The sequence below is a fragment of the Caloenas nicobarica genome, chromosome 4 (genome assembly GCF_036013445.1).
Source record: "Caloenas nicobarica isolate bCalNic1 chromosome 4, bCalNic1.hap1, whole genome shotgun sequence".
Classification (NCBI taxonomy): domain Eukaryota; kingdom Metazoa; phylum Chordata; class Aves; order Columbiformes; family Columbidae; genus Caloenas; species Caloenas nicobarica.
Window position 1 is genome coordinate 47,435,381 of NC_088248.1, and position 72,089 is coordinate 47,507,469.

A 72,089-nucleotide genomic window follows, 5' to 3' on the forward strand; every position below is an offset into this window, starting at 1 on the left:
ACAATATGAATAATGTGAGTATGGTGGCAACCAGCCCAACAGAATACTCGCCCAGAAATTGGATTATCTCTGCCTCTGTGTCTCCTTCACAAGTTTTTAAGCGTAATTCAAATGCGGGTCCTTATTCTTAAAAAAAACCCACAAACTTTGTCTTGTAATTGTAAAACAAATACTTTGTACTTTATAGGTCCTTAATTTTCTGTAATGCTTGGCCCCAGAGATGGACTACAAAAGTATTTTAATTCAGTTACTTTCTAATGAGTATACACAGAACAAGAAAACATTGCTGTAGCAACAAGGAACTGTAGTTAACAGACCTTGCCATCTCTCCCTCTACCCGCTTTGTGTTTAAAAATTTCCTAAGCTCACCTTTTCCTTTTCTGCTAGGATTTCTATTATTTTTAGTAAAGAATTGGGGGGGGTGGGCAGGATGGTTTGCATATCCTACTGTGTTCTTTTTTCTACAGTTTTTACAGCTAACCTTCATTTTTTTTTCAGATGGGAAATCCTAAACTGGTAAGTCTTTCACAATAAGCAAAAAATGAGTATCGAAGAAGTGCTCTAGTGTCTAAAAAAATATTGTCACTAAATCTCCACGTGTTTTTTCAGACTCCCCTGCAAATACCCTCCTCATTTAGGTGTGCCTACAGTGAGTGAAAAGGTCAGTACACTGCAGAAACACTACTTGTGAAGAGCAGCTGTCACAGCCTAGCTCGTGTAGTCATCTCTGGTTGCTTGACTTCCAAGAAGTATTACAAAAATCTTAGAACCAGCTTCAAAAGTGCAGTCACTGCACTGTGCAGCTTTCTGACAACTCCTGCTCTGGCTCCGTTTTTACATTAAAGAAACTCAGAATAAAAAAAGTGCTGTGGCTGAGGAAAAAAAAATCCAAACCACTGACACTTAGGTAGTTACACTTAGCAGCTTTTCAAGGCTTTGATCACCTGCCACCTGCCTGAAGGTGATATATGGTTAAACATTCCCAGCTAAAAGCAGTTCCTGGGAAGAAGATATTATCACTACAAGAGTAGCAAGGGGTATTGATCATAATGCAGTACATTGAACTGTACCTCTGAGACTTCAGATTTTCTTCCTCAATACACAGACAACCATAAAAATCTGTTCTCATTGTTTTTAATGACTTTTAGCCAACTTTTTTTTTTTTTTTTTAACTGGGATTTCCAAGATTTGGATGTGCAGTACAAGAAAAAGAATTACAAGTAAATACTAAAGCAAGCACTAGAAAAAAAAATTAAACCAGTTACTACAAGCGGCTGGAAAGATATAGTGCTACTAAAACTTGATGGAAAGTGATCATCAGACTTAATTTTCAGAGCAAGTAGGGCTCAAACTAACACAGATAAAAGGGTAAAATCCTGATCCAAAGCACGCTGCTGTCAACAGAAAGACTGATCAAGGTCTAATGTCCATGGGCAAAGATGAGACTGGAGGATGGGTTGGGGTTCAGGGGATGGATAGTAACACAGTAATTGCTTCCGTGGCAAGTATTTGCTCCTATAGCAAATGTAAAATAACTTGCCTGTGCTCCAGTAATGAGCAAGTTACATTCATTTCAGGTATCTAGGAAAGGCATATAGACACTTGCCACGATACAAAAGATATGCTGCAAACTCACACCTACTCAACCATATATTCACCTTATTAAATAGCTATACCATTCCTTTCCAACAGATTGTTTGTCCTCACTATCACAAGCAAAGCAGAGAATTCTAACAAGATGTCCACAGCTGCCAGGGGACTTCTGACTTAACCAGGCTACACATTCACACAATAACCATCATTACAGTAGTCAGAGGCAAAATACATTGACTGAAAGTAGCATAAGATTTTTTTACATAGTCAGTTCTGACTCTCACTTGCCTTTATAGTGATATCTGAAAGTGCCTTTTTCCTTCTTCCTCTCTGAAAGCCTAGCTTGGAACTAGTTAGCAGGCAGGGAAGTTTTGTCAGCTTTATGGACAGTTTTGCATAGTGTCCTGCTATGTAGAGTGGCAAATAACCTTCAGAATTTCCTTTAGCAGATACCATTAGTTATTTTTCTTCGGAGGGAGATAAAGAGTGTCACAGATCTGAATCCCAGTGGAACTGATTTTGACGCTCCAGAAGGACCCCTCACCTAATGTTTGGGAACAAATCCCAAGTTGCTTGTGAACAAAATGACTTAAAATACACTCTCACATAGGCATACATTCCCACTCTCAATTCCTGAAAATCAGGATGAAGGTCACAAGTATGAGCTATGTATGAGGCATAGTCACATGAGAGATGGTAGTTGTATGTGATCATGAATCGCATCAATGACAGGAAAAATCTGGAATCTTACTTTAATTCTAACTCAAGGAAGTAATGTATATCATGTGCAAGGAATGATAAACAGATTTCAAGATTCAGATTAATATGTCATCCCAGCCCTGGATACTCAGCAGTTTACTATGCTACTTCAATTTACCAAATAGTTTTAACTGAGAAAAAAAGGAAAGTTCAACTACATTCTCAAAACCAACAGATAAAAAGTGATTCCCTCTTGGCTCCCACTATGAATATCCCTGAGGTATCAGTACCGGCACTTATCAGTACACGGTTGAACCCAGATCAGCAAATGTCTAGTACCCTTCCTGTGCAGATGTTGGTATTCCTAAAGCTATTTCCCTGGACTACGAGATGAGCAAAGAAATAAGGAAATGGGACCACTCTTACAGAGAACCACAGACCCTCTTGTACAATGTCAAAAGACTCTTCACCATGGCAAATTCTCATGTCACACTTTTTTGAAGATTATATTTCAATATTTCTGCATGTGAATTATATACACACAATCCCACCAAACTATTGGATTACTAAAAATCAATTTACTATGGGATTACTTAAATACCATACTATGTATCCAGTGACTAACTGCACATAGTGTGTGTGATGTTCTGACTTGAGTGAGCTCAGCTCAAAAGGCACCTGCACAAAGCTTTTCAAAGCAACTGCAATAAATTTTACTGGATGTGGGAAACCTTATAAAAATTAAATAATGTCATGCTTTATAAGCATTTCATTCAATGTGACTAAACACATGGATAGCATTGAGGATGATATTTAACTTTTTCCATGTGCAGATTTAATACCGCACAAAAATTTGAGTCCCCTATTGCTAATTTTCCACCATGTGGTAACTATTTAGTTGTTTTTTAAACGTTACTGAATTACAGAGTTGAATTACAGAGCACAGCAACTACCAGTGGGCGTTGGGTGTATGTATGTCCCTCTGGCTTAGCACAGGGTCACATATACCGGCATTAAATCATGACAGTATTCCTATGGCATTATTGGCTAGGTTAACACAGGAATGAACGTGCCAGTTTGCAAAATCACATGCTTACGTACTTCTAAAAATAGAGAATATTAATGTCAGATTTGATTGATGCGACTTCATTCGGTTCCCGTCATTTTTAGTACATCTGAGACAATAACATACTGTATGGAGGTATATGTGATGCTGGTGGAAAGCCCTGTTAGCACACATAGCTCAATTAAATCAAGTTAGACTAATTTATACAGCTGTGCAGGTCCAGATGTAAACTGAGCAATGTCCATGGAAGCTGAGGTTAGAAGCATTCACAACATGGAAATTATGGGAAAAAGTATGTTTTTCAGCTTCTCTCACAGGTTAGTTTACAACCTGAATCACTCTTTTTGGAGAAAGAAGCACTTTTACAGACCCCCTGCAAACCACCACTGGAGAAAGAGAAACAGTCACCATAAACACTTCATTCTTTCAGTATCAGTGATGAAGATCATTCATTTCTAGTAAGTGCAACAGATCTTTGTTACCTTTAAAAGTACATCTTTTCAAATTTAACTAAAGATTCTTTTGTCTACATTATATACTAATGTACATCACCATTGTGGTATCTGAATGTGTTCCTCAAAAGCAGGAAAAGATCTGCCAAATCTTATGCACTCCAAAATTCTGTACAAATATACTGCATTACTATAAGCTTTACAGAGCATTAGCCGCTCTCTTAAAGTATCCAAATTCATATTTCCTAAATTAGTTTATTTCTTGACTTAGCACATCCTTGGTGGTGTTTGAGATAACACTCTCAGCAACACAACAGACCATAAGAAGAATAGTATTGATAAGAATGGAACAGCAATGTAAGCATGAAGATTTTAGTTTTTCTTTTTAGAAGAGTCAGTGGTAATTAACACAGGCTTAGCCAGGTTTAATTAATTCTCTGCTAGTCCTTGTCTCTCAGTATTGAGGGGAGCAAAGATTTCTCTCAGTTTCTACTGTCTGATGTTTGTAAACACACACATAGTAAAAGACTGAGTAGGTAGTTATGAATACATCCCAGTCACCTGCCATTGGGTTCTCTCTAGACATATTACAGAGACACTGTACGTTCAGCACAACTACCTAAGGTGGTACAGAGAGCAAGGTGTGAGCTCACTCCCTTCTACACTACCAGTTCCAATGTGCATCTGCCAAAACCCTCTGCATTATTATTATTACTATTAAGAACAGTAAAAGGCAGAGGAATGCACAGAAGTAGGCCCTCCTCTGGAAAATGTCAACCAAGATGAAAATGGTGGAATTGCAAAAAAGGAATGAAGGAAAAAAGGAAGGTACGGGGGATACCCAGATAGGAAAGAAGGGAAGGGGGGAAAAAAAAAAAAAGAGAGAGACAAAAGCAGAAGGGGTGAAAAGATCAGTGAAGAAGTATGCATTCTTACGATTCCCATAAAAATTTCTTTTCAAGACATTGTATAAACTACTGAATTTGCTTCCATGCATTTGTTCAGTAAGGTCTGTATTCTGGAGAGCTGTGTGACCAAAAAATCACTCCTTTCACTCCAGGACACAAAGGGGCTCAATTTCAGAATACACATTAATTCTCAGAAAATGCTTTGTCCTAAGCTTCTACTGAGACCCTTCAATCACATTCTTGTCCTTGTATCACTAACTCCCCATGCACATTTTGCTGGAGAGTATTATCTACATTAACAGGCTTTTGATATGCCTTTCCGCACATTTTTAGCTCTTTTTATATTTAAACATCACTGTATTTTACTTATCTTAGCATTTTTGTTTATAGAAGAAACCTTGCAACTACTAAACTGCATATAAACTATTGGAAGAATCAGCATCAGTCTGACCTTACCGCTTTTTTGTGCTTGATATCAGACATAAACAGTACTTTGCCTAGCTAACAATTTTTTGGCATGAGGCAAATCTAAGACCACAGCATTTTTTAAAGATTAATTAGATATTACAACTACAACTGTGTCGACAATCAGCAGTACTTACTCTTCTTTTGTTAATAATGCCAAGCTACCAGGAGCTCATTAACAATCCTCATCTAGACAATCATTTAAGCATCATGTCTGATGAACAGGATATGGGTCAGTGAATTAATAAGTAGTCTCACTAAGACATCACTCCACAGTTACAGCGCGGCTTGTCAGGCCATGTCCAAAATGAATGTACATGGAATCTCCAATTGCCTCTTGCTCAAAAAGCAAGTTTTTCTTTCATCTGTTGTTTCCACTCTGGGCACTAGACCCTCCACTCTACTCCAACAGCCTTTAGTGTTTCAAAATTTCACAAAATACAGGAAGGAGGGCTACATAGCATGTGTTTATTAATAAGTAGCTTCTGTAGAGAGAGGCTTATTTTTCACTACATACATAAGATTGTCTTTAATAGGTCTTATCTAACTGTAATGGTTGAAAACCTTAAAATAGCTTACAAAAGAACAGACCTTCTGTATGTTACTTGCATTATAATATGAAAGCAGTTCATTAGTACCTAAAGAATTACATCTCTGCAGGAGGTTAATACCATTCTCTTTGTGCTGTTGGCATGATAATCTCTCCCAGGACTTCAAAGCTCCTCCTAGCATCCTGTGGAGGACAAAGCTTGTTGTAGGTGAAGGGAACTGAGTGTTTCTACATCATTCTACCATTTCCTTTGTTTGGGAATTTAAAAGACATTGTTGTTGAAAGATACTTAATAAATCTATCATTTGTTATATTATGTTTTTATATATATATAAACTGTCTTTCATAATATAGAGGCCAAAAAGCCAAAAGCACAGATTTGTGCGTGTCCATCACTGCAGAACAGAAAAAAAGCACCACAATGAATCAGTCTCTCCCATGAAACAGAACATTGTAATCTGCCTTAAAGAAAATAACAAAGCATTTCAAAACCCATCTCAGAGATCATTTTAGAGTGCAGACATCATAACACCTAACCCAGACAAACTTATGTCTTTCCTGCAACTTTCTGTGTAGATCTCATTATTTGTTTCTGCATCCTGTATGTAAACATTTGCTGGTTCAACTAATATTGTAAAGTTATTTGCATCATAATTGAGAAGGCAGACATATTCTCTCATTTCAAATTGCTGTCTCTTAAAGACTGCATTGATGGCAAGGAGATAGCATTGATGGCAAAGAGATTTTGAGCTCCAAGATGAAATATAACTTCTTACTGCAAATAGACTGTAAGAGAGCAAAGAAATGCTAGGGGAGCCAAGTTAGCTCTGTATGAGAAAAGCTCTTCTCTGTCTCCATGAGCACATTACCATACCAGGCGTCAAAATTTATTCATGGGAGAAGGAAGAGGAAGAAGTAGGAGCACTTGCAATCAGGTATAGTGCAGACAGCAGATGCTGGGCAAACTACTGAAGAATGCTACAGACACAGTGGGAGCAGCCAGCCAGACCTCCACAGCCTCGCCATCCAGCACCGAGCCCAAACACCCAACCATGCTGAGCAATATGCCAGCTGGCACCAAACTCACGCTGATCCAGCGCAAAGGCAAAAAGATGGTGCAGCAGCTTCACAGTGACACTGTGCTACTTATGCTCCCGTGGTTTTATTTCTGCTGGTTGAGCTGTTATTTTCCTCACCAAACATCTGTTTGTCATCCCTGCCTCTGCTGATGGATCTGCACTGGTATAGTGTTGGTATGGGAGCACTCAGAGTGAAATTAGATACTGAGCTCCTGAACATCCTTCTTAAATCATTTCCTGGCATTACTGGATGAGCTGCCTACAATACGGATCTAACGCTAAAAGCAGCTACTGCTTTCTGGTTTATGTTGCTCTGATACTTGTCAGAGAAGAGAGCAAGCAGGCACTTACGAGCTGCTGGTAACTACCGTAAAATACCTGCTGGGGAAATAAGATTAACCACAGTTATCCCAAGTACAATGACATGGGCCTTGTATGTATAAGCATGCATACTGATACACAGAATGGATATTTAAGCTAAATCTGAAACTTTCTTCTCTATCTCTATTTTCAGTCTTAGAATCCCTTTTGGCATTTGTATTTTATCCACATAGATGATTTCACAAATACATTTGTTTGTGATTGTTGTACAGAAAGCTATAGCCCATCTGTCCAGGCACAGGGGGTAGGATAATCTCTGCACATCAGCTACTGAACTTGTTACCAACAATTGCACTGAGCCCATTTGCTATCAGCTCCCACCCGACTTTAAACCTTCATCTTCAACAGAAACAAAACCGTTCCATTGTACTGCTACTCCCAGACCTACTTGTGGTGTGAGACAAACAGAAGGGAAAAGCAGGAAGGAAACGTGTTGCAAAAAGGAAAAGGGAGAGAGGACATGGAAGGGAGGTGAAAGGAGAGGAGGAGAGATGGAAGGGAGAGGAGGGAAAGGGAGGGGAGGGAAGGGGAGTGGGAAGGGAGGGAAAGGGAGGAAAGAAAAAATAAAAAATGGAAAAGTATATAAAAGCCTTTCCTCTTCGAAATGCCAAAGGAAAACAAGGAGAGATTATAACTGTGGGAACAATTGGTCTTGTCCACAAGGGTTGTCAGATAACAGCTGTGGACTTGTTTAAAGTACCAGAGATGAGAAATCTAGATGTTTGCATTGTTCTGAGGAAGAAAAAGCAGTAAAGTGTTTAAGTGTCCCTGACATACAAAACTAAACTCTGCAGTTTAAAGACAGATTGCTTTGATTCTTAGTGGCATTACCCTGCCACTTTTAAAGATCAGAGGGCCCTGTGAAGCTGTGTGACTGTTGGCATATTCACCACATATGAAAACTGACTATAAAGCAAAAATAAAGATGAACACTGATTGCTGAGTGTAACAGAAGTGCTGCCTCTGTCCCTGTTTAGAAGGACTGGAGACTCAGAACAGGAAAATGAAAAATAAAAAGCTGAGCTTTCTCATTATTCACAAGTGATTTTTTTTTTTGCAATATCCCACTACCCTCTATTGAAATAAGATCCTGTGTTACATTTTTATCTACTACATCACTGCACATTTACCACCATATTTCTCTACTTATACATTGCTCACCAAGTTGATTCCCACTATTTTCTAAAAACAATTACATGTCAGTTCTCTACAGCACAGCTAAATAGAAGGCCTCTTTGGAAGCAAACAACTTTCCTAACATAAAAAAAGGATGAAACTTTAAGTTATGGTCAAAGTTACAAGGCCAACTGTGACATTTTAGGAGCTTTCCCTCACATTGGACCCGTACATAAGTCGATTACCTTCATTCCCAGTGCTTTCTGTTCTCAAGCCTCAGGTATTGATGTAGGTTCAGAAAATCTAATATCAATGGTGATGTGGAATTTAATACACACCAAAAAAAGTCTAAATATGCATAAATACGAAAAAAATGATACATTAAGCCATCAGGAACAAAGTCTTTTGAGGATTTTGTATATAGCATTCCTAAAAATTTGGAAGAATTCATTAACTTTCAAAACACTACTAATCCAGGGCAAATGTAAAATAACGTAATATAGCTAGCATGACCAGGGCTGAACTCTTAAGGACTTGTACAAATTAAGGAAATAAGCTTCATTGCCATGGCGTGGCCTATTTCACACACATCACCACCCTACTAAAACAGAACACGCATGGCTGAGAAAGCTCTTATAAGAGAGTAAGCTCTTATAAGAGAGTACTCATCCTTTGGAATGCAACCGTGCCTCACAAGTACATAAAACACATCTCAACAAAGAATCATATATATACAACTAGTTTCTACACATGTGAATGCTGATACATGCTGCGCTACAAGTGCAAATATTCGTACAGTCATGTCATTTTTTAACAAGTATTTTAATAGAAAAATATTTCTGTAATGATTAATTGTATGTGCATGTATGATATGTGTAATACACACACACACACACTATTACTCAGAACTTTCTCCATTTTGCTTTTAACAATTGGAGCACTAGAGCCATCTATGCTCTCCTGTTCCTATACTAACAACACACTTTCCTCTCAGAAGCTTTCCAGCAAAGATGCTTGGAGATTATATGAATATACCTACTTTGCAATCTTTTTTAAAAATTGAGAATTTGAACAAAATTTTCACAGGAAAAAAAATAAAACCAAAGTGGTTTAGATGAACACAAATGCAAGACTTTGTTGCAGAGTGTTCTTAATATTTCTTATTTCTTGCAAAAGTACTTGGATATGGTTTTGATATGATAAATACCACTATACGGATTGCTTCGTATTGTCTCCACATGCTAGCTTATGCTTAAGTATAGCTATTATTCATGTGTTCACAGAACACAAGGCACTCTAAGGGCTCCACCTGAAAGCAGCAGCCACACCAGCTCCCCTGGCAATTTCCACTACTATAAAAACACCCAGCATCGGCTATCCAGTCATTATCTCCCTATATCTTCATATTGGAAACACATCTTCATATGTTAGGAAGCATTTCGTTACTGAGAGGGTGGTCAAAAACTGGATCGGGCTTCCTAGAGAGGTGGTTGATGCCCCAAGCCTGTCAGTGTTTAAGGGGCATTTGGACAATACTGTCAATAACGTGCTTTAACTTGGTCAGCCCTGAAATGGTCAGGCAGTTGGACTAGATGATCACTGTAGGTCCCTTTCAACTGAACTATTCTATTAATATTTCAAGGAGCAGATCTCATCCTGCTTTTTCCTCTTTTCCAGCTTCCCCCTCTGCAGCTTTTTCTTCTCTAAGTCAAGCACAGTTTGGAGTTACACTAGGGAAAGAAAAAAAAAAAGAAAAAAAAAAGACTCTCTTGCTCCACTTAAATAAATAAATAAAACTGTATCCCTCTCTATGTTTCTCATGTGTAGTGTTAAACTGGTAGATAGTTTGTATCAAACCATCCCCAGGATGGTTTGCAGGATGTAGATGTATGCATGCACTTACAGGCACATGCACATTGCCTAACTGTACAGCTAAAGGCAGTGCCACAAGCTAAAAGAACTCATCTTTTGTTTGCTTCCTGAGTCAAGTAGCAGATTATGCCTAAGAAAGAAATAACAGGGTGTAGCAGTAGGCTGCTGTGAAAATGAATAAATTGGAAGGAATCACTGCTTTAGCTCAGTTTCTCAAGCGCTGCTTTTTAAGTGATCTTTGAAAGACTTGGACAGGCTGAATAGCCTTTCTCTGATCACAGGGGATGAAGCTCAGTCTACTTTGCACAAAGCTTAAGTACCTGAAATTCTTCGATGTATCAAAAGAAGGTGTGGAGCACTTGGGATAAAGGGGAGAAGGCCTTTACAGAGCTAGTTGTTATCTGGCTGTGATCCATACCATTACCCTTTATACAGGTACTGTTCATTCTGTAATTACCTCAGGATAAATTGATGTGCAAACTTAAAGAGGGCAACAGCAGCTCCAGTGTATCTGTTCATCATTAACACAGTTGTACCCCAAGATCCATGATATATAGCTGGTCTAACAGTGACAAAATAAAGTTGTCTTACACAAGCTTCAAGATACAGTCATAGCAGCTTGTCTGTGTGCCTACACTTACAAAATATTGCCCCTTTTTTTGTTTGTTTTCAGAGACACTCAGCTGTAGAAGCAGAGACACCACAGCCCTCCCGTGGCCTATCACATTGCCTATGCGGCCTCCACAAATGGCTTAATTATGTACCCCTGGGAGATTTTAACATCAATTAACTCAAATTGTTCTAAAAAAGTAAACAATGGACAATGTATTATTCAAACAGTTTAGAATACTTGTTACTGAATGAGTGGTGAGAGTGTATTTTCCAGGCCCTTTTGTGCCTGACTCACATCAGTCACATCCAAAGAGGAGTTGATAGAGGCCCCAGTAGCAGAACTGTAGCTCGCTGATCAAGATGCAGCAGTTCATGCATTTAATGCTGAAAAGCCTTTTATCAATTCCTGTCTGTTGGCCCAGAGCTGATCATCAAACAAAGCATGCAGGATTTGGCCCACAGGGTGCTCCGTTTTGAAAGCACACAGCTGGGATTGCCAGCATAAGCAAATGTTGGCAATGTTTAACTCTGACAGGGATGCTCTGTTACATATGCTATGGGACTGTCCAAATCCCTGGCAGAAAATAAAGTGCCAGTGTTTAAGTAACCAAAGATTTAGATTTCCACATTTGTTTGTTTTAGAACTTCCTCTAACTGTACTCCCAAGAATAGGTACAGCACTTGGAGAAGGTTGTTCTGAAGATGACTCATTGCCAAAAGAGAAATCCTTATCAAACAGAAATCAGCAAGAGACAATTTCTCAGATTCATTGCAATTAGCTCTGAACTAAAACACTTAGTCTTTAAAGGAAATCTCAACCATCCAGAGTCCTAGATCACTTTTATTAAAGACTGAACCGTCCTCACTTTATCACCTCAGTATCTGCTGGTACTGGCTGTAAATCAAGAACTCAGAAGAGAAGCTGCATCTATATCATGTTTACTGTGGCTTCCTTGTCTCCATTTGTTTAAATCGCTGCCTATAACAGATTTGCTGAAATTGGTCCAAGAATGCTGAAGTGTAGCAAATTTATGTACATTTGACAAAGTGGGCTGCAACTAGATGAAAGTTATGTACTATAACCCCCACAAATAAAACCTCTTCCTTTATATTTATCTTTCAGAAGCTCAAATAAACACCTGTTCTCTTTTCTGCACCATAACATACTCTAGCACAGAAGAAAATTAAATTGAACCAGGAGACAAATGAAAGCCACCAACACTAAAAAATATATAAAAATCTAAAGGAAATCATAAAATTCTAAAGCAATATCTGCTCAACTTCATTTGCAATGCTTCTCAGTGTAACTCATTCATCCTCTCACTCTGTACTCTCTAACTACAAAGTGAGCATTTCAAAGAACTTTTTTGTCCTTTTTTGCTAAAGCACTTTTTACAGTGTTGGCTTTCAACTATTAACAAAAATAACCTGTAACTAATGTTTACCTAATGCAAGACCCAAAAAGATTGACTTGGGAATGGATGGTCTATTTACTTAACTTTTGATGAGTACAAACATTCAATCTTTAAAACTGATTTATTTCTAAATGCTCATTCTTCCCCATTTAATTATCTGACAGAAGTTACCCAGAGGTTAATAGAACAGTAAAGATGGAGTAGTCAACTGCAGAATACTGAGCTGCAGGACTTTTACTGTAAATGCAATTTCAAATATGAGTCTTTTGCACAAGCTCCTTTTCCATTCTTTTCTAACATTTTCTTTTCTTGTCCTTAATTGCTTTCAGCAATATTCCAACATAATGATTTTTTCTTGATTTATATTCAAGTTCAGTGCCCCTGAAGAAAAAAACGCACCTTGTTTAGTCCAGGACTCGTGCTCAGGAATCACCATGTGACAGTATGAACAGCTGTAAAGTACATCTGCATTTCTAGCTCATCTTGCATGTAACCAAAGCACCACACCTTCACAAATCATACCCCATTTTTATACTTATCTTCAGTAGCTTCATTTTCCAAATTCCACCATAACTAGCTACATTTCTTTCCAGCTTTAATGTCCTTGTCAATCTATTCATAACAGTAATCCCTATCTTTAACTTTTCTTGTGTCTACTTGTTTCTCTATGTGAATCTCCAAAGCAGGCATCAAATATATTTCCAAAGTTAGCTCACTAACTAATTCATACACATTTCTTTTCACAAATACAATCACACCTGCATTTGGAGATCACCAAGCTGAAGAAGGTCAAAGAACATGGAATAAATTAGAAATACATATAGATTAAGGTAAACGGTATTTCACCTCTTTTTCTAATTGTCATCAGGTACATCAGCCTGGTAATGACAACTGCAGAAACATTTGCCAAAAAGGAACATGCATATATGTCATGAGCTATCCTGTCGGAGGGCACCTATGATGTCTGATGGCATTAGCATCATCGGTATCATTTCCATTTTCCTGGTATCATAGAAATTTGTGCACACGTGTATGCACACATGGCTATAACTGGGATCTAAAATGATAAAAGAACTATTCCAAACTGTGAAACTTCCTTTTTAATCTTACCAGATTTTAAGTTATTTCTATAATACATCTCACAACAAGTATTTCCACACCTTTAAGGCAAAACTGCAAACTTTGCATAAAAAAGGAGCAAACACATACAGGTTCCTCGGTAACTCGTTATTCACAGAGATCCCTGCCTTTGCTAACCCAAATGGTGACATGTGAACTCCACTTCTTGCACATTTTAGCTGCAACAGGGATGTGCATTCTACGATCATTGATGTAAGTCAATGCCTAATCTGTTCTCAGATGCTCTAAGTTTTCCATACTGAAATCAGAGTTCTAAAACTAGTATTTTTCAGATATTTTTAATTCCCTGCAATCATTTTTGGAATGTGTTTTAAAAAGTATGAAACAACCGTGTGCAGTAATTAATACTTAACGCACCTTTTATAATCATTTGTTGAAAACACTTTCTAATGTCTGTCACTATGCACTGCACACTCACTATATTTTGCAGCTATTTCATTTGGATGTTTTAATTCCATTAAAAAAGCCTTGCCCTCCTAACAAAATCTTCACTTTCAGCAACTGTCTGTGTCTCAGGGTAGCCTCAAAATTTGGAACTTCATTTTCAACACAAAAATTTAGCAATAATGTGTTGAGCTGATGACAACCTAATGATAAAGCCTATTAAACTGGCTTCCTAAAAGAGTGACATCAGAAAGGAACTTCCATGCAGCAGCATTTGTCACTGCATCCCACACGCGTAAATTTGAACTAAAGGAATGTCTGTCTTCCCTTGATTTTACTGGGAGTTTCATAAATAAATTTCTTCATTGGTTGCTTACTAAGTTGCCCAAACAACACAAGGAGAATATGATCCCAAATGAGCAGCCTGGTAAATAAATTATTTCAAGCTAATAAAGACATTCTAAGAAAAGAGAGTACCAGAGTACATTTTTTTTTTCCAGGAATCCTCTGGGATACTACAGAAGCCTTTTCTTCTCTAGAGAGCTACAGTTTTAGACAGAAGACATGGCAAACTCTCTGCCTTTGAAAATGTGCATCCCAGCTATCAGAGAGGACTGTGGTCCTCTGATACGGTCAGCAGTAGTCTCGATATGGAATTAACCTGGTATCAGCTTCCAGAAAACACTTTTTTTTTTTTTTTTAAGGTACTAACATTCATTTTCCTTCCTGGGACTAGAAGTTTTACTTAAAAGTAAACCTCAGATTGTAATGAGTCCTGAAGTTGAAAATCTAAGAAAAATATCAGACTTGGTAAGATTTAGAAATGCTGTGTCAGTCTCAAAAAACCTTTCTACCTCACCTCATCTCTCTGAGCACATGGGTGGCCTACAGCTGCCTGAAGAGATCAAGGGCTGACCTAGAGTGTGTGCTGACATGACCAAACTATTAGGCACTGAAGATAAAAGTAGAATACTAGAAATTGATGACAGAATTTGCTCTAATCACTTCCACTTACCTTGATAAAAGAGCAAAGGAAATACCTCTGTCTCAACCATTCAACTTGAGGAAAACTGACTTGTTAGAGAAAAAAACCCTGCAAAATAATGCTTTGAAACATCTGTTAAAAGCCTCTTAATATATCTATGTATGTCTTCCGTTATTTCACCTGAAGGTCAGAGAGAGAAGTAACCACTGATTTTTGTTGGTTTGGTATGTAAGCACAACAAAAGCCTAAAAAATACAAATGATACTTTACAGTTCAGGTTCACAAATCAGTCTGAAAAATAAACTGTTGCCCAAACATTTCAGTTTATTCCCACGACTGAAAAAACAGATGTGTCGTAAGATAGCAGAGAGCTTGAAGAGCGTTTGGGGGTAGTCCTCTTGAGAATACCAACTATTCCCTTAAACTCAGAATTTGTATACTTAGTACTGCTGCATGCAAAGCAATTTTTAAAGTGGAGTTTACTTAAAGTAGATAAGAGACCAAAGCCATGTGTTTCAAACTGCTAGGACTCTCAAGTATGATAAATGACTTACCAAACAGAGCTTATCCAAATGACAGTGTGAAATCCCCACTGTTTGCCTGTATTAGTTTTAAGTGCCTTCTAATAGCAACTGTCTTCAAAGCACGTATTGCCAAAAGGATGAAAATAAAATTTCTTTCAATCTGCAATGTGTTTGGGAAAATACATATTACATACTGTGCCCGTGTGCATACTTGCAGTGGTCTCAGCCATTCCCCATCTACAAAACAAGTTACCAGGAGAGGAATGGAACTTCATTTGCAAAGTAATAGCTGTCAAATGAAGAGAACTCAAGTGCTTCATCTTATTACTATTGCTCTAAGTGCCACACATTTCTAATAGCACCATAGAGACAAGAGCCCAGACCTGAAGAGACTACAAATTGTGAATCAATTTGTGTTTGTGTTACATCACAATTACTCCTGTGTACAAACAAATAAACAAACAAATATCACCTATAATTTTTGTTGGGAAAGAATGGAAGTTGATTAATGCCAAAAATTGTTTGTAGAAATATGGACCAGGGAAAGTATGTAATTTTCTTACTTCTCTAAGAATGTTCAGTAATCCAGTGTATTGCCTTCTTAACACCTTTTTCTAGAGCTACTCCACTGCAGCATGTTTTCTTTGATGTTAATGGGACTATTTCAATTTATGCCAGATTCTTTTCTACCATAACATTCCCAAACATAGGTACCGTAGCTTCATTGTCAGTATAGAAACTAGGAATGGGTGGCAAAGTATAAGACAGAGGACCGTATTAACAGCTTAATTATTTTAATTCTTGGTTTTCACATTGGTAGTATTAAAAAACTTGGGGAGCTCTAGAAAGAACAGTTACATACTTCAGCTGTATTTTTTGTTTGGTTTGGTTTTAGTTCTGGGGTACTAGACCTACAGTATCCTTTATCTTCATCCGTGTAAGTCTTCATTTTCTTCCCCTTAATTTCTTAGTTCTCTCCAAGGTGCTTATTCATCCAGCTAAATGTCTAACTTTTTTTCCTCTTAGTTGAGATAATTTTTCCCAATACATTTATCAATATACAAGCATTCTCCATATTCAAGTTCCTGAGCTCTGGGGTTGTTTAGCCTGGAGAAAAGAAGGGTGAGAGGAGACGTTATCGCCCTCTACAACTACCTGAAAGGAGGTTGTAACAAGGTGGGTGTCAGTCTCTCTTCCCAAGTAACAAGCGATAGGACGAGAGGAAATCGCCTCAAGTTGTGCCAGGGGAGGTTTAGATTGGATATTAGGAAACATTTCTTCACGGAAAGGGTTGTCAGGCATTGGAACAAGCTGCCAAGGGAAGGGGTTGAGTCACCATCCCTAGAGGTATTTGGAAGACATGTAGATGAGGTGCTTAGGGACACAGTTTAGTGGTGGACTTGGCAGTGGTTAGGTTAATGGTTGGGCTCAATGATCTTACGGGTCTTTTCCAACCTAATTATTCTATGATTCTACAGCTGAATGTAGTATCTATTTTCTGTTTGAAATTGAAAACCCCACTATTATTCTTCCATTGAATTTAAGCTAAATTTACTAATGATCACTTAATCCATAGTTACTTTCTCTGATTTACTGTTTTATAGTCACAGAATCGTTTAGGTGAGAAGGGATCTCTTGAGATGCAGCCCATTGAGTCCAACCCCCATGCTCAAGCAGGGCCAGCTAGAGCAGGTTGCCCAGGACCATAATGCCCTCTTACTCAATGAAAATAAGTTAAAGTAACACCACGTCTTATTGTTTCAGTGCCACTGAGGAGCAAAAACATCCTAGAATGCAAATACTAATAAAAGATACTATAAAACTCACTTTCTTTAATGTTGTTTACTAGTATTAGTCGCAGCTAAAAAAGATCCAGACCCTGGAGTCACTGGCCAAATAGCTGCTCTACCAACAGTATAGTGAAAAGCATCTATCCAGCATCTAAAAACCTATCAGTGAGTTTGGGGCTTTGTAAAAGCAGTCACTGCAAGTCATATCCAAACTACCTTAAACTTAATTTACTCTCAAATTCATTAAGAGAGGAATGCAGAGTAAGGTGCAAATGCCAGTAAATACTCAGGCAGTCAACCTGTCAGAAGCTGTAGTCACAGCAGTAAGTTCGATACAGACAAACCCAAGATCAACACAGACAATGTAAATTTGATATCCAGTCTTAATATGTATCTACCTGCTGGAGAGAGCAGAACTGATCAAATAGATGGCTGCTTCTCAATCTAGCATCACATTTGAAGCCATAACTGCTTTTTAGATATTCTTTCAAAAATACACAGGCTCCATCTAATCTTTCTTATTGCAGAGCAAGTCATACAGATAGTATCAAAGATTGTTTTTTAATTTTTATACTAGTAGTCAGAAATCACATGAAAAACAATCTTTTTTTTCCAGTGTTAGCGCATTAGTTCTCTAAATCTTAATTAAAAACAAATTTTTGATTTTTCTATTCAAAACAGAGGATGATTTGTACGTTTACCTACATGTGTGTCTCTGCACAGAGACACACACATGCACACACTCCTTCCTTCCCCGCAAGCCTAGCATCATACAGAACACAAGAGAGACTGCGAAGGAAAAAACCCAAAACTTTCCCCTGCTGCTGTGCTAGCTTTGAGAGGGTTAAGTGAGTGTTCCTCATATCATACATTTGTACTGCCGGTTCAGATAAATGGGTTTCATTTTATTGTTTACTTGTACTTGATAAGGTTCTTGGATTGATTCCGGTGGCTCACAATGCCTTCCAGGCACAGGATGTTATTCTTACTACTGCATCCAACGCCTTTCACCGTGGCTTTCTCTAAGAAAGGCAGGCATTGTGAAACCAAAATGTCAGCAAAATCAGTTTCTTCATTTTTGTAAAATGAAGAAAATTCTGTGAAATGAAATCAATTCTGTGCCAGCACAATAACCATAACAACCAGAAATAACAAGAGAGCTGGAATTTTTTTTCCCCTCTTTTATCAGTGTTGGACAATATGAAGGCACTGTGGAATCCATGATTCTCACAGCTAGAGAGGCACCTAAACATGTTATTTTGAATCACGGAAGCTGCTCTTCCAGAGCAGGCAAGCATTTTTTAACCAAATCAATTAGCAGCAGCAGCAACTCAGGGTCCTATAACTGAAAAAGTATGTCTCTCTCCTCATTCATCTTCATCTCAAGCACAGTTCATGTCTGGTGAACTCCAAAAGGATTTACGTGACTTTGCACTAGGAAATACACTGAATCTGATTATTTCAACAGAAGACAAAAGTCAAGATTTTTTTGCATCATTTCCCCACCTTGTCACTGACTTGCATAGTCTCAAAATATCTGTATATCTCTGCATATCTTCATCTTGCCTATCATCTGTAATAAGGTGGATACTAACATCTAATTACCTAACAGAAATGCTGGTAACAGTCCTCATTAATAATAAACTATTTTAAGAACTTCATTTTTTAATTAATTGAAAAAAGCCAGAGAACAGATCTATTATCCGATCAGTCTTCTGATTGTTTTAAACCTCCAAGACTGGGCCCATCTCTTTGGAGTGTAAGGAAATTCTTGCTAGAATAGCAATGAACAGTACTTCTGCTCATGATCTTATCAAGAAAATGCAGAGGTCTTTAAAATAACTAAAGTTTTAAGGTATTTTCCTGCTTTCTGTGTGAATTTGGAGAATACCTATATAATTTGTCCCTAGGTTTCAAAACTAGAGAACCATCTCTGGTTTTTATACATACACCCTGGTCAAAATCTGCTAGGACTATTTTAAACTTCTCCTGACATTTTCTTGAATCTCAACCAGCTCTTCCCTCCACATTAGCCTGCTGTAAATTGGAGCTTTGGGACTAGATGCCCAAAAAGACTCTCACATTTCAATAGCAATTGCATTACACCGCCTGTCATGTGCATCCTGCCTTCCTAGGGAATCCTGCCCCACGGAAAGCAGCCGAGGCCTAACTGCAGACGTGGTCAACGCTGACAGCAATATCTGTGAGCAGCAGCCCCTTCACCTGCCACAGCTGCCTTTAACAGAGCTTAACAGTCTTGTAGCAAAGGGAACAGAGCAAATCACACGCTATCTGCTCGCCTTCCACAACCCAGTAGCTTGTGTGCTCACATAATGTTAAGGACATGGTTGTTAAAGTAAATATTCTCATCTGTGAGCTATGACTTGCAGTAACTGCTAGAGGAGCATGAGGGTAATCACAGCAAGTATGAGGGAGCACAAATCAGAACCTTTACTAACCTAAGAGTAGTATTTACTAGGACTAAACACACTGCCCACAGAGGTCACAACCTAGAGAGTAGGAAATGCCAGAGAAAGTGTTTTTGATTCTGCCTTTCTTCAGAAGTTACATCTTCCCTCGCTCAAGGTCCATGGAGGCAACTAGCCCAGGTGAGGATTCACACCTCCACATCCTCTATATGTGTATAGAATGGACAGCAGTAACTGGTGCTCCTCCAATCAATATGAGTTTTTCTAGGCAAACTGTAATAGCATCATATGGAAAAAATGAAAGCCCTACTCAGAGCATTACTGTCACTAGGCCTCAAATCCTAGAACCAGGAGACTGAAAAACAGAGTCGGGGCTCAAATCCTGCTCTCTGACATACTGGATGATCACTTAAGTGGTATGATAAAATGTTGAAGGATGTTTGGGTCATGGGATTTATGTCAAGAGTGCTAGTTTTGAAATATTTTTTTAAAACTCTTTGGCTTACTGTAGAGCAATATGTTCAGCAACGTCTTCCTACACCCAGGGCCAGTTCTCTTATACTCATGAGGAATTTCACACCTGTGCCTGAGCTTTCCTTTCAAATTAGCTGCTCATCAAGTCTATTACTAAACAAACATGAAGCAGCTGTAGCTTTCAGACTATGATTAAAATTAAACCCTTCAAATCCAGCCTAGCTTAGAGAACCTCTGTACAGTTGTTCTCAATTGATTAACTCCAACTGGCTCACTACTAAAACTAATCTATTAATTTAACAGTCTGAAAAAAGCTTCAAATAAAGAATTTCACATAAAGCGGAACCAAATGTTATTTCAAGAAAAACACAAAAAGATTATGCCACTAAAATGCTTTAAGAAAAATAAATAATTTATAGTTTTAAACTGGGAGGGAGGGGTTGCCTTAGAGCACTTAAACCATGGATTATTTTATTGATTCAACATTCATTGTTTTGCTTTGCACAACACTGCGAAAAACAGAATAATGCCATTATTGGTCTTCTAAAGGAGGTAATGGAAGATGCTAGAGAACTACAAACTCATCAGCCCACCACCAGCTGCATGTGCTACCTCCAGCAAAGTACTGTGGGCTCACCAGAGGGCTGGGTTCCAGCCAGGCTACGGAATAGCTATTCAATCTGAACTTTCCCGAATACACACCCACTCTGTGCAGTCAGTGAAATAAAGGAAAAGACAAATAGGGCTGATCCACAGGTCTGCATTATCCTGTTTAATCATGATGCGATGCATATAGAGCTAGCAAGTTAGCTACACAGTAAGTGAACAAGTCTTCTACCTGAACTTTCAAAATATTTCAGGAAACACTTATTTGCCTTTACAACTTCCCTTTAAGAGAAAATACAAATCTACATGATGATTTCTCTGTTGCTAGCTGCAACTCATAAATATGAGCAATACTAACCCAATCACATACTGTCCTTTCCCTTGTTTCTATTTTAGGTTGAAACATTTTGCCTCAAGATACACATCATTTTTACTGGTGTGACTAAAGGGCCGAATCTTCTCCATGTAATAATGTAGTTAAATTACCGGTATTTCAGTGGAACCTAAACAGTCCCATAAATGTACTTTCATTAGTATTCTCATGACTCAGTTCTACACCTGCTCACTGACTTCAACATTTGAAGTCTGACAATATCTTCCCCACAAGATGGAGCAGGGTTTGTGGTCACTTTGACACTCTGTTTCCACCCCCACCTGTCCATCACATCCTATGCTGCACACAAAGCCCACAACCCCTCAAAAAGACACTCAGAATACCGTTTAACAGTTACAAGACAATAGCCTGAGGCATCACATGATCCCAGCACTAGGGACCTGTGTCTGAGCCAGATGGACACATTGTAGTCTCCAAAACCTGGCACGCAATTGAGGAGACTGCCTGATTCAGTTCTCAGGATAGTAACAGATTTAAAAGCCATGCCAAATTCATGTTAAAAAGTAAAAAAAGAGAGATGTCTATAGCTCTTTTATGGGAGATGGGAAGAGATAAAAGGCAAAATTCTATGGGTTGACTATGTGCCAGGGATGAATGAGGGTATCATGCAGCCTGGGTAGCGAATCTTACTGCCCTTCAGGAAGAGGAAGAAACAGGAGACCTCAAGTATCTGACCCTTCAGACGTCACCCAAGAGGATGGCTATATTGTATTTCTCCTGCCAAGAGCTGACCACAACCCCAGCAGTAGCCAAAAGCATGTCACCAATTCAGCCAGGATTATTCCCTGGCCTCTCTGCAGGGAGACACTTTATGGAGGTATAAGTACTATGCATCCAGATAAAATGAGCACTCTGTCACCAATATCAAAGGAGGTATTTGAAAAAAAACAGCTGCCTCCAGCTGTTCTGCCTCTTTCCACTAGCAAGGGACTCACAGGTGACCTTTAGGAAACCACATCACCTCCCAATGACTTTCATCTGAATCGCACTCCCACACCGATATGCTCCTCTGTGGAGGTATCACTGGCACAAGGCTTAAACGTAATTTATTCTCAGGTTTGCCAGCTTCACAGAAGAGCAGAGTAAGGTGCAAAAGCTGGTAAATACTCAGGCAGTCAACCTCTTAGAAGTTGTAGTCACAGCAGTAAGTCTGATACAGACAAACCCAGGATCAACACAGACAATGTAAATTTGATATCCAGTCTTAATATGTATCTACCTGCTGGAGAGAGCAGAATTGATCAAATGGATGACTGCTTCTCAGTCTGGCATCACATTTGAAGCCATAACTGCTTTTTAGATGTTCTTTCAAAAATACACATCACTGACACCAAGTCTGGGGAGTCCTGTCATGTGCCTCCATGTGTAGGAAACAAGAGGTGTCACCTGCAAATATTCTTAGCATCTCTCATCAGCACCCACACCCCAGGAAGCAGAAGGAGAAAAGACCCGGCACCTTCAGGTCAGAGGGTGGAGAGAGTTACGAGGTAAAGCAGGGAAGGGGGTTTCACACAGCATGCAGGAGCCTGACTGCTCTCTTTCCACGTTTCCCTATCACTATCATTTAGCGGACAAATGCTTTATTTGCATGCATGAGTACGGGTAAGTTGGGTCTTATGCTGCTACAAACCCTTGCTTTTTAACAACTATATTGCCTTGGACTCATCTTGATTCCACAGGGTGCTTTTGTTTCTCATTGCCTTTAGCAATCAGGTCACAGTGTGGTCAGTGTTTATGTTTGTTGTCTTCCTGTGAATAATCTGTCTCAGGCCATAACCCAAGCATGACACGGGAGTACAGTAAGTCTGAACTGATGCTGAAGCTTTCCAGACTGCTGCAGTAAACTACCGTGAATAGTGCTTCAAACAATATTTGAAAATATTATGTGGTTGTGAACCTTGACTATTATACACTGCTACCAAGAAGGGCAGGCCTTTACACACTCCATCAATCCCTGACAAGAAGCCTAACCTATGCATAAGCATCCTCTTTTCTTTTTAATGGCCCAGCACAGCAGAGGAGCACTGAAGGACTATTAAGAGCAGCCTGGCTTGCAGGGCTCACTTCTTGCCTCTCACCACAAGACCACCAAAATTATTTTTACACTGAAAAGCCTGCTCTACTTAAACAACGTGAGCCCATTCCCTGAATTTCATCCCATTTGAGGGAAAGGAAAAATAAACAAACAAACAAACAAAACCCCCCACAGTGCTCTTTTTCTTTTTTCACTCTAACTTCAGCCAGCTGCACTTGTCATCCTCTCATGTCCTGTCCCTGGGTGAGGTGTCCTCTGCACTTGCTGAGATGGACTGCCTTGCTCAGAGCAGAGGGAATCTCCCTGTCTCCAGGGGAAAATGACCACAGATCCATAGACTGCCCGTTGCTACTGCTGAAGACCCAGCAGTATGTTATTTCTTTCAGCTCGACTACTTGCAGCTTTCCACTGGATACTGGAGAAAAATGCATGTCTCATTCATGAATCTAGCAGAGCTAGACATTTTGTACCTCCTAGATATGGCAATTCTGGGCACCTCAGGCAGTGATGGAACCCAAGCCAGATCTTGGTCATCTGCAACAAAGACAACAGCAACAACGGACCTTCCCAATGCTGAATTATTCACCTGGAGCTCAAAGTAACCACATCCAAGACTGATCTCTACCCACCAAAGGACTCAACACCTGAAGCAGATCTGGGGAGCATTTCAAGTCTAGTGCTCTGGCTACGGCAGATCCTCACACAGACCCCTAGGGACTCCAGCTGTCAAACAGGCTGAAGAACAGCATGGATGTGGCTCAGTGCTCTGTTAAGAAGTTAATTGTATGAATTACACCCCATCTATTGCACATGCTGGATATTCTGCCTGGATTATTCCCTAGGACTCCTCTCCAGCCAACTGGTACTCTGGGATGCACTGAAACATCTTAACCAGTCTCACAGACTTCACGTTTTAAGATCTAAACCAGATAATGCCTTGTCACAACATGGTTTCATGAAGCTGTGACAGCAAAAAGACTATTTTTTATCTTTGGCAAATTAGATTTGGGATTTTCAGGAACAAGAGAGACCCTTTCAGCAAAATAAAGCTTAATTGGGAAAAAGTATTTCATGCTGCACCTAGACTGTAAGAAAAGCACTGATGTACACTGAAGGTAATTTGTGGGGAAAACTGCCTGAAAGCAGGTGACACATACTGAAATGTTCCCTCTCCTTTTCTCTCAGGATCAGAATATGGGAAGATCAGCAGTTTTAACTCCCACTTACTTACCTGCTGTGACAGGACACAAACCAACAGATGTTGCCAACTCAAAGCACTCAACAATCATTAGTTGGGCTAAAAAACTCACAATAATGTGAAAGCAGTATTTAAAAAAAAAAAACACAATAGATGCAGTCTTCTTTTGTTCTGCCCTTCAAATTTTTAAAGTCTGACAATCAAGTTTTATGTCTCTCCGTAACCATGAGGGACAGGAATTCTGGACTGCATTGTATTTCAGTGGAAGTTAAAAATCTGACATCATTCAATTGTTCAGGTTACTGCAGCTTTAAAAAAAAGTCAAGCTGCATTAGGGTGGTGAATGCTGCCGTCTCTGGCTGCCGTATTTCCAAACAGTTTTCATAGACTGTGCTAGAGGTTAGAAACTTTATTTCCTAATGTGAAGGAGGAAAGGATGATTGTAAACTCAGAATCTGTTTTGTTCTGCTTTTAGAAAGTATAACACAAAAAGTTGGCCAAACCAGACTTAACAGATATATGATGAGCAAAAAATAAAAACAAAAGTACAATGAGATACTAAAGATAGTCCTGATTAAGGTGAAGATCAGGAAGCTCTACATTTGTCTTTCATCTCTTTAACTGCTTCAAAATCTAATAAATATTGACATCATTTGAAGGTTCTATGGATGAAAAAACAAGTAGGACAATCTGAGTCAGGACCTCACAAAAGAGCAGCAGTTAAGTGTACTTATTTCTCAGAAAAAAGACCACACAAAAAACCACAAGTGGAACTACTTTCCATTTACATTTTATGCATTTACAAGGAGGTGAGTGGACAGGGATAAAGAACAGCTCAGAATTCCCTCCAGAGCACAAAGCTTTTTCTATCTCTGCCTGGATTATACCTATTCTTTATGCAGTAGTCTACAGGTCTCCCTTTCACATCCACAATTGCTAAGTCCATACAAAAGCATTTTTTTTACAAGACATTCACTGCCACTGCATTAGTAAAAATTGTCTTTTTGTGGAAGAGCATCTGCATTCAGGACAAATTACACAGAATCAAGAGCTATGGAGGATAAGAGGGGAAAATGCTTAGAAAAGCTCTTCAAATTCAAACAGGCAATGAAAACAATCATAGCAGGTAAATGCTCCAGTCCTCTTAGAAAAAAAAAATGCAGAAAGAAATTATATCACAATCCTGGGGGAGAGGAAACATAATTTACAAGGAAAAAGTGCACAGTTTTATGGCCAGGAGGACAGCAGCACTGAAAAAGAACACCCTGCCACAGATTCATTCTCCTTTTATGTCCTGCCAATTCATATCTCCATTGAAAATATAAAGGACACCCATGCAGTCTCAGAGGACATGGAGTAAGAAAAATATATAGCCCAAAGGGAAGTCACATACTTTTGCAGGGGGATGAGGGGGCTCAGTAAGCCACTTCTCAGAAAGAATGTTGTGAAGGTGAGTACACCCTTCCTAGACCATGTGAAACCACCTGTTTATTTCTTATTAAGTCACAGAAGAAATTTTTTTTTAAAAAGGTAGAAATTATTTTAAACATGCCATTTTAAAAAAGGCACTAGTGAGAAACTGTATTTAAATTAAACCTGATTACAGGCTAACAAGGCACAATGATGACAGTGCTATGTATACATGAAACAGCAAATCTTTCCCCACAGATCTTGTGGCTTTCCTAATGAGATAAACAAACTCAACCACATATAACAAGGGAAACGACGCTCTCTGGAGACAAGAAAAAAGTGTGTCCCAGAGAGGGAAAAGTCTGCATATGAACACATAGCACAAAGTAGGTCACTTGCCACAAAAATCCTGTTGTGTTCAATTTGTAGTTGAGTCCACATTTGCCCTACAGTACCAATGAATAAGGGAAGGGAGTTTCAACTACATTTGCATCAAACATGCTAGCTATTTGTCAGGAAACATCAAAAAACATCAATTACACTCAACTTACAGAATCAAATTTCCATCCCATAAAATCTGAAATTACAGTACATAGCAGTAAGTTGCTCCTTAAGCACTGGAAATAATGCAGTTTGATTTTTCACTCATTAGTGTCCCATGATTTACTAGGAGTTTTTTCACAGACTCCTTCCTGCTTGAGGGTTCTCTCCCACCTCTAATAAGATGAGGAGTTCATACTGCAACCCTTTCCTCCATCGGGGCAGTTATAGGTCTTTTTCCTACTTACCTAAAAACAGTTTCAGAACTCACCAGAGTTCAATTATTGCTGTGGCCTCTACCTATCTGTTAAATTGGAACAAAACTGGCCACTTAAAAAAATATTGGTAAAGAAACATAGACTAATAGGCAGAGAGACAAATGTGTTCATACACACACAAAAATTTTCCTTAGTACATCAGGATAAAAATCGGAGCGATCAGTGGAAAAGAATAACAGAATTTGAAGAAGCACACATGCTAATGCATTTGGGACGATAAGCAGAAACCAGAAGGCCAGAGCCCAAGTAAACACCACACAGAGTTGGCATCTGCATGAGACCACTGCACATTCATGGTTGCCTTTTCATTACTCTCTTATGTACCCTCAGTGTTCAGCAGAACGGGATTTTGGCGAGTGCTCTGTCCCCCATTGCCAAACTGTAGAGCAGGGTCTCAATGTCTGGAGAAGCAGATACTGAGAAAGTGACCAGCTACAAAAACGTAGCTACAATAACTTTTAAGAGCAACAGCATAGGAAAGTGAAGGAGTGATCAGGCAAGGCAGAAACAGCTGAGAAGCCACAACCAACACAGGGTCTCTGAACCAGGGATGCTGAGAGTGGGGAGGTTGGAGCTGGGCCTCCATCCTGCCCCTGACAGACTGAGAAACCCTGTTTTCCAAATAGGCTTTAACTACTACACCATAAGCTGAGAAGTAGAAATACCATTTTGAGAATATCTACTTACCTGTTCTAAAAATCTAATACTAACAATTTAGGTTTTAAAAAAGGTAATGTCAGGTCACATTTCCAATTTAGAAGTTATTTTAAAAGCATTTTCAGCATGCACTGCCAAAAATGCCAAGAATCAAATCAACTTTTTATTTACATCTGTCACATCACTGTGGTATGTACCATCATGTCCTGGGGATGCTCCAACACTCTCACACAACTGCTGCTGAATATTATGAGAAAAAGCCACAACATTCCATTGTATGTACTTTGTCAAAAAATAAAATGTAGCTGCTCTGGTTCTAACTCACATCAGATTTCACTCCTTCTGTAAATGAGTAAACAAAACTATATCAGTTTTGGCTGTTAAATCAGTCAGCAGCTTAGATATTTCACAAGGGCCCCACACTTATAAATGAAAGAAAAAAAAAGCATATAAACTATCTGTCACCTCTGCTATCAAGAGAGCTAATTCAAGTTTCTCTGGTTTGGGGAGGTATTTTTATACCTCCTAACATAAATAAACAAGACAGAAGAAGGCTCCAAAGCACCCAAGTTTTTGCCCAGGCTCTTACGACTGCAGGCTACACCCACGGATGCTCAGCCCTCCGTTTTCATCAATGCTGAGTGTCTATAGGAAATAGTGCTTATAATGATCCCCTCCAAACGTGCATGATGAGAGTGCACATTTTGCAAATGACACCTCAGCCAATCTGCCCCATCTGCATGAGAGACGGCAAATGATTTCACTCTTCAGGCATTCAAAATAAAATGCACATGCGGCAAATTCCAAGCTGGCAGGAAAATCCAGTCATTAAAAAAGTGATTTGTTTTCTACATGTGCAAACACAAAGGCTCCATTTATTTCCATTGCCATTAAGAAAATGAACTGTTATATTTTCTTAAACAATCATAGCCAGCACATTTTGGAAATGTTTTAATTTCAAAAATACTAACTAGCAAATTAGAGTTTAAATAGCTTTTCTAAAGTGGTACCATTTTAGATACAGTTTTCTGATTGATGGTATCACTTTCTCCTGCCGGAAAAGGTTTTACTGTCTTCTGTATATACTGTAGTGATGTCTGTTTCTTGCTGGAGTCACTAAATTAAAGAAGAAATCTAAACTATGTGAATTTTAAATAAAATTATATTCATTAACAAAAAGATACATTTTACATTCTGGGAGCCTGAAACGAATGCACATTTCTTTTAAAATTAGAAATTTATGGTGTCTGTCTTTCCCTATTTCCCTTCATAACAGGAAAAATAGAACAGCAGATAACAAAAATAGCAAACATAATTGATATAGCCCCATCCTCAGAAAGTTTGTAAACATGCTTAACTTTATACAGAATGAGTTGCTTAATTGAATTCATTTGGAATATTCTCAATGCAAAAATGTAAGCATGTGTGCAGTTCTTTTTAGGATCAGAATATATAAGAATGATCTGTGAGGAAAACAGAGAAAACATTTTTTTCAAATTTCTTCATCTGCATTTATTTTTGTGGCTATAGCAACATCTGGTGGACAAACAGCAAAACATAAAGCCTATGCGCTTCCATCATGTGATACAAATATATGTATTTTAAAATACGAACTTTTTAATTGCTCTTGTTTTTCAAAACTTACCAAGTAAAACCAACAATTTAACTTAGATAATTCTTAATAACTTTAAACTTGTCACACTTCTTATAAAATGGTTTATATTCTTAACCAAAAGTGGTCAAGGCATCTTTGTTTCATAACGTACTGAAACACCACCTTTCCCTCTCCCATCTTACCTCTCAGGCAAGTGCTTGTGTACTTTGAAGTGCTGGCCATGGTGTATCAATATATACTGGTCCACTTTGTCGAGAGTATACAAATACCCACAAATGCTAAGGTTGCACAATTAAGCAATCAAAAAATAAATTATCAATCACAAATAATGTTGTAAAGTTAAAGTAGAGTTAAGAAAACAATAAAGAATTCCTGCGTATTTGCTCTCCACAGAATCAAAGCCTAAAAAAAACCCCAAATAAAACCCCAAAATAACCAAAACACTGAAGGACAACTTAGCATGCGAGGGTGAAGGCGAGTGATCAGCCTGCCGACAGGCATGCTTTTTGCTTCACTCATTTCCTCCAGATTTTCTTCTAACTCCTATGTAATTGCTCTCATTTTTCATATTTCCTTTACTAAAATTTCTGCCTTGTAGGCATATTTTTAGAACCAGGAAAAAAAAGTATTTAGTGATAAAATGAGAGTCAAATAAAATTATAACTATTTGCTAAAATTGCTTGATGCGGAGGTTAGCTTGAATTTATTTCAAATGTGTTGGAGACATGAGAATGTAGAACAAAACATGAATATAATTGACCAAAATGTTTTAAAAGGGAACAAGCCATTGTATCTACCACTAAAAATGAGGATGCAAACTAAGGAACAACCATTGTATTATCGGTTGTAAAATTCTAAGGCAGTATTGAAAGCTCCCTAGAAGCCAGGCAATAATCTCTAGAAATCTGAGAACAGAGAACAGAATGTACTTGGGGGAGTCTGGCTAGGTATCTCGATCTTGTGTTTTGAAATCTAGATCTTCTCTGGTCCTTCACATACAGGAAGATGTGTGGGACACTTGCAACCTGACTGGATCAAGACTTTACAAACACAGCACTTCCCTGATTGCAGCTCCATGCAGAGATCAGAAGTGGTCAGCAAGCTGTCTGTCACTGCCTGCAGCTTTCTGTACTGCCTATTTTTTCAGCTTTTACTGGAAGAACTAATTGCAAGATGCAAGTTCCTGGGACTGGCAAGTCAATAAATCAATAAAGTCACGTGCTGTCTACTACAGCAACACACTGCTTCAGGTTATCCACTTCCCAAACACTGATCAAGGACACGACTGTCTTTCACTGAAAAACTACAACAGAAGAAGACACTAGCAGGAAAGTAGCGTGCCAGAGAAACAGAAAAGTGTTCTGAATTCAAACGCACCAGCAGCTTGATTCAAGTATTTCTTTTGCTGACAAGCCCATGCCTCCTCCCAACTGCCTTCTCCCTAAACCTCCAAAATCGAGGACTTGCCAAAATGTCCTGAAAGTCCATTACTGTTGCTTTCATTTTACGCGGCAGCTGTAACTACTCCATTTTCACAGATAAAATTATGGGGTTAGTCATATTAGGCACATAAATAGAAATGCAAAGCATTCTGGTGAGAAGTGCCAAAGTCCTGGATCCAACCACGGTGTCTGTGGAAGACACCTGCAGTCATCCACAAACTCCAGAATCAATCATTGGGACATTACACATGCAGAGTTTTGTCACCCGGCCACAATTTCAGTAATTTCAAAGGCTTTGACATAACCACGTACGAGGCACACGGCTCTTGCAGCAGATGCACAGCCCACCTCCGGCCCTGAAAGCAACAGACCAGCGTGGTCATGCACACACCCCTTAGTTGACAGACAGGGCCCCTGACCAATGAAATGCCTTGGTTGAGAGAAGTTTCTGGACCACTACCATAAATTACCACAGCTTGGACTCAACTTCAAGTATAAATGGAGCCCCCCAGACACACCATATGAGTTGGTTTATTTTCAGACTGGGGTGGTATCTAAGGAAATGTCTCTGAGGAGTAAGTCACCTTGCCTAATTGGTAAAGCAATCATCTAGGTACTTTTGAGAGTGCTCACTTTTGATGAGTGGGAAGACGCACATTTTGAATCCTCATTCTAGAGTTCAGGCATCCCTTGAGTCTGAATCAGCTGTGTAGTAACTGAACTCCTAACCAGTACCCAAATCTGTGTTTTACAATGTTGCAATGCTGAATAATTTTTCGACTAGCCCCGTTTCTAGTTGGTTTTCCACTGAACAATTCCACTTAGAATAAAGTCTGTTTGGAGCTTAACACCTGCTTAAACTGACGTTAGAGGTGCCTCTGCAACACTCTAATTTCCTACTTGGAGAAGATGGCTTTGAGGTGCTGAGAACTTAGAGGCATAGGTAACAAAAGCAGAAGCCAAAAGGAAGCAAGCCAACGCAAGCATCTCCGTATGTGTATGTGTTAAGATCCATTTCATTTCATCAGCTAACATAATCAGCAGACACGCTTTGGGGCACAAAGGCCCCTGCATTAGTGTGAAGTAGAAACAACAGACTAAACGGAAATTACTACTCAAATTGGGAGTCTAATCACATGTACTAGTAAAGCCATTCCCCTAAGAAGAAGTGATGCCTCTTGAGAAGGTGGTAAGTTAACTGTGTGAGAAAAAGCTGGTTATAGCCCCAGGGGGAAGCCTGAGGTAGATTTTGCTCTGTGGAATAACAACTGGCTAAGAGGACGTGGAAAAATCATCATAAACTTTGGCCCTAGTTTGGTGCATTTGGTTGACTTACGAGCTTCATTTCTCCAGCTTGTCCTCACAGGCTTCCCTTGAAGCTTTTGTTCCTGCAGCAGCAAGGCCTGCCGCCCCTGGCAGAGGGCACGGGGCTGTGCTGGGAGTCCATTCGATGTGCCCGTAGCTGCCCACGAACACGTTGCTACCACACACCTGAGGGGAAGCTGTAGGCGCTTCATTCCGCGGCGCTAGGGGCCTGCGGTCCTGCAAAGCGCGACAGCAGCCGCAGGAGCCCAGCCAAGGGGAAGGTGCTGGGGGACACGCCCTGAAACGTAGTTTTAAACTTTTCTTGGTCTATTTTTCCCCTCGAATTCTGCGTGCAGGGAATGGGGAGCGGACGCTGTGGCGCTGCCGCCCGCCCCCAAGCGGGCGCAGGCTTAGGAAGCAACGGAACGAGGGCGGGCGAAGGTTGTCGCTCCGGGGCTTCCGTCCGTTCGCGGTACGTAGCTGGGTGTGTCCTCCCGCGCTCGCCGTAGCCCGACATGGCGGAGTATTCCTGCGTGAAATCCACCAAGCTCGTCCTCAAAGGGGCGAAACAGAAGAGGTGAGGAGCGGCTTTCCCGCCCCGCCGCTGCGGCAGCCGCCGCGCTGACAGACGGGCCGTGCCTGGGGCCGGGAGCCCCGGCCGGGCTCCCCGCGCTGCGTTGGCGTCGCGCCGGAGGCGGCTGTGGGGCGAGGCTGGGCCGCCCCGTCCCGGGTGCGGGAACGGCCGCGGGTTCCGGGTTGTCTGCCCCTCGCTCCCGGCTGGTGTGACTGACCCGCTGCTGTGGGGCTGGGGAGCGGGGCCGGGCGGGAGAGCTCGCCGTGGAACGGCCGGGTCGGAGACACCTTCTTATTTTCATATGTCTCCCTTTGCAGCAAGAAGAAGCACAAGGAGAAGAAAAGGAAAAGGGAAGAGGATGCGGCCGAGGAACTTGACATTGTTGGTGAGCTCCAGGAGTTACGCGGTAGTGCGGGAACTGTAGGGGAGAGCAGAAGCTGAGGAGGTTGGTGTAGCGCTGTGTAAACTAAGTGTAGTCCCTGTGGAGATTCATAACTGTTTCTCACAACATGTTATTTGTATGTTGGGATTTTCCTTGACTCCAAATGGAAATTCTGACACCAACAGAATGGATTTTCCACTTATGTTTTTAGCTAAAATATGTTCTTATATAATCTCAAGCTACTTATCAGTTTGGATCTTTTTTCTTCTTCCCCCTCCCTCCCCCGGTGTTTGCTTCAGGAGGAGAGACTTTTTCTAGCACTGTAACGCTGCTATTTAATGAGTGCATTTCCATGTACATGTATCTGTTACTATGACTTTAAAAATTAGTGTTTGGATCACCTGTGCTTTCTGTGCTTACTCTGCCACTAGTTACTTTCTGACAGCCTTCTTTAGTTTACTCAAACCTTTGGTCCTTTCAAAAGGAAAAGAGTTTTGGTTAGTTTGTTTATATGTTTTTAGTTTCACATACTTGCTTGACTGCTGTGATGTGTTCACACTATAAATTTGCTACTGTTATTGAAGCTGAAGACACAAACGTTACCAGTAACAAAATATAACTTTACTTTTTCTTTTTTCATAAAATGAAAAGATCAAAGTATGTATACTCATGAGTGGTGACTTGACAGACTGTTGCCGTTTGGCTTTGTCATGTCCCTGATTGATCACAGCTCACTTCACAAACAGAACCAGCTAAAAACTAACCATGAAGTCATGAGAGATGCAGATATATACTGTAGCACAGCACACATTACTGGATAAATGTCATTTTTCTATTATGTGTATATAGGCGTAAGCTAAAGCAGTGCAAGGGGAAATCATCCTTGCTCCTGTGTTAAAACAAATTATAACATGTGAGAAAATGGGTTGTTGTGTCTTAAACTAGAAGAATGTTATGGATGTTCCACATTCTTTATTTAGCCAGATTTCAAAAACTGGGAGAAATTTGGAAAATTCATACACCAATCTACGAGCCCTGACCATATAGGACAAGACAATTAGCTCCATATGTTGTATAAAGATAGGGGAAGGTTATTTCTGCTGAAGGCAGATTGATGTGACAAATTTACCATGTCAAAAAAAGACATGATATTCTGATTAATTAAAAATAGTTATTATCTTAATCAGTAGAAAATATTTCTGAGGCGGTACACCAAGAGAAAATTTTACAGTTAGAAAAATATAAAGGTAATAATTCTAATTTGTGCACCTGGGTAGGGCTACCTTTAACTTTGGTAGAATTTTGTGGAGCTCTAACATTCATCACAGATTGGTTTGAACAACTGATGTCTAAGGATTACAGCTGACATGAAGTAATTAACTATCTCATTTTGCTGTTCAATCTCTTTGTGTTGGAAAAGGTAATAATTGGATATGACCCCAAAACTGCAGGGAGCTGGTCCAGAGGAAAAAAAAAAAAAAATACCTTCCTTGTGAGGTGTATTTTTGGTGGATCAGCTGAATGGATCAACTTGCTCTATGGACTAACATAAAGAAGGGATGAAGCACAGGAGCCTGTGACTGGGGGTGGCAGGGAAGGTGGAACAGCAGGACTTCATTTCAGCAGCAATATCATTAAATTTGCTCTGTAGTATAATGCGCAAAGATCTTGAGATGGCAATAGCAATTGTATCTTTAGAATTTCAAATCTCAGAGAAGATACAGAAATATCATCTCTTGACCATTGCAATCAGAAGTTGTAATTACTCTAACTGTCATGGTTTCATATTTTAGGAAACTGGTGGGCTGTCAGTAATTTCGGTGAAATTACAGGAACTATAGCTATAGAAATGGATAAAGGAACTTACATCCATGCCCTCGACAATGGCTTGTTTACACTTGGAGCACCACATAAAGGTTTGTTTTGGGAAACTTGCAAGCAGGTTTAGTAATGAAAGGCATAAAAGAATAAAAGTAGCATCACTTAAAGGCAGGCAGTTTTACAGCTAGAAGCAGTTTATTACAGATAATGCAATAATCCTAGTTGTACCATGCAGGTGATTTAAACCTAATGACTACCAATCAGTTTCACTTAGCTAGTTTCTTGCTGTTTTACGTGTACAATAAATTGAACTGCATTGGGGATGATCACCTGTTAAAGGCCATACCACTTGCTGGGTAAAAAGCAGTATAGCTTTTATTAAATACTATAAAATCTTTATGGTGTCAGTTGAAGAGGGAAACTTGAGGGAGATGATTTTTCAAGCCTTATTGCAGCATCCTCATCTTAATATACTACTTTTGTTGCTGCACAAGTGGGCTGCTAATGTGGCAGGATAATTAGCTTGTCTTTACCTTGAGGGCCATCCATCAGACAAGGACTGTTCCAGAAGCCTGACAGTGTGTTTCACCTCCAGGGAGAGATCAAAGCAACAATGGCAATATTATCTCGCTTTGGTTTTGAGGGGTGGAGAGGCTAGTAGTTTTTAGGATACTGAGTTAGTATTACAGTTCAGCTATGGTAACATTTTGTTATGGAAAAAATAGCATTACAAGGAGACTGAGGTTTTCAAAGCCACCTGGAGAATTACAAAATATTCTTGGCTGTAAATTTCTTGACACAAGGATTGTCTTTATTTCTGTCTTGTTCAAAGCACTCTAAATATATGAACATGAATAATGAGAACCTACATTGCTTTTTGAGAAGTGAATATTCGAAAAAAGGAATTTTTAAAGAAACGAAGTATTGCAGCTTTCCATAGTATTTAGCAATGGCTTTTTTCTTCTTGAAACTGCAATATTAACAGGTTAAAATATTGTATATTTAATACCTCATACATAGCTAACGGAAAATGCATTCCACAGATGATGAAGGCCCTAGTCCCCCTGAACAGTTTACAGCAGTAAAGTTGTCTGATACAAGGTAATTACTGTAACAAAATGTTACAAGTTTTGAAACTTGTTATGTTATGTTTGTTTCTCCTGTGAATACATGTTTTAATATTCTCTTGAAATACATTGCCTGCTAAGAATGTATCTGTGATGTGTTGGATATTGTGAGTTGCTTGAATTAAAAATATTCTTTATTGTTTTCCTGCATCTTCTCTTTGAGGATTGCTCTGAAGTCTGGTTATGGCAAATACCTTGGTATAAATTCAGATGGACTTGTTATTGGACGTTCAGATGCAATAGGATCAAGAGAGCAATGGGAACCTGTCTTCCAAGATGTAAGCTGCTTGGAATAATTCATTTTATGGTTCTAACATTTGACTGTATTTTGACTTCATGTATATTGATATTCTTTGTCTGTGTAGTAAAAGCCTTTTGCAATCTGTTCCATATTGTAACTTTTAATCTTCTGTTTTCCCAACTGCAATGCATTTACTACAATTGGAAGTTCTTAAAATACTTCAAGTTACTGCATTTTGGCAGCTATAAGCATCTTAAGAATGCAGGAGCCAGCAAGTCTGCTGGCTAGCTATTGAAGTGTTCATGTATAAAAGAATAAAAGACATTTATGGAGTTTTGTAGTGTATTGTAAAGGATAAATGTTATTAATCAAGGACTACATACAAACTCTTTATTCTAACAATATGTGATATTGTTTCTGCAGAAGAAAATGGCATTACTGGCAGCAAATAGCCGTTTTATTAGATGTAATGAAGAGGGAGACATAGAAGCCAAAAGCAAAACTGCAGGGGAAGAAGAAATGATAAAGGTAATCTGTGACTTCTATAATTAATACGGAGTTGGCATGGATATTTGAAAAACAGGTGTCTGTGTGCTACAATTTACTGTTAATACAGCTATAATTTTTTTCTATAAGCTGTCAAGTGATTTGGCTACAAGAAAGACAAATGAGTTCCAGAGTTGCATAAACTGCGATGCTTCCAGTAGCGATACAAAGCTATTCTACCCCTATGGAAGGGCAACATGTTGGGGGCAGGACCATCTATATGATATTCTAGATAGTTTTGAACAACTTGGTACAAGAGAGATGAATTATGACTGCGGCAGGGACAGAGGAGTGTTTATCACAATGATGCAGAAGAGATCTTTTAAGTGAGAGATATAAAACTATCTTGACTTCATCAGGATATGGAAAATATACCTGTGCTTCCAAATAGAGATACTTGTCTACTAGTCAAAGCAATAATATTTTTAAGACAGTCTTGGAAAAAGGCGCTTTACCCCTGCTAAAGTGAAGAACTGTAATGGTGCTGCTTTGAGATGAAGGGGATTATGTTTTACAGTAGTATCAACGATTGCACTTAGTATTTCCCATGCTTCATGCAGTTAGTGCTTTTATTGTAGTTTTTTCCAGCTGTGAATTAAACAATTTGAAAGCTGTGAACTTAAAAAGTCACCATGACTCTCATTCTGTTGTGAAGGGTATATTGTTGTCTTTAACCCGTACTTTCTGGTTTTAAAAATACAGGCGTTTTCTGGTTTGGTTTGTTTTTCTCTCAATTACTAGATTCGTACTTGTGCTGAAAGAGAAGCTAAGAAGAACGATGATGTTCCACAAGAAGACAAAGGAAATGTTAAACAGTGTGAAATCAATTATGTGTATGTAGTTTAGAGCTGTTACTGGGCTCAAGTCCTTTTTTCATTTCTCTTTGGGGCTGCCTTTGGTGGAAGGGCCAAGCTCCCAGCCTTTCACTCGCTTTCACCTCAGCAGGACAGGGGAACAAAACAAGACGAGAAAGCCCATGGGTTGGGATAAGGACAGGGAGATTGTGTACCAGTTACTGTCACAAGCAAAACAGACAACTTGTGGACAATTACTTAAAATTATTGCCCTTTAAAGCACATTTAGGGAGTGAGAAACAAAGACAAAAGTTTTGCCACCTACACCCAAAACACTTGCTCCCTGATTTGTCATGCTAGCAGTTAAAGAAGAGGCTCTTTAGAACTTATAACCATGTCATGCCGATCATGTAGGGCTCATTCTCACCTAGACTGCCAAAAAAACCTGAATAGTTTTCACCTACAGAACTCTTAGTTACAATATTGGATACTGTGTTGGTTTGCTGGATTTTATTAGGCGAGTTGCCTCCTGCATAATAGAAGTTAAGATTCTTATCACAACTATTGTTTCATTTCTTTCAAGTTTTGTGTTTGAATAACACTTTTTTACATTCCCCCCCGCCCCTTACAGAAAGAAATTCCAAAGCTTTCAAGACAAAAAGCTTAAAATAAGCAAAGAAGATACAAAAGCCCTCAGAAAAGCCAGGAAAGAAGGCACTTTTCATGAAATGCTGCTTGACAGGTACTTCGGAGTACAAGAAGTAATGTACTGATTGAAAAACTACAGGGAGGTGGAATTACAGTAAACTTGGGATACAAAAGAGAGCCAGATTTCAGGGTTGTGAGGTGTTGAGCATTTCCAGGCCAGTGCTCTGCCTGAGTTCTGGGGTTGGCTTTTTGTTGTTGTTCTAAATTTTTTACTTCTCTAGCTAAAGTTTGCAGGTTTGGATTTACTCAGAAATCTTTTGAAAATCTCTAACTAGGTTGTTAAATTTGTTCAGTATGGAGGAGTTGAGGGATGAATCTTTTTAATAACAAAAATTAAGCTAATTTTTAACATTTTCAGTACTTGTGGCACCACAGCATTCTGGAGACGAGAATGCTGCATTTTAAAGAGAAATAGCGTTTCTGTTAAGAACAGTCTTCAAGTTATCTAGTGGGAATACTTTTTTCTTCCCTGACCTGAGACTGTTGAAACTGTCTTGAATTCTTAAAACATTTTGTATCAGTATACAGTATAAATATTTGCATTAATTCACTGGGTGGAAATGCAGAAGACTGTCTTTTATAATTGCAATCCATAATCTTTTATAATTGCAAGCCATCACAGGTTGAGTATTAGTTTCAAATCACGCTGAATCTGAACTGCATTCCTCAGAGTGGACAACACACAATTCATGATGATTTGAAGGGAAAGACAAGGTTAACTTTAGACATTGCAGTTCTAGCTCTTAAGAAAACAAACAAGTGCAAATTGGTGTTAGGCCTTTATGTGTGCTTTGAAGTAAAGTTTAAGAAAAATTGCTTTCAATGCTTCCTTGATGCTTTGAGGCAGATAGAATACACAGATGTAATCATATTGGGTCTTAATCTAAATCTTGTTTCATTATTCTTTCCATACAGGAGAGCAAAAGTGAAGGCAGATAGATACTGCAAGTGACAACCAGCTGGTCCATTTTCTTCTGCATCTTTGCCAGGGTCAAATTGAAAACAAGAGGAAAATGTTTTCTAATTTATTTTTCATTGAAGGTGTTTTGCTGATGTTTTTATTACCTTATTTTTAAAGGATTGCCTGAGAGCTATAATTAAGCATCAAACTAATGTTGTCTTTCAGTAATGAATACTATTAAGCTTACTCTAAAACTACATGCTGTTGAAATAGGGAAATTATTATTTAATGGAGAAGAAATTGACCCCCTGAATGTTCCAGAGTTGATGAAAGGAATCTGAACTTAAAGACAGGACATTAAGAGCAGATGAGAAAGACAGTGAAGTTCAAAAGTAAAATGTCGTTAAGACATTGAACCATCAAGAAATACATAATTGTATTGAACAAGAAGTAGTAACTGAAAATGCATCTCTTAGAACACATTCTGCCAGATCCTGAGTAGGACATTTGTGGAGCCATCAGGTGAGGACTGGCCCAGAAGGTGCAGGGTCTGTAAAACAACGTTCAGAACAGCCCCACTGGTCAAGTTGCTAAATGGCATAATCCATGTGCCGGAAAGAGTGTTGACGAGTCACAAGAACTGTATTACAAATGAAAATGCAGGCACTTCATAAGAAAAGGGGATAGCTCTTCTGTGTTAGCAGGCTGCTTATTTTACAAGAGGGAGAAACTGATTTTGCAAACTGGGTGGTTTCTCTACGGCATGGACTTGAATTTGTTTAATAAAACAGCAGGGACTCTCTTTAAGGTCATAGTATAATACACATTCCTAGGATCTCATATAAAATATGGTTATCCCCATCTGCTCTGATTACCAAGAAGCGTTTCAGTAACAGCCTCTCCATAGGAACTACCTCAGAACAATTGCTTACTCTTTTCACAGCTTCTCTAATCGGTGTCACAAAGATTACTTGTAACAATGTTGAGGATTTTTATGGCAATCATTTGAATTGTCTCCGTGGAGCTTCTCCTACCTGTCAGTTTGAACTGCATACATAGTTCAAAACTGTAATCTTTTGCAAGATAATGATGTGTCTAAAAAGAACACAAGAATGGACCAAAAAAGTCTAGTCAGTAATGGCAATTAAAATCAGTCTAATTTCATAGGCAGTTGGTCTTGAGGAAGAAGCACAAAGAATTTAAGTACATCATAATTGTTTAAATCCTCTAGTGACTTTTCAGTGTGAAAAGTAATTATAGCTGGTTAGGGAAGGCTAGCTAAGCTTAGTAATAAAAGCTTTTGTTTTTCAAATAATTTAAAAAAAAAAAAAATACAGCCCATACAGATTTTATGGAACCAAAAGAAGTAAAACTCCACAGGCTGGGCACATTCATGATGTAACATAGGGATTCTTAGAAATGTTTGCTTCTAGAAAAGCAAACAAAAATCCAAACCTTCCCCCGATGGCATTTTTAAGCTTTTCCATACCCAGCTCTATCCAGCTGAGTAGAGAGATTTTTGTCACGGGGTTTTTCCCTCCAAGGTGGCAGAACTCCCTCTTTTATATATGTTAAACCTACTATTCATTTAAGACCTATTTTACAAGAATAGGCATACTTACTAGTTCCTTGCAGGAATAGCTGTTTTGGAATTAGTTCCTTTTCTTCCAATTTTAGCTTTTTCTGCTGAGGGAGATATTAAATGAGAAATCAAAGTGCCCCCTCTGGGGAGCGGTTTGTGCAGCGATACTGGGATAGTGGCCAAATCTGTGGAGACCTTCCTGTCATTCCAGCTGCGTCTTAATGCTGATAAAAGTTATATCAGAATGCAGAGAAATTAAATAAAAGCAAGGTCTATGCTGAATGGAAAAAAAAAATACTAGAATGAAATTATCAAATGAGAATTTTTCCTTCCATTTTTAGAGGTACAAAAAACCCCTCTGTAGTTGTGGCTTTTTTGTTTGTTTTAAAAGTAAATTATTTTCTTAAAGGAGAATTGTCTTTTCTCCCATATCTTGTCACTGATCTAAATAAGGTATTTCAGGATATACTGTTAACAAAAAGGTAATGGGATCGGATCACATGGTCATGGAAAGTGATCAAATGCTTGACCTTTTTACCAGTTCAATGGCTTCATTTTAAAGCTTTCACAGATTTTATTTCTGGTTCTAGGGCAAAACTTTGAGTTTACTCTTTAAGCCTACCACATAGCAGGAATGACTGAAAATTATTTTTCTTTCCTATTAGTTTCTATAACTACACATTCTTTCAAAGCAATCAATTGCTGAGAGTATTAATGTGTTTTGTAGTGAGACTCTGCATTAAACATTTGCAAAAAGAAGCTGTAATTAACAGAACTGATCTTTGAATCTAGTTTTTTAATTATCTCCAGAGTTCTATTAAAATTCCCTCATCAATAACCCAGTTATAAAATCTTATTAACTGTACCACTTGTGAATATTTGGCTTGTATTAAGGGTGTATAAAATACCACTGGTAAGCTATTTGCTATACAGCTTTAGCCCTGGGAGACAGGGCTGTACAATGATATGGTCCAGAGAGAAAGCTCCCTGGCTTTTAGTGATCTTGAGAGAGAATAGTTGGGTTTTCCAGGGAACTCTGTGTATAACCTGATTGCTCTCAAATAAAAACAGACATCCCATCAATCAGAGCCATGTAGGCATAGTGTGTGGCTAACTTTTTAGCAATAGCAGAAATGGTCAAGCAGATGAAACCAATTGTATATGTAGCTTGGAAGCTTTTGAATTGCAGTGTGTGTCCACATGCTCTGTGACTCAATTTTTGTAAAGAGGGCTGTGCTGCTGTTTCCACAGTGAGTAAAGGACATATTTTGAGTTCCTATATTGTTGGAAAATGTGCATTGAGCATGCCCTGGAGGTCTGAAAGAAGTGTGAGCGCTGAATTTGCAGGGAGAAGGCCAAAAGCTATAAGTAAATAGATGATTGTTGGCAAACACTCCTGGCCAGAGTCCGAGGAATTCTTGGATGAAAATGTAGATTGTGCTATCATAGGAAAAAAAAAAAAGTAATTCCTTTTTCCTCAGAGCCCCTCAGTTTGGTGTAGGACTGGGGATTGGGGCTCATTAAGTAGTTCTGGTTGTAGGTACCACGCTGCATGTCCCTCCCCAGAAATGTAAGTGACCTGATGTACATCCATTGCAACATCACAGACCTGAAAGTGTCCTACTGCCAACACTCCAAAAACACTGGGAAGGAGGCAGCGTCACAAGGAGCAGGCTCTGGGCCAGAGTAATTATTTATTGGGTTGTTCATTGCAGGTGTTGACCCACAATCCAGTGTGGATCTTAAACGCATCTGAAGTGAATGATGATGGCTAAAGTAAACTGATGTTACAGCATCTGTTTTTCCTCTCACAAAAACATTTTTTAAATAAAATCCTGTCTGGTAGAACTCATAAAAATGATTACTCAAACACAGATGGAGCTGGAAGCAGAAGTCTGCTGTGCCGGTGGAAAGCATGCTGAAAGGAGTACTCAGAATCTGAAGAAGAGCCCCAGAAAGGAGTTTTCCTGTTTATCAATGTAAATAGGAGAATGGAACGTGTAGGCACTACAAGCAGTTCTAAGTGATAGTAAAAGAAAAATGGAACCAAGAGGCATGTTTGTTACAGAGCTAGGAAGAAGAGAAGCAAAAAGATGCCAGGCCCAATGAAATGAAACTGTCCCCAGTACAAGAGGAAGTACTGGAGTTATCAAGGGACTGGCAGCCCCGTGGGGACTAAGGACAGCACAGTAGCAATGGGGTTGCCCTCTGTGTTGGGACTCTAGAGTCTTGCTAAAAATTGTCATGAAATAACAGAAGCAGAGGTCTGTGGAAGTCACTGGAATTTTAGTCCCAGACAAAGGAAATAGAAAGTATGACAAAACAGTGAAGATCAGTATGTGTCTTAAATTGTTGCTATAAGGAGTCCACTGGGATATTTTCCTACTGGAGGCATTTGTGGAGTCTTCTTGGTGATACCATGTCCTGGCAGTAGTGTTAGCACAATGAGCTTTAATTTAACTGAAATGGAGAGAAAAGGGGAAGTAATTTGTGCAGCCTGAACTTCTGGAAGAAGCAACAGAACTGGGAAGTAGCAATACAATATTGGATGGATGTGTGAGAAAGCAGAAGGGTAGATGTGTGAAATACTGGTATCAGTGACACCAGCTGTCAGGTAGGATAGTTAACGAGTAAACTGCACATCTGAAGCAGCTTTTTTCTTCTGCCTTAACTTAGATTTCGTGATAGAAGAAACCTAGACAATGAAATGGAGTGCCTAAAGTACTGATGTGGACCCTGGAGGTGAGGCGTTCTGGTAGAGGACAGCAGGATAGCCATAGTGAGAGAAACACAGGTACTGAGAAATACAGGTACTGGAGGATGTTAACTATTCGAGAAACTTAGAATGTCTTTACTGGTGAATGAGCTAAACCAAAAGTGTGAAGAGGCTTCAAAAAATTAAGCTGTGAATGTGTACCATGGTATTTTTTTTTCTTTCAGAGCACTCAGAGTTTGTAATTTTCCAAAGTCTTCTATTTCCTACTGTTAAAAATGTCTGCTCCAGAAACTAAATCTGAGCAAAAGAGGCTGAAGATGTTTTGCAAGTAACGGGACCAACTTTATCTGGCAAATTCTTACCATAGACCATAATACGATCTTCTAGTACCTGCAAGTAAATATCAAATTACTGTCTTGCAGGTATGTTTTCGATTAATTAAAAAAAAAAAAAAGACTGGGCCCTATAGAAACTGCTTGATTTCTATTTTCTATTTGAGAAAGACACTCTCATTGAAATATCAAGGTTTCTCCTGTTAATGCTGCAATTTTCCTCATTTCCTAAATTCCCTGATTGGTTCTGTACCTTTTTCCACCAGTGCTTAACACTTTTCTGCCATGGTCTCTAAAGCTCTGTGCAATTCCAATCTCAAGTTCTGAGCTGATTCCTTCCTACGCACCGCAGCACACCCTCCCTTTGCCCAGGGCTTTCCCACCTCACCATGCATTTCTCTTATCATTTCCTGTTTCTTAATTTCTGCAATGCCATGCAACGTTCCAATCAACCAGCTGCCAAGGACTTCCCTTCTTTTTCTTCCCACCCCTGGTTTGTTTTAAGAGAGTTAATTGCACATGGAACTAAGTCACGACATGAAAGACTGTATTGCTGCTTTTCTGTGTGCCTAATAACGTGCCTTATCTCAGGCAGTGTGTGAAGTGCAAGACATGAACTAAAACACAGGCATCCTAGAAAGTTTTTAGTATTTATTCATGGTGCTTCCAACAATTGTTGCTGATATATACACTCATTATATGTTCATTTGCTCACAGCAAAATTATGCCTCTTTGGAATATGCACCTTATTCTGCTGCTGACTTGTACTTTGATATTACAACAAATACACCACTTATGTATAGTAGTGAATAAATAATAGGCAACAAGCTTAGACGGAGGCATCTCAAACCCTGTATTTCTCATCATCTTAGGCTGTCTCTCCAGTTGCTCGTTTCCTGCACTCTTAAGCAGACAAGGAGAAGCTCATTCCTAAAGAAGGCGCCTTTCATTACTATAAAACCTGCCTAAAATGTCTCCGAAGGTCACAAAGTAATTAAAACATCAGAATATTTACCACGTGAAAACCGGTGCCACGGGTTTGCTCTCGGTATTGCCTAAGAGAGGCGATTTTCCTTCAGATCTTGTGCGAAGCTTCTCCCTTTTAGAAGCGCGGGTGAGAATCAATACCTCTGCTTTATCAAAAAATCAAAAGGAGGGCCGGGTAGGCGGTGGAGCGGCCTGGGCGGCGGCGGCCGGGCCCTGGTGCCCCCGCCCCGGCGCTGCTGCCGCCTCCTCCCGCCTCTGCGGGGCGGGCCGGGCCGGGTCATGTGGCCGCCGCGCCGGGGAGCGCCGCGCCGGAGCCGGGCGAGGAGGATGGCGGGCTGGAGCTGGGGCTGTGGCCGTGGCCGGCGCCGGGCGCTGCTGTGGCCCGCCGCGCTGCTCGTCGTGGCGGAGCTGGTGTGGGCGCCGGACCCGGTGAGCCTGGCGGTGCGGGGGGAAGGGGCGCGGCCGGGCCCGCCCGAGGGCTGGCGGGGCTCGGGCGGGCGGGTGTGGTGGGCGACAGGAGGCCACGCGTGTTTTTAAATCCACGGGTGCGAATCGAAGGCGGCGTCGCGCTGCCCTCGCGGACTTCGGAGCTTTTAAATGTCTCCTCCGGCCGCCGGGACGAGTTCTGGTGTTTATCGGGGTGTTTGACGAGTCCTTACTCGCTCCTGCGCTCGGTTTCACATACACCTGTAACGTAAATAGTGTAACGTTGCACTGAAACAATGATTTGTTCAAAGCGAAAGTTAATGAGAGTTTACTAAAAGCACACACGCTTTTGAATCTGCTGGAGCTTCACCCAAGGAGAAAAGTGTAGAGCAGGTGGGCTTGGGGTGTTGGTTTTGTTTGGGTGCTGTGGTGGTGGTGTTTGGGGATTTTTTTCGTGGGGTTTTGTTGTTGTTGTTTTTGTCGTTGGTGGTTTTGTATTGGTTTTTAATGACTAGGTAAAGCATTTAACTTTCGGTGGCATTGTGAAGTCGAGGAGAGGAGTAGTTACTTGGAACAGGCTGGTTTCCATGGGCATGCAACAGCTGTTCTGCCTCCTGACGTGCTTTTCATTTGGGAAGCTCTCCTTCATCTCTGCAGTTTCTGAATCTCCTCATCCTCTGTGAAGAGGACATATTATTAAATATCTCTGAATTTCAAAATATTCTTATCTGGTTTAAAATATTTTGGGAGCACGCTACTTGCTGTATTATTTTGTGCTTGCTCAAAGACTTTTCCTAGCGAATTATATTGCTTTCAGGAGAACAAGTATGGTTTTGGGGAGAGGGGAGGACTGCAGGAAAGGCTTGGGACGACTGTGGACATCTAGATGACCCATGTTCCCTTAACATCTTATCTACGCAGAATTAGGCCCTCTTCTGTGCACCCAATCCCACCCTCCCCACAAACAGCAGCTTCCCAAGACTATAAGCCCATCTCAGCTTAAAACACCTTCAGAATTTTAGCCAAAAGCTTCCTTGGGGGTGGGGTGGGGGAGAAAATGCCAGCTATCAGCAAAGTCTGTCATTAGAGCTTGATTTTTGCATTTGATTGCACTCAGTACGTCTTTGCACTTGCACAATATCCACTGGGTGTCCGGGTTGCAGGTTGTGCTGCTCTGCAGCCCCATGTCAGGCTTGGCTATTTTATTTTTGGTCGAGATGCTGGGATGCATCATTTGCAGAAGAATGAACGACGATTGTTGTCATCTTGTGTACAGCTGTCTGGGTTATTTTTGTTAACAAAGAACGTGGAAGCTAAATGCTGTGAGTTACATCTCGGTGGTGCAAACTGTCAGTCCCTTTAGCTTGCGGGTAGGCACCCTTGGTCATAATGAGCTTTTTGTCCAAACCGTAATTTAAATTGGCTCATTCCCCATTTCTTCAGCACTGCAAGAGTACTCTTAATTTCTGTGTTCAGAGGGGTGAACAGCGTTGGGACTGCTGCAGCATGACGGGGCTGCGTTGGCATCATCCTGCAAGGGAAGAAGAATAGAGAGAAAAATGTATTAGACCAGAGTTCATAAACCAAAAGATGCTGAATAGAGCAGATAATTTTTTCTGAAAGAGATTGAGTGCCATGTCCTTAATCTACGAAATTATATTTCATAGATCAACAAGGTCATTTTATATTTATTTTTAAATATGAAGGTGAGAAACGCTGAATATTAAGGAAGGATGCCAGAGAGGGTTCACCTGAATGTGTATATGTCTGAGAGTAGTGAAGAAAGTGTTAGTGCTGGCATTCTTTAGACAGGAGAAACTACTTTCAACCTATTTCACAGTAATGGAGTCAGGCTAGGTTTTAAAATATTTACTCAGTACTTACTGAACTATGGATTAATTTTCTTTACTCCAGTTAATAATGGCTGTTATTTTTTCGTATTTCCCCCCCTCCTCCTCTTGGCAGTTTGTTAGCTATTTGGTTCCTGCTCTGCTCTACTATTTTTTCATACATTTGGTCATAATATAAATCATCCGTGCTATTTCCATTTTTTCTTATTATTTCCATCTTTCCCCATACCATATCGCCTTTCTTTCCCACTGTGTTCTCTTTCTTTTAGTGTTTTTCTGCTATGCTGCCATGCATCCATTTTTGTATCATTACAAACATGCAAATTCAAAAGTCAGCAGTACATAAGATAATCAAAATATGCAACCTACTAGTAAAAGGCAATTAAAGCAATAAAAAAAGAGAACCATTTAACCACCATTCAGGGATAGCTGTATCCCTCCTAGGGTGTTCAATGCATCTTTGAAAAGCAAATTTATAGTGCCATCCTCCTGTTTGGAGCCAGCTTCTGCTTTCTGGGAGAAAAGGAAACACAAGTTGTCACATTGGAAACTCCAGGCGATTCTCTCATGCTGGAAGGCTGCTCCTGATTCTGTTTACAGCGTTTATTGTTCTTCTTCCAGTGTCAAGCCTCTCTGGAAGGGAGGATCTCACTGACCGCAGCACTAACTTCATAGCTGCTTGTTTCATTCTGGTGATAGAAAGTGCCTGGTGGTTTTTCTATTGCTGTAAGAAAATTGTTTAGGTGTCTTTTTTTTTTTTTTTTTCCTTTTTACCTTGTCAAAAGAGATTGCTGTTAGTCTTTAGCTGATTGCAAAAGGTATTAATTTCTTTGTTCCTTGTTAGAACTTGGTGTGGAAAAAAAAAAAAAACCAAAAAAAAAAACAAACCACAAAATTACTTGTAGTTTTCTGGTTGTCTTGACATCTTTTTTAAATTACTGCTTATATGCCACCATATGATAGTTTACCTAAAGAAACTGTTCATAATCTTGGCTTTCTTCAGCTATCTCAAATCAATGCTAACAGTTTGGGGAGATGTACAGGTTGTTTGTGGGATTGTTGGTTTCTTTAGCTTGCTTTATATGAAGACAGGTAAGAAGTCTAAAATGACTGACATGTGAGGAGGCAACATTGTTCTCTGTCTCCTTTAACGTCGTTTAACTGTGTCTTTCCCCACCTCTTTCATGCCTTAGGTTGCAGAGGACTGGTAAGATAAAAATAGCTTCAAATACAAGATTAAAATCTCAGGAGAGAGTGTCAGGAGTGACATAACATTTAGCACCTGAGACATGACTTAAACTCCTCTGAAATCAGTTTGCATGGTTGCCACTTTTTCATCTGTGTACACATGGGCCATACCAACAGATCAATTGAACTTTCATCCATTTTGGATAATTTCTTGCTTTATCTGTCAAGAAGCCTATTTTGACAGGAAATATTTCCTGAAGGTCCAAATCTGTGCATCCATTGCAGTAGGATGTATATGTAATGTCCCTTTTGTGGTTGATTTTAGTAATGCAGGATGGAAAATTTCACAAGACAGTTGCATTAATACTGTTAAGTATTTGCTTGGCTTTGCACAAAGCCTCTGACTTTTGTTGCCTAATTAGTCATCTGATATTGGCCCCTACCCTCCTTGTTTTGAAACTTCCTCATTTTGACAATTAAATGGCCTCTTGTGTTTGACCTTTGTTCCAGCTCTGCAAGGATTGCACCGCAGTGCCATCTAGGAAACACAGAGCTGCTGGTCCTATACCTGCGTCTCGCGTGTAGGAAAACCAAAATTAATCTCATACTTTCTTGCAGCTACTGGAAACAATACAAAAAAAAAGACATGATAACACACAGAACCCAATCTCACTTTAAAGTTCCTCTTGCCAGTTCTAACAAATTGCTCCAGTTTTTGAAGTCCATGCCATTCTGTAAGACATTGTGTTTTCTAGACTAATGCATTAAAAACAGATAATGTGATTAGCCCAAAGAGAACACGGACTTTAGTGAGCTTGATTGTCCCAGATACGTAGCTGCTAGAGATCTTGTCTCGGTTTTTACTGGAGCCAGAAGGTGCTATAAGGACACACTCATAAAGTAATCTAATCAGTACAGCCAAATAGATATTGGCAATTGAGGGCAGGGAGGGGGGGAACTGATGGAAGGATCGCTACGTATTTTTGTTTCTGTTCTGTCTCACAAACACTCGTGATTCGGGAGCCTTTGCATGGACTCCAGGCAGAGCATGTGTACCTCTCCTTTTTCCTGGTGGGACAGACTGTGCTCGTAGGAGTCACTGATCTGCTCAGATAGCTCAGGGACCAAATCTGGGCTGCTCTCACCTGGCTGGAAGCACAAGTGTAGCTAGTAGGCATTTGCTTGTGTTTCATTAGGTGAAACTTGCAATTATAATTGTGGCATGTATATACATATGTTTATGTATGTATGTGCGTGTTCTGTGTCACTGATGGGAAGCCACCCTTGCCTTCACTTTGACTATACCCAATACAGTTCTCAAAGTTGCATTTGTAACTAGCTGTGCTTACAGGAGTGAAGGTAACTAGTTTTTAGGTATATTCCTGAAATGCACCTCTCATAATATTTAACACCAGTTCAGCAGGGCTTTTCCACACTAAATAAAAAGTCATGCTGTATAGCTCATTTCTTGGCGGAGTAATTTGCCTAAAATTCAGCGTGTTTTCTCTGCCCCAGCTGCACAATGAATCTTAACACTGACGATAATTATAAATGACACTATAAAATGAGATTATGAATTGAACGAACAGAACAAACCGCTCCATGCTGAGATGTAAGGTTTCTGAACCTGTGTAAAGACTATGCTTTTGAAGTGCTCTTCATTGAATCGCACTGAGTAAAAATCGGTTTGCATATCTATCATGAGCTTGTGCTCGCCTTGGGCTTCTTTAGGCAAGTTGTCTGAAAGTCTGTCAGACAGCATGGGGAAGCTGCTGTTTGTCCCCTGCCTCTTGTATTCTCCTCTGCACCTTTTCCAAAGTCCCAAGACTTTCTCTTCCTTTGTCAAATCGTCATGAATTGAATTAGCTGACTAGTCCTAAAGGTTTAATTCGAAACTAAGTCTTCTAGAATAATAAAGTGTTTTAACAAAGAAGCTAAATAGTGATGTTTCACTGTTTTTACAGTATGGAGAAGAGTGCAGGAGTAAAATGTACCCTCCTTCAGGACCAACGTAAGTAATCTGATTCGGCTTGTTTAACAAATTACAGAAAAGTAGTGATTTTCAAGTCTGAACAGGTTTTGGGTTTTTTTTTTTGGTAACTTGTTCCCGTTGCAGATCTAGAAAATGCTATTTAGAGGTGGGAATCGCCTGGTTTGTCACCTGTTTTTTCAAAGCCTTCTTTAAATTTGAATTCTGGTACTTCTCTTTCAGCTTCAAAGGGAATATACCCACATATGTCATAAATCTTGATTTACCTCCCAGGAAAAGATGGGATAACCTGATGCATGACAAAAAGACACAGGTATGAAATGCAGAGCTTGTGCTGAAGCTTTGCAGGTATAAAACTAACACGTGGCCTTTTATTTTGAAGAAATGGTTTGGAACAGAATATCTGTGCTAAAATTCTCTGAAACGGACAATATTTCTAGTTGACTTTTTAAATATGATTCTAGACTGAAATAATTGCTAGAGTAAAACTTTTTTCTGTTCAACACTTGAGCTGACAGCATCAAGCGTGGGGACACTGGTATTTGGGGTGCAGAGGAATGAAAATCAGTGTGGCATAAAGTGGGCTTTCGTTTCTCAAAGCTCTTTAGTCATGAAGTAATACAGACTGAAAGGGGAGGAGAACACCAAGGGGGCAGCCTCAGGAAAGTGAAACTGAAGCAGCGTCCCTTCTCCTCTGCACATCCCTGCTGCTCTCAGAGCACTGCGTGAGATGACGCAATGGTGAGGGGGGAACTAAGAACTTCCTGACCCGTTCAGGGATGCTGGTTGCGGCACTGGCGTTTACACAGCAGAAATAGTTTTTAAAATACTCAAGCCTATTTCGAACTACTTGGAATAGCTGTTCTGAAGGTTGCTGAAAATTCAGTTCAGTAATGCTTAATTTCTCAAAAAGACCAGGGATTTTTGCTGTATCCCTGTTGACTTTGACCTTTCACCTCTGAAAGCCAGGCAAATTCTACTTACACCATACTATTTATTCTAAAAGTCTCCTTTAAACCAGTGGGTGTTGGAAGCTTCAAGTTGCACATGAAATTCTGGAAAGTGTTCTCTCTCGTGTACTTTAGAGTTCGATCACAGAGTGGAACTCCTGTTTGTGACCATTCACGTGTCACAAATGCAAAGTGTGTACTTTTATAAAAAATTTACAGAGTCTTTTTGGCTTGAAGGACATCAGTGCTTAAGCAAAGAGCTTTTAATTAACATTTTTAGAGACAGAAGAGCACAGAGTATTAAAATGTGATCAAAGGAGCAGAAGATGAGGACGGCTTTTTTCGGTAATTAGTTTTCTCTGGTAGAGGGACATGTTGGAGCTAATCTAGAAAGTTATCTGAATAAAGTTTGAAGAGTGACTCTTTAATGGGGAGTTGGGGGTGTCTTTCTCATCAAGAACACCATGTTTAGCACTTTCTTTAAGTATTTTTTCAACAAAATGTGTTTTTGAGAAGTATGTGAGGGAGCTCTGTTAGCATTCTAGCAATTCTTATGCTCAAGATCTTCTATTCAATGAAATCCTTTGTTCTTTTTAGCTGAAGACTGTGGTCCAGAATATTAAAGATATAGCAAATACCTTCTTCCCCAGTGGCAAAATTGTTGACATAGTGGATAAAAAAATAGTAAGTATTTTCAGCTTAATTATTTTATTACTGTATGTTCTAACTACCAGAATTAGAATGCTACTAAATTTGGCAATTAAGAGCTTTACAAGTGATCATTCCTCCACTGCCAGAACAAAAGTGCTGTTTTGAAGAGTTACTCTGGAATTTTACCTTCTTGGTGAACTTTTGCCTTCTTGCATACTCTGAACCATCAAACCTAAAATGCATGTGTCTCTTCCTCCTCTATTTTTTTCTAAGATCTTTTCAAGTTTGGGTTAGTCACGCTGGATATTTATGCTACTGATTTAGTTGCTGTAGCAAAACACTTCACTGAAATGGCAAACATGTCCAGCTGCTTTTAAGCAGCAGAATAAAATCAGGTTTTGAAAACCGTAATGAATGTCTGATTACAGGGGCAACTTTGGCCAGGCCTCATCTTAAAAAATGATGAGGTTCTGACTAAACCGGGCTTTGGCATAGAATCAGGACAGGGGAAAACTGTGTAGTGCTAGAGACAGCATAAGGTCAAATCTGCCCCTCTTCTTTATTTACAGCAGCTGTAGGTCCCGCTGGCCACACTTCAGTCCTATCCCTGTGTGCCTGAGTGGGGCTGATATGAAGGTGGCACAGACAGGTAGTCAAACCAAATGCTGAAAGGCGGGGATTCCCTTAAACACTGACGTCAAGCTCAGTTCCAGTTAAGCTCTTAACATGAGAGAGTCCTACTTCACTCTGTTCTGTCTGTCGCTCCTGACGATAATTAAGATACTATGCTAATCTCCATTGCTCACATGTCAATATTTTGATAAGTAATAGTTTTTACTTTTCCTGACTATGTGCTTGTTGTCCAAGTACTCTACAAACATCCTCAAGTTCTACAGGCTGCAGAGGAATGAAATACTCAACTTAATAGTTGTGAGAAGCATGTACCTAATGGGGAGAGGTTTGTTTTAAGTAACAAAATAGCATTAACTTGCACAAACAACATACAAAACTTTTTCTTTCAGGCTCATCTGACTGCCACACTTCCTTACCCTTTCAATGAAGAACTCCAGGGGATTGCAAATTCATCTGGGATTCCTTTAGGTAATAGTTGCCAACACTTTATTAATGTAGTGGAAAACTAGGAATCCAGACTTGTTTAAAATTAATATGTGTACCAAGCCACAGTCTAGTTGTAGTCTTCTGTGACTTTAACAAATAAATTATTAAGTAGATAAAGCAATAAATTGCACCTCACACTGAATGAAAACAGAATTTTAGAGGAGAGTGGCAATAAATCACACACACCTTTCATCAGGCTGGGACTTTCTGTAGAGCTGTAGCTTCTCGCTCTGGACTTCTGGGAGCTGGAGTGAATCTCGGCTCCTGTACACCAAAGTGTGGGGAATACCTTGATTCTCCTTGGTTTCCCACTCAGCTGTGTCTGCTGTTGACATGCCAAGAATGGAAGGCTCAGTTTCATGCTGGGCTTTCTTTCCCTTGTGATCCTTGCCACATCCTCCTGCCTTCCTTCCACACCTCCTGCAAGCAAATGCCATTCCAGGTGAGAAGCAGACACTGGATTCTTCCAGAATTGAGACAGAGAAGGTCCCTAGACCTGCACCTACAGCTTCCCTCGTACGGGAGCAGTACACCTGGTGCTGGTCAGCAGCTCTGATATGGGGATGGTGGTACATATAGCAGCTTTGTTCTTTAAAGTGAATTTTCTAGCTTGTTTTGAAGTTTCGAGAGGAGGAAGGAGCAATGACTGTCAGCTTTCTGGCACAAGGCCAAGGGATTCTGATCCCTCTGTCTGTCTTTCAGGAAGCTCTTGATTTTGCTGAACTGATCATTTCAAAGATCAAATGAGATTTAAACAGAAATTCTTGAAATAAATATTATAGAATGCTGAACTTTGCAGTATGATTTTTTTTCTAACAATTTTTTTCTGTTTGTGGCAAAAGTTTAAAACTGTTGAACTTTGTTTCTTTTTGTTCTAGGGGAAATTGTTATTTTTAACATCTTTTATGAAATTTTTACTGTATGTACATCAATAGTGGCAGAAGATAAAACAGGTAATGCAACCCAGAATGCCGTTAATGGTTTTCTGTCATGTAGGGGAGAGTCCACCTGAGTTATACAAACATAGTCCTTCTCAACTGCAGGCAAGAATGTCTAGTAGAAGAGACTAAAAACAATGATAACGAAAACATATTGCTTGAGAAGGGAATAAGAGCTCACAGGTGTCTTAGATTGGGAAAAAAGAAGGAAAAATACTTTGAAAGATGGTTTAGTTTTAGTTTTATTGGGGGGAGTTTGTTGTTTTGTTTGGGTTTTTTTGGTTGGTTCGTTTGGGGTTTTGTTGCTTGGATTGGCTTTGGTTGTTGTTGTTGTTTTAATAGGTAGCATTTGTTTTTCTAGGGGAAAGTAACACCAGCCAGACACCTGATACTTTCTCAGTGCCCTGAGGGATTCTAGTGCAATCCATTTTGCATCTAGTTTCTGGCTGTTGCATATGTATGGCCCTAGAGAAAGTGGACAGTCTGCTTTAAGAAAAGACTCTCATTCTCTCACTCAATTCTGCAGCCCTTGTCTGCACCAGCTTAGGAAATTTCTGAGCGATTCTCAAGGGAGATTACAAATGTCTCACTTTTTGAGGAAGCTCAAGGCATTACCATTGCAATAAAGTAATGTGGAAAGCATCTGAGGTTGAGATGGACAGTAGTTTACAAGATTACTTTGTTTCAATTATGGCAAAAAAATTCTCTGATCCAAAAAACCCCACCATTTTTCTGTGCTTATAAAAGGGCAACTAGACAGTTGTATTTTCCCTGCTTATTTTCTCAGGTATTTTTCCTGCTGACTCATTTCCTGGTTTTCTAAGCTGAAATTTGTTTCTTTCTTTAGAAAATGGTATTTATTTCTGTATTTATTTATTGTCATGTAGGGAAGCTGTACCATGCCAGAAACTTGGATTTTGGACTCTTTCTTGGGTAAATACTTAAACTTGTGCCTCTTTATTTTTTTATTTATTTGTTAAATGCAAATCAAAACCTAGCTGAACTTGGAATTTCTATATGCATTCTTTGAGTCTAAATGAAGAGCTGGATGTTGGTAAGCCTGTGACAAGTAATTCTGCATTGCATGTTGTGCAAAAAGGCTAAAACAACAAAAAGATTGTTCTGCTGATCTTGGTCAAACTGCTCCGAGCGTGTTGGGAATGACTTCATAAAACAGTTGAGTTCAGTGTTATTTAGTGTCTTCTCAGATGTAGATAAAACTATTTCAAAGCAAGGAACAGTCTATGTCACCTTATCTCTGAGGTGCAGTATATCTTGTTCTTTACACGGTGGGACAGCAGCATCAGTTTTAGTGAATGCAGTGAAATGTGGATTGGTTTGGGGCTTGGTTTTGTGTTTGCGTTTTTCCTAAATTACCCCCTAGTTACTCTACTGTGACCTCCTGCCCCTTCCCATCATTCACCATTTCTGCTCAGAAGCCAGTGATTTCTGTTCCAGTGATCTAACATTATAATTCGTTTAGATACAGACTCTGTAGTTTGTTGCCCAGCACTGGATTATCTTTTAGTTCTCATGTCATACCTCGTGATCAGGTAGTTCAGTGTTTCCTTTAATTATCCCAGTGTGTTTTGTAACATCACTCATCCAGATGACTGTCAATGCCCAGGTGGAATTTAAATATCCGCCTTTATTAAAATTCTTACCTGTCTATCAAAACCTCAAACACTGTCAACTGTGACTCCCACCTGTCCCTTGGTTTGGCTCATGTTGAACTTCTCCCACTTGTCAGGAATACTGCAAACATGCTCCCTGAAAATGAAGGCAACTTTTCAAAGCTCTTCCCAGAATCTGGATTGTTTCCAGAGAATTGAGTGATTGGCTAAGTGTTCCTTAGCACCCTCTTGCCTACAAGCTGTTCTGGCTTATCTTAACTAGAATGGGGACTTCCCTTTGTGTAGAGCAAATCCTGTGGTATGTGGTTTGTTTTCTCCCTTTGAAAAGAAAGAATTTGAGGGAACCAGCTCCTTCTGCTGCAGACCAAGCTAGAGACCCTTTCAGGATACGGTAGGCTTGTGTCACGGGCAGTAGCCGTAGCGGCCTCCCTTTGCCAGCGGGAATAGAACAAGGATGCGCGTTTAAAACAAACCGGCTGCAGTGGTGGTGCTGTTTAATATCGAGTAGTGTTTGTGCTCTTGCTTTGGACAAAACTTGGTGCTTTCCACTGACTGTATTTAGACTTCCTCGTTGTCCCTCACTTGTGCTGCTCAGGTAACTACTAAGCAGTGGTGTTTGGTTGACATGAGTAAGATCAGAGGACGGGCATCACACACAGGAAATCTGAGTGCCACGAAGGGGAGTTCAAAAAGCTTCTGAGGGAGGGAAGTTTCAAATGCTGTACCGTCTTCTGCAGGTGGGATGTTAAAAATAATTCCTGGACTGTAACTCGGGAACTGAAGCCCATAGTGGTAAACCTGGACTTCCAGAGAAACAACAAAACAGTATTCAGGTCTACAAATTTTGCAGGATACATAGGCATGGTGTCTGGAGTCAAACCAGTAAGTATGGAGAGGGGGGGCTTGTCAATTTGTTAATATGCTTCAGACTTTACTTTTAAGATGTACATTTTCCTGCTTTCATCCTCTGTCTTGGGCTGGTTTTTAATAAGTGATCTCTTAATTGTTCTGGCGCACAGTACAGCTATTTGAAGAAAGGTAAAAGAAAACAATGCCGCGCTCTTCCTTGTTAGAGGAGGTTGCTTAAATAAAATATTTATGTTTGGACAATTCTTGAAAACAATGCTGAATTCTGAATACGAACAGGAGTCAATACAAAGCACCCAAAGGGTTGGAGCTTCTTGCCAGCAAACAGATACTGCTGTGATCCCGGAGGTGAAATGGTACACTTGTGCTGTTTTACTTCTTTCCCCAGTCCTTCTTGGAAAAGGAGTCCTACATTGCAATATTGTTGTGGGGTTTGGTGGGTTTTTTTGGGTTTGTTTGTTTTTTAATAGGCACCTGAAATCTGGATTTTACCTATATCTTAAAAACCAGCAATACAGAACTATGCCCGGGTTTCCAGCTTACCACAACTAGTAAAGGCTCTGCCTTTATCCTCTGTTATAGGTGGCCCTTTTCATAGTAGAACATTTCTGGCATAAATCCCTGCGTTTATTTTTGACTTCTGGTCAAATAAATTGGGAAGAGTCCATTCTAAAAATGATCCAGCATAGGTGAATTCCACTTTCCTCTGAAAGAAACACTAGTTGGAGAAGACTGGGATTTACATTTGAATTGCACATTGTCAGCGTGGATTGAATTGTGTACAGCTGCACGCCCATGTGAACGGCAATAACACATCCAGGTGTGCTTAGCATTGGGACTTAAAAATCTGCCTTCAAACTAGAATAGTATTGCAAGGTCTGAGCAGAAGTTTACATACATTGGGGAAAGGAAAACTGGTAATTCAGTGATGCAACAAGGACCAAGAGAAAAATGGCCCCATTAGCATTAGAATAAAAGCATGGTTTGCTGGATTGCTCTGCCTGGTCAGAAAACAATGAATTATCATTTCTATTTACTCAGGCCTTGATAAATTAGTTTCTTCTCCGTGTGGGCTTGATCTTACAGCCCATTATGCAAACAGGAAGAGTCTAATGAACAAGAAGCTCAATTGGCACGTACATTGCAATGCTGCCTCTTGTTTATTACTGGCATTAATGGGCTGGCGATGGATGAAGCTTGACTTGTTTAATGCTTTTCAGGACTTGTTCACTCTGACAATGAATGAGCGTTTCAGTCTTGATGGTGGTTATATTGGTGAGTAATGCTCATTTCTTCCCTTATTTCTTCATTTCTTCCAGACCTTGGGCCTACCAGTTAGCTTAATAAACAGGCACACAAATGGTGAAAAGATTCCAGATGAGTAAGATAAAACACAGTCCATTTTAAAGGCTGTGAAAGCTTGGATAGCATGAGTGAACCGTCTGAAAACAAATTATTGTAACCGGTGATATTTTGCAGGAATCTTTGAATGGTTTCTTGGTAGAAGAGATGGTATGTGGATGGGCTTCCTTACCAGAACAGTATTAGAGAATGCTACAAGGTATTCCCCGTCCCTCAAAATACTCTGCTGTTTTAATTTCCTTTGCTTCCAATGAGCATGGACACTGTAGATGAATGCTTCGTATCTGATGATACAGGTTATCTTCCTAGAAGCCTTAACATGAAACACTTCTGATTTTGCTGCTACTCTGGTGGGGGGCGGGGGGGCATCACACATGGTCTCCTTAAAACTCCTTAAATTGATTACTCTCTTATTTTTTTTTTTTCCTAATGAACTTACTGGTGTCTGAATGTGTAACAGCATTTTGTGTCAAAACACATCCAACAGGCCTTAGTATATTCCAGGAAGAAACACAAACAAAGCTCTCATGCAGTAAATTAATAAGGTGGAATATAAGACTATTATTACAGCATGTTATTCCTGTTTTAAACGTAGAAAAAGTGCAAACCCAACCATACTTCAGGTAGAAAGTGATAGGAGGAGCTTTGCTTAAATACGTTCCTTCACTGGGGTACAATCTCCTCATATATGCATGAATAGGGAAGAAAGGTGTAACTACTCAAACTTTTCCTGGGTCTATGAAACTCATTCTTCAGTACTTGAACCTCTTATAGTGTTTAATATTCCAACACTAATTTGTTATCCGCAGTTACCAAGATGCAAAAGACAAACTGGCAAACACAAGACTGCTGGCTCCAGCTTACTTTATACTGGGTGGAAAAAATTCTGGAGAAGGGTGTGTGATAACTCGTTCCAGGACAGCTACTCTGGACATCTGGGAGTGAGTATGCTTGGCCTGACACCCAGCTCAGCCTTCCAGACAAGGACAGGTTCCACCAATAATGGTGTCCTGTGTTCCTTCTGACTTCTGTTGTGCAAGAATTCACTTCTTTAGCATCATCAAAAAGTACCACAGCAAGCCTAAAAAAAATCCTGCTGTATATACCATTTATGTACTTACTATATACTTAGAGAAGCAAAACACAAACATATACCTCTTTTCCAGCCTTGATATCAAGAAAGGCACGTGGTACGTGATAGAAACAAATTATGATCGCTGGAAGCCTCCGCTAGTCTTGGATAATCGCAGAACGCCTGCAATGAAATGCCTGAACCAGACAATGCAAGAGGTAAACATCCTCTGAATACTTCACCTTGCTGTTTTGAAACTCCCAAGTTACAGCACGGGCCTGACACGGCCAGGAGTGTTCAGGGAATTTGCAAGCTCAGCTGTAATGACACAAGGCTAACATTTTTTTTTGACAATTTGTCCGTGCTTCTGGGTAGTAAAGAACCAGCTGGCTCTTTACACAAATGTTTTTTAGTTTCAGGCTCTCTCTTCACCTAGGTGGGTTTCCTGCAAGTGTTTTCTGTGGCTGCATGTGCAGTGTCTTAAACCTGGAGATACTTTGAGAGAGATTTTCAGTGTTTCCTGGGCTGTTTTTATCACCAGTGAAATTCAAACACACACTGTCAGGCAGCAAACGCTGACACTCAAGTGTCCCATGCTGTACTGAGATCTGGTCTGCTCAAGTTTCTGCAGCCCACGTTCTTCCCGTCTCAAGATGTGTGGGTATCACATACTCTTAAAGCTTTATCTTATTATCTAATTGAGCGCTAAAAAGTTACAGTTTCAGCATTTACACCAACAGGTTAATGTCCATTAACATCAATGTGTTATTTTCTTTCAGAACATCTCCTCACCAGCAATTTATGATGTTCTCTCCACAAAGCCTGTCCTCAATAAGGTAATGCTTCTATTTTTGGAGAAAGTTTAGAGTGGGGGATAGACCACTAACATCTAAGGAGGAGGTCACAGTGGTACATTCAAGGGTGTTTTTTAGGTGTCAACATGCACGTAAAACCAAAACAAATACCATGTTACTTTGTAAAAGTAAAATGTAATTGCTTTCCAGCAATAACAACAAAAACAATAGCTGTTTTCCAAAGGCACTACAGCTTGAAAACTTCGAGTAGCCTTATCTCTTTCCTCATAACTGGCTCTGGTTTGAGGCAGCATTTACACTACAGGCATCTCAAGGACACTTCTAACCTGAATTAATTTGTGATATATGCCTTTATAAGCAGCATGAAACAAGTTAATATACCTCATGGTTTAGCCATGCTACAGGTACAACCTTCTTGCAACAGAAGATGTTTTAGTCTGAACTGGACTGAGAAGAGGTTTTGAATGATAAAGTTTAGTTACTATATTCAGCAGAGGCAGTGTTCAAATGCTCATTTTAGTTGAATTCTTCAGCTAGTATCAGAGACAGTTTTTCACTAATTGCTGTAATGAGGCGCTCTCTTTTTTTTTTTTTTCTTCCACCTTCCTGTTAGCTGACTGTGTGCACAACGCTGATGGAGGTGGATAATGGTCACACAGAGACTTACCTGCGGGAGTGCCCAGATCCCTGCAGTCCGTGGTAGTCCTGCACCTTTCCTGTGTTGGAAGCTGCTTGTCTGAATTGGAGGTCCTCCAAGAAAAGATACTTCTGGAAGAAGATTCCTCCGTCTAACTCCTTTCTTCAGAAATCTAATGGCTATATAGAAATGGCAATTAGCTTCTAACAATGGAGGACCCTTTCTCACACTGGACTTTCTTGCTTTCTGATCAGCAGTTCTGCTGACAAGAAATGTGTACTAATTACGTCTGGTTTGATTTCAGCCATTTCTGCCGAGAGTTCAGCAGTTAGCTCTAGATCTCTTCAGTCGTTACAGTAATCTTGGTTTGGTGTGTTGTTGGTTTGTGGGTTTGTTATAATTTTTTTTTTTTTTGTTTCGTTGGGGAGTTTTTTAGATTAAAATACTTCTAGAGCACATGTGAGTTAAAATTGCACCTACCAAGCATGAAAAAGAATTGGGTATTGGAAGGCTCCTGTGACAGTACAGTTCTGTTTTTCTTTCCTTAGCACTTCAGATGAAATGCTACTGTTCTGGTCCAACACGAGCATATGTCTAAGATGCCCTGTTATAAAATAACCTACCAAGTGTCATATCTAGTCACAGAAGTAAGTTCTTGGGGAAATATCAAAAATAAGATCTGAGCCAAAAAATGATATGTAGATCTTTTGCTGAAGCTCATTCTTGGCCTGTTAACATTTTTTTAATACAGATTTTTCTGTTGTCTCAAAGAAATAAATACTAATACAAAAATATTCTTAAGAACTACTTTCTTTGACCAAATTACACATGCACTGATGTCATATGTCAGTGGAAGTCACCATGCACATCACACATCACATACCAGAAAGGGCATTCACTTCCAAATAAATAGGCTGATTTTAACAGTGTCTGGAAAACTGGTTTCTTTCTTAAACTGACACTGAAAGCTATTACTGTAACAGGAATTAGCCAACTACTAATAGCGGTTGGGTTGTTTGGGAGGATTTTGGTTAGTTGGTTGGTTTTTGGGAAGTGGGGGAGGGGAGCCAAGTCAGACTTTAACTGGAATTCAAATTAAGAAAGTAAAGGTCCTTTAGAAATAGAAGTATAGGCACCTTAATATCCTAGGAAGCAGATGATGTAGAAGGCAGCGGTTTTATCTGTGTCGCTGTCTGCATTGCTGGGACTGGTTTCCAGTGCTGGCTCTTGTGTTTTAGAACACGCGAAGAGGAGACACTGCAGAGTAGGCTTAGGGGCTGGTATACGTGGTGGTTCACTTGTTATCTTAACCACCCTAGGAAGGAGATGCTGTGCTTATTCCCACTGAGCCATGACCTTAAAGTTTCCACTGGTGTAAGGGAAGTGTTTCCTGTCTCTTTGTTGTCTGCAGAGATGTTATGGGATAAGGACACCTAACTAAAACCTGCATGTTTGTGACGTCCAGTCACAACAGGATTCTTGATGTCCAGGACATGCAGAATAGTATTAGTGTAGTGCAGAAATTCACAACAGAGGACACTGTGGTTTTCTGTTGCAAACAGTAAAGGCTGCTATAAGATGGTTTTGGTTTGGATTTTTGGGGTTGGTTGGTTTGTTTAAATAATTGCAAATTTAACACTAAGAAGTCTACAGAAGAGAAGACCAGTTATTACCCATAAATCTGAGATGCAGAGTCAATTTTCATTCAAGTACAACTGGATAAGTTTTAGTATTGTTTCCTTTTCTAAACTATTAAAAAATTAATCATCCCTTGTTTCAGTAACTAGATTACCAGCTTACAGCAAACTCTGTTCCTGTTAGAGGCTCTTTCTGCCTCAACACTGGAAGCAGCAGGGACAAAAGGAATGCTATTTGCCAAATAACTTTAACAGCTGACAAAGAAACATGGCTTCTGGTTGAAGCAAATGATATTCTGGGCATTAGAACAGTGCCTGTAGTAGCACAGCAAGGAGCAATTCAAAGGTGTGCAAAGCACAGAGACATTGAGAGCACACAGAAATCAGCATCCCGCTATTTAAACTGACATGAAAAAAAAGGGCTAGTCTAGTTATACATGATTTGGTTTTTAACCGAAGTATGCAAGAAGCAGCATGTTAGCATGACTATGCTACCGGTGTCCATTTTTAATCTCTGTTGTGAATATTGAACCTATGTAAACCAAAATCAACAGAGCAGTGTGATTTAGATTAGGGAAGAATGCACATATAGTGTGAAGTGCAGCTTCTGGGACATTCGATTTATATCAAACTGTTAAACCAAGTCAAATGTTACAGTCTGTACCATGAAGGGCACATCATACGCTGCCGAATTTGCACCTTGATCTGGTGAGGGGTTGTGCAGCTTTATTTGGAATTAGTTGCATAACAGCCATAATCAAATTACTTTGTCATTTAAAAATAAGTAGGTAGTTTACTTGCTTAGTTACTCCTGTCCCACTTTAGCATATGTGAAGCAAGGCAGTGTAGACTATTTACAGTCATTAACTAATGAGCTTTCAGTATGTCACTTGTGCAAGGCAATCCACATTTCCACACTGGAAATTGCTTTACAATTGCAAAAGCACAGCTAAATCCCATGGAATTCTGTCTGGAGCCTGAATGCCTGTGCCTGCTATTGGCAGAAATAAACAAAGCTGTTTAAAAACAAAAAACCACAACAGCTATGTCTTAACTGTGTCTGCCTTAATATAGAAAAAGTGATGAATGTGATTAATTGCATATTGATTTAACCTTCATCTGTCAACTCTGAAAGCACTTGTTCTGAAGGTTTTCTCAAGTCTGACAAAAAGTTTAATTTGGTCTTGTTACCGATAGAGACATCTGGTTTTAACATCAGTTTACTGACCTCCCCACTCCCCCTCCTGCTTCTGCTGCCATAGGCATTGTAATGGAAGCTCAGATCATTTCACTGAAGAAATGTGTACAACTACTTGCAACTTTGGGATGTAATTTAGCTTCCTTTAAAATGAAACAACAACAAAAAAACAAAGAAAGGAAATGGGTGTGTTTCTCCATATTCATTTGCTGTACACATAGTTGAGGTACCTCACAAACACTGAGACTTTTTTTAAATTTGGTTTGTTTTCTCCCCAGGTCAGTAAGCAATTATATGTATTTTCTCTTTTAAGTTCAACAAAGAGATGTACACAGGTTCCTAGTTCTGTTGTGAAAAATCATCAAAATAGTTGTTTGGAAAAAAAATTATTTATGTAAACAACAAGATAAACATTTTTATTATTACTTCATAGTCTAGTTCTATGAAGAATAGCCTCAGTATTTTAGCTTCCAGCAGATTTTTACTGTTAATGTAAATAGAAAGAGTTAATCCAATTTATTCCAAATGTGATTAAATAAGGCATTACAGGAATGACAAAGCATTTGTTTGGGCGCTGCTGTTAAAATGCAAAACATGTCAGTTTGCCAAGAAAATTTATCACCACTACAATTTAAGAAGCCTGTGCGGTGAAGCCCCACACCATTTCAACAGAAGAAAGAATGGCATCTCCCGTGTCAAACAGCAAAGTGTTGGCATCTTGTGAGGGCAGGAGAACCCAGGAAATGAATCGATTCTACCAAAATCAAGCAGTGGTTTTGGGATGCACATGCAAGTGAGTTTGCATTACAGTCAGTTATATATTAAGGCTTCGCTTAGGAGCAAAACTCCATAGCAGCACTCACAGATGTCCTGGAAAGTACCTGCAGGAAAAGCAGCAAAAGTAAATAAAAGACTTGAGCTGGAGGAAGATGGCCTGTGGACTGGCAGTTGAGATCTTAAGGCAGGCACCACAGCTCGCAACAAAATACCCCTCCTGCACAAACACTTGCCCCACGTTCACACAGCCAGCTCTTCAGGCTGCAGGTGGAAGGAGAAAGAGGCGAACAATAAGCTCAAAAGCTTGGACTTCACCTTAGTGGCAAGAGCAAATGACCTGCTTACGCCACGGACCATCGGCTGGACTCTCTTGTGCTTTTTGAGGCCCAGAAGTGTTGGTGAGGAAGGCACGCCCAAGCTCTCTGCGCAGCAAAATGTCTCATCCTCTGCACCAGAGGAACGAGATGAGCCAGAAAGAATAATGCTTAGTCAAAGCAGTGGCAGAAACCACAACTTGCCTTGGGAAGAAATCTCCAGATATTTATGCATTTTACAAGAAGTTGCTTTTGACTGTTGAAAGAGTCTGGAAACACAACACACCAGCTGGCCAAATGCTCTCATCAAGAAGCAAGCAGACTATGCAGTTGTTACCTACCACTTTTTCAGAGCATCATCACTTGCAGTATCAAAGATTTTAAAGGTCTTTCATAGCTCGGTGTGCTCCCACACTCTGTTACTTGGAAGAGAGGACAATAATTGTAAAGGAGTTAGCCTGTTTACGTACTGAGAAGCACCGTACTCTGGACACTTTATGATCTACAGTGAATCAGCTCTGAATTATATTCGTTGTATACAGGACAACCTTCCTCAGTCTAATTCGTTTTGCAAAGTCCATTCTCCCAGCTCAGGGGTTATGCATGAGTGACAGAATCACCCCAGCAGTGAGGGGTATTCTGTATTTAAGGTAACTCCAGTCATAAGGTTTGCTTAAAGTTTTCCGCTATTAGCCTTGTCTTTTAATCTTGCTAAGCTTTCTCTATTAGGCAGACAGCCAGTGTAGAAAAAAAATCATCCCTAGACTTTTCCCTCTTTATATTTCAGTGAAAATAGTTCATTTCATTAAGAAAGATAAACAAAAACATGATTTTCTGGCTGTAGAAAAAAAAATAAATCACAAATGTTGAGTTGTAGCAAGTTTTAAAGCTGAACTTTAATTCAGGTACCTGGAGGTGTTTGGATTAGACACAGCATTTTCTCAGGCTACACCCACCATCTGAATTACATCAGTATTTAAACCTTTCAGTAGTTACATATAATTTGCATCAGTTTAGTTCCCAAAAATGCTACATCTGCATCCCTGCAAGAGGTGTACGTGCACCATCTCCTGAGAGCCGGACACAGTTCTCTTGAGATGGCCACATCCAGCTGCAGAAGGTAGGCCTTCTGCATGGACCAGGTGGGAGAGAAGCAGAAGTGACTCGACAGAAAGGGAAAAACAGGAAGAAAAACAAACAAAGGCAAAAAAATAAAAACACACCCAAAAAACCCCACCACACGAGAGGAGCAGGAGCCAGTATCAGGAGATGTCAGAGGAAAGAGAAGTAAAACAGAACAGGAAGACAGCTGAGAGTGGCGGGCTATGAAGATCTAGCGACTGCAGTCCGCTCCGCTACTGACCCCACAACTCCCCAAATGAAGCATTCCTTTGCTGTCATCCGAAACCCCAACCAAAATGTGCCTCCCCACCCCCAGCAGTTTATGTGGTTAATAACTCCTGTTACGGCATTTTTTCAAATTATGCTGAGAGGCAGTGGATCTAACCTGATTCTCTAAGAAAGAATATGGAAATTAAAAATACATATTATCCCAGGTAACCATTCTTTAGACTTAGAAGCAAGATAAATTACATTAAATGCATACTAAGGCTGTGAAGTGTCCAGAAGCTAACAAGCATAGCAGCCACTCATTCCCCTTCTTGTTCGGATGGGATACGGTTTCTTTGTATGACCCCAAAATTCCTTTTACAGAGACCCCTTGTTTCACTCACTGCACAGGACAGGCTGCATTCTCGTGATGAATGAGGATGACATAACAAAGGAGAATGGCTTCTGCTTTGTTCCAGCTTTCAAGACAGTAAACAAGATAATGCCTTGCAAGAGAAAGGACAGTGTTACAAACCAGGCAGGTCTAAGCACCTACTGGGACAACTGAATTCTTGCCTCATTTCTGCCAGGTGCTGCACAGGCAACCCAGCAGGTTGTGTCGTTTGGCCAATACCCAATCTGTGACACCCGTGGTTGTATTTGGGAAGTACTGATCACAACAGCAAACGAGACAGAGGGAGCTGTGCTGCAGTCATAAAGCACCGCAAGATGTGTCCTGATTTTTACATCTCCGTTCAGGCTCTTAAAATTATCCAGCAATCTTGGTTTCAAATTCTGTACCTCAGAGCTCCATATGTAACACAGGCACGATATCCTCTTTCTAGATATCAGGAAGATCACAACATAAACTAATTCAAAGAGAGGTCTAAAGCCTTCAAACAAAGGTGCTTTAGTTCAACACCAGCATGCCTTCAAGGATCGTAGAATGAGGTAATACAGGGAAAGCACCATAGGAAAACGGGTAAGAGAATGGATCGTCTCAATGCAATGTTTGGATGGTTCACAAAATAAGCAGGGCTCAAGGCCACACACTGAATGCTGAACATGAACACCCTGCGTGTTGGCTGAGGGAGAGACTTCGTGAAAGGGCCAGCAGGAGGAAAAAGAGGAGAGATGTGATTGTGCCGTTAAGATTCTTGAGCGTACAGGGCAGCAGGTTATACAGGCACTTAGTATGATTCTGGTGTTTTCTTATTTTGCAGTGCTTGAATGTATGAGCTATACAGCTAGAGATTTTATTTTTTAAATTGAGGGTTGGGTACCAGTTAGTGTGGAAAATACAGGATACAGCAGAACGTAGCTTCCACATGCCTGTCCAGAGAACGGCCAAAGAGCAGCTCTTGGGCCTGGAGAGGACAATAAAGCAACATACTGCATTTGCTCTGTGAGGATCTTCATTACACCTTTGCCCCCCAGAGTAGCAACGCACTGATGTTCTCCTTCAGCCTCTGGTCAGACTATATTTACTTCTCCCACCCGGGACTGCTCAGTTGATTACCTGCCTCCTTTTCATCAAGCAGCCTGCAAGTGCTGTGCGCGCCCATAAACATTCACCTGAATGGTTTTGAAACGAAGCCAGGCAGCTTCGCCTATCCCCATCTCAAGCTCCTACTTTCAATAATGTCTCCATTACGCAACATCACAACAACATACCAGCTTGAATCCCGCTTCCCACGGCCCTCAGTGCCAGGGCTACCCACAGGCAGAAATACCTGCTCAAACCACCCTTCGTCTTTTTTTTCTGGCTTGTGATTTTTACTCCTGCTCTGAGCATGTAGGACCAAGGCAGCACAGCAGAAGCCCGTAAACAATTGCCTCCCAGCCACCAAACAGGCAGACACCTGGCTGAGTAGTAGCTTTGCTACGTGGAGTTACACCTCTCCTACTCAGCGGTTAACTGTCCTTGCCAAACAACTCCGGTGTTGTCAGCCACAGCTTGCACAGGTGCTTGTGATTTCCTGTTTCTGAAAGCAGTGTTACCAGCCAGACCATCACTCTCCTTAATTTAGAAAGCTGTTTCGTGTCTTCTTCTGACCTGGTTCCACACCTCCACATGCGGGCTGAGGGCTGTCACATGAATGACAGCGCTGAGGTTACATGACACTTTCCCTGTTCAAAACACTCGATGAGGAAACCCACGGGTGTTATTCATTGCAAACATTTCCCACAGAATAAATCCAACAGGTATCAGTAAGTAGTCTTGCTCCTTTGTGTTTTCTACTATAACATGACAATGAAGGAGCATGCTCAAGAACCACTATGTGGAATGACGTATATCTGCTTAATTTTACCTGTGTGAACATTTTAAATTTACAGTTGAAGCTTTATGCCACTTATACTTCCTAGTAGTGTGTATCTGACCAATAGTTTCTTATTGAATGGAACAAAACCAAGTAGTAACAGGGTTTTTCCCAGCATAAGGCATGAAAACAATCCCTGCTACTATAAATCACAAGCAAGAGCAGAGCTAAACTCAGAGATTTTTTTAATAGTCACCTCTTCCTGCAGTTTCTAAACAGCAGTCTCAAACCTTTGAAGTATTTTGAAATCTAAAGTCTTGCTACAGCTACTAAAATCTGAGGTTTCTTTTCTGGTATTGAATATTTCTGAGAGGCAGTACCTTCTGTAGTTACGTTTACAGACGCCAGTCCCACAACCTGTCCTATGCAGACAAGCTCCTGCAGTTCTGGGGCTCTCTATGGACCCACATGCCAGGTAGGTTGGAGAGTCAAAGTTCCAGCAACAAACAGCAGTAAGGAAAGTGCAATACATGCTGCAACTTGCACCAAGCAGACCTAAGTCACATGATAAAAACCACCAGCCTCCACTGTGCATATATAAAAAAACCTTATCAAAGACATGGATTTCAGATGGAATATGATGATATGATGAGTGCAATCCTAATAGAATTCAGCATTTTAACCCTGGACCATACAGTATCTGGCAACCCGATTTCAACAGATTTTTTAAACACATGACTAACACATAAAAGGATAATAGTCATCATAAATTTATCTTCTAGAGAAATACAGTCAAAAAATGCTTTTTGTTTCTTTTTGAAGACATAACCACCTAAAAACATTAATAAGTTTAAATGCAAAAACTAGTAAACATATTAATTCTAGCCTTTTTCTTTGCAAGATATTCAAGTTTCCAGGTTTGTCTGGTTATGAAAGCTTCTAAACAAATTATGTAAATTACCTATACTAAATATTCGGTGTGCTACAACAACAAAAAAAGAGTTAATAATTATGTTACTTTTAGTCTTCTAAAGTCACGCTAATGGGAAGCACTGATATAAGATTGCAGTCATATTTTAGGTCCTTACCTGTTGTAGGTGGATTACAATAATAATGTAGGTGGAGCAATAAGATTTATAATTTTATCATGATGCAATGTATATAAGGCTGAATTCATTTAGTTGCTAATGAAATGTGATTTGGGGACTCTCTCACTCCAGCTGGATGATAATTAGGGCTTATCAGAGAGAGGTCTAGGAAAAGGCTGGAAAATACTTAAGCTCGTTTGGCAGTTGTAGTGATCTCTTAGCAAGGGAGTGATTCTTCTACAACACCAGCCTAAGGTTTTCTGCCTATACAAGAGAGGTAATGATAAGTTTTTTTTTAACTTATTTGCAAATGATACAGTTACACAAAATTTGACAAAAGGCTACCATAATAAATCTTTCTGGTTAGTGTCTTTTGAAGTGTGAAATGGGTAGTTTGCCTTCTCAGGCAGCTCAAATGAAATGTTAATTAAGCAACTGGCTTCAGAGAAATCTTGCAGAACTTGCTCTATATGATGCCTGTTAACTTGAAATTCTGCTTTTGATAGTTGTCTGCCAACAAGCAACTCTGTGTAGGTTTCCCAAAGCAAAAAGAAGTTCCTAAAGGTAGTTCCTGCTTAGGGGAAAACAAGATATTGCATTTCTCTCTCCTTAGTGAAGATTATAATGGGTCCATACTAACTATAAGCAGAAGGGCCTCCTAGGCATCTAAGTTACTGAATAATCTTGAAAATAATGAATGTAATAAGAAGGTAGCTCCTACCCTCCTAAAAATAAGTACTTTAAAAGCAGCAAAAGATGGTAGAGGCTAGACTATGACTTCTAAGAGATCTTGTCTGTACATGCTATCAGCTGGAGGAAAAAAAATAAATCAACCTACATAAGTAGCAAAATACCTGTCTCCTTAATGCAGACTGTAACTGAGCTGCAGAGCAGATATCTGTTTAAAGCCCTTCTTTCTCTGCAGGGAGCTGCTCCTCTTTCTCTTCCTTTCCTTGATAAGGGTGGCCTCAAGCTCCTCTTAAAGGAGGACTGCTATCTGTGAACTCAAAAGTACATAACAGCTTTTAAAAATCAGCCATTTTCCTGAATGGCGAGACTTCAATTGGCAATTATAAGATAGAGAGGTATTTCAAAATAGACCAGAGAAATACGACCTCATATATACCAAAGCGCTGTAGAGAAAGCTTTCCCCCCAGTTTTGATTTTTATGTAGTTTTTACTATAAAATACATACAGTTTTGGTTCTTTCATAGCTTAAAGGAGTACTTCTTGAGGTGGTTGTATTTTCCATGAATGTTCTTCATTCAGGGCAAATTCAGATATTTTTGAATCAAAGGTTTGCATATCTAAATTTCCACAGCAAATGGACAGGGGGTTCTGTGGATTTGTTGTTGAAAAAAGCTTTTCAGTCTTCTCCTAAGATATAGTTATAACATTTATATTATGTGTGTGTGTATGGGGGAGGTTCTTTTGTGCGTGTGGTGGGCTTTTTGTGTGTGGTTTTTGGTTGTTGTTTTTTTGGGTTTGTTGGTTTTGTTTGTTTGTGGAGTTTTGGTTTTGTGTGTCTTCTCGCTTGCTCTCTTGCTCGCTCGCTCTCTTTCCTCTTCTCCCCTGAATAATTTGCATGGTTGTAGGACTCTGGACCTGAAGAGCTTTTAACATCAAGGCACTCAGAAGCACTTCAGCACAGTCCAGACTTCCTAGCACTACAGAGTACTGCTTGCTTTAGAGATGCAATGCAAGTGTGGGAGAAGGAGTCATCCAGAGAACTGATAGGTTAGCAAACCTCAAGCTTACAGTTCAGGTCCTACTTCTTCCTTAATGATATTATCTACTTATCACACTCCCTTTGAAATTATTTCATTCTGTATTTGACTTAGGGTGAAAAAAACCAGTCATGAGACCTGTTCCTAATACAGGTCCTTCAAGTGTCAGGGTTCTGCCCTTATTAGCCAAGGACTAGATGCAGAAATGGGTTTTTTTGGTTTTGTTTGTTTGTTTGTTTTGTGGGTTTTTTTGGTTTTTTTAGTAATGCCATGATCCAACTGGTGTTCATATAAGACTAATCCATACAGAGGACGCTTTGGCCCTTTCTGAGGTGCTTGCCCAAATGAATTCACGTGACTGGTATCATACCCGACACAGATGCTGGGACTGCACTTAGTGGGGCCAGACCAGGTTACAGAAACACATGATATGGGCACATACTGCAGGCTGCAGTGCCTCCCTTCTGTGGGCAAGTTGCCCACAGTATAGAAGGCCAAGTCTCAGTGCTCTCCAGAGCCTGAGGAGACTCAAAGCCATGCTCCTGATCTCTGGATTTGGGGCTGGCTGAGGACACTGTCTGTCGTTCCTTCCTGCTGAGTATAAGCCACTGCACAGAAACTAATTCCAAATTTGTGAGGCAAGAGAGAGGAATAAAGAGAAGTCTATAGAATATTTTTACGTGGAAGAAGTCTGATGTTCATACGTGCTCCAGAATTCTTGTGGTTTATGCTCACATGCCCCTGGGGTTACTGGAGAGTAGATGTGGGAATCCAGCCCATTGCCTTGGGTCAAGAGCAGTAAGTGTAAGCTGTCCTGCATGCTGGCAGTTTCTCTGCTGTCTGAAGCTTCTTTACTATTCTCCATACACAGACCATCTCCTCTGTGTACCCTTACACTGACTTTCCAGGAAAGCCTACTCAGCCCTAAGAGCAAAGAGCCCTTGCTAGGGTTTGACTAGCAGCTAGAACAGGATTTTGCTTCTGGGAGACTTGGCTGAATACAAGATCAAGGTCCTGTGCTTTCCTGCCTGCGGCCGGGAATATTGTTTTGTCTAGGCATGCAATGAGCTGCGCTGCCCTGCTGACTTGTGACAGTCAGGTGCACCGCAGCTGAGCCTCTTTGGAGGTTGACGCCAAAGGAGAAGTGACAGAGTAAAACTGTAATAATAGTAATAAAATTGCTCCTTCCTCAAGGCTTTTGGGAAAAAGCATAGAAACGCTCTTGCAGTCTGAGGAGGACTATCAAGGAGTGGACTGACATTCTCAAAGCTTTTCTCCTTAGTATGGTTAAATTTAACTCTCTTGGAACAGAAGAAGTTAGGTTGGACAGGACCTCTGGAGGACATCTGGTCCAACCCTTGCTCACAGCACAAAGCAAGGTCAGGCTGCTCAGGCTCTTGTCCAGTTGAAGTATGGAGACTTGACCTCCTCTCTGAGCAGCCTGTTCCAGTGTTCCTCCACTCTTCCTGTGGGAAATTTAAGTTAGTGTCGTGCTATTGCTTTTGGGGTTTCAAGCCTCAGACCAGCAGGCTTACATTTGGGTTAGCTTAATCAAAAGGTAGTGCTTCCCCTATGAGATGCAAATTATGGCTCAACTAACTAAGCTACTGTAAATAGGTTTTGTTTGTTTAACTAGGATTTCTGATGAAGGTCACCTATGCTCCGTGTAGCAATACACAATCACCTGGGCTTGAGCAAGGTGCCCCTCAGCAGTGGTTGCCAGTGCTGGCAATGTGCTGTGACACGCCACCCCCTACCCATGCGCCTTCTGATCCCAGGGCTCAACCAGCCCTGTTTGGTTCTTTGCAAAGCAGCCGGGCTAGAGGCTGTGGTATCAATGGGGCTGTAGGATTTTAACATGCTTCAAAGGGAATCAGGATGTGGCTTTATTGAAACATACCTCATTCTTTTTTTTTCTTCACTCCTTAGAAATAAGCAACAGGACAGTTGCACTGATTAAAATTAGTTATGTTGTAGTTAATGGGATTAGGGATTGATTTTTGTCAGAAGCCTTATTTCTGCAGGGGAGAGGAGTACTCAGGACAAAAACGTTCTGCTGCGGGTGTTGCCCAGTGATTGAGTATGCTGGAACAAGCAGCCACAGCCCAAAACACCCTTGTGCTGAGTGAGGACA

The 72,089-nt window shown here is 40.0% G+C and overlaps 2 protein-coding genes across 2 annotated transcripts; both read left to right on the forward strand.

Moving 5' to 3' along the window:
- Positions 1-31,902: 31,902 nt before the first annotated feature.
- Positions 31,903-44,069, forward strand: FRG1 (FSHD region gene 1). Its single transcript, XM_065634584.1, has 9 exons — positions 31,903-31,991; positions 32,306-32,373; positions 34,164-34,286; positions 35,235-35,292; positions 35,482-35,596; positions 35,983-36,087; positions 36,847-36,938; positions 37,531-37,641; positions 38,523-44,069. The coding sequence occupies exons 1-9, from the start codon at positions 31,930-31,932 to the stop codon at positions 38,557-38,559; spliced, it is 771 nt and encodes a 256-aa protein (XP_065490656.1). The 5' UTR covers positions 31,903-31,929; the 3' UTR covers positions 38,560-44,069.
- Positions 44,070-44,404: 335 nt separating this feature from the next.
- Positions 44,405-60,594, forward strand: ASAH1 (N-acylsphingosine amidohydrolase 1). The gene is made up of 14 exons (XM_065634804.1): positions 44,405-44,554; positions 49,554-49,600; positions 49,802-49,892; positions 51,127-51,213; positions 52,203-52,281; positions 53,178-53,252; positions 54,125-54,170; positions 55,609-55,753; positions 56,959-57,013; positions 57,218-57,299; positions 57,910-58,041; positions 58,267-58,390; positions 58,952-59,008; positions 59,601-60,594. Exons 1-14 carry the CDS (start codon positions 44,405-44,407, stop codon positions 59,688-59,690), a joined length of 1,260 nt encoding a protein of 419 aa, XP_065490876.1. The 3' UTR covers positions 59,691-60,594.
- Positions 60,595-72,089: the final 11,495 nt, after the last annotated feature.

What these genes read in the sequence shown, in the direction of transcription:
- FRG1 (XM_065634584.1), top strand. Translation starts at nt 31,930, where the DNA reads ATGGCGGAGTATTCCTGCGTGAAATCCACCAAGCTCGTCCTCAAAGGG. An exon ending in AAAGGGGCGAAACAGAAGAG is followed by an intron (nt 31,992 to 32,305) that starts GTGAGGAGCGGC and finishes CTCCCTTTGCAG; the next exon opens with CAAGAAGAAGCACAAGGAGA. An exon ending in ACTTGGAGCACCACATAAAG is followed by an intron (nt 34,287 to 35,234) that starts GTTTGTTTTGGG and finishes TGCATTCCACAG; the next exon opens with ATGATGAAGGCCCTAGTCCC.
- ASAH1 (XM_065634804.1), top strand. Translation starts at nt 44,405, where the DNA reads ATGTGGCCGCCGCGCCGGGGAGCGCCGCGCCGGAGCCGGGCGAGGAGG. An exon ending in TGGTGTGGGCGCCGGACCCG is followed by an intron (nt 44,555 to 49,553) that starts GTGAGCCTGGCG and finishes CTGTTTTTACAG; the next exon opens with TATGGAGAAGAGTGCAGGAG. An exon ending in TGGTGTCTGGAGTCAAACCA is followed by an intron (nt 55,754 to 56,958) that starts GTAAGTATGGAG and finishes AATGCTTTTCAG; the next exon opens with GACTTGTTCACTCTGACAAT.